Below are 72089 nucleotides of genomic sequence, written 5' to 3'. Positions count from 1 at the left end.
CCTCCCCCCACCCCCCAAAAAAGTAAACTTCAAAAGTGTATGGTTACATTTTCAGGCAGATCTTTTCTCAGTGGATTACTTCCAGTAAGTTTCTTTTCACTTTATGTGGACAGGCTTTTTCAAAATTTGTAGACACTTTAATTTAATGAATCATTTTTTATTCTTCCCTCTGATGATAAAAAACACAAGGTTTATTATAAACTTGGGTGTTTGATCACCACTTATTATGGTTACAATTTTGTCTTTTGATTTTTCTTTTTATATCAAAATCTTAAGGGGTTTTGAAGATTTTGTTGTGGAACTAAGGTATTTGTGCAGAGACCCCCACGCATTCTTGGAAGACTGGTTATATCAGACCAAGGGATTAACACAAAATCATTTTTTGTAAATGAATTAATCCCTACTTACAACTAAACAGATGAGATTGTTTGCTTTAAATAGCAGCATCAGTATGGGTGGACCAAAGGTTACATTTGAAATGTGGGAATAAATAATACAAAAGGAACATAATGAAGCAAAGAAATTATGCATGGTTTATTTTTTAAATATTGAATGAATTGAGCCACGCACAAAGGCACACACTGCGGGGATTTTTGAACTTGATTAGCAACTCAGCTTTCAGTCTCTACTCTTGATAAACTTCAAATGTAGAAGACTCCCTGATTGCATTCAAAGAGCATATCTGATTGGGAAGACGCAGGATATAAACTTATTAAAATGTAAGAAGTAATGTACAAAGCAAAGCAACAACGTAGAAGATAGCATATTTAACAGTTAACTGAATTGCATATGGAATAGGGAAACACGGCTGTAGAGAAGGAGAAAATCCTATGGGGACAGAGAAATTACTTTCCATAGAAGCACCCCTTATCAGCCCCCAGGACCATTATGACAGTTTGACCACCAAAAAGCTTCCCATCGATTCCCACTTGTTCCAGGATATGGCCACTCAGAAAAAATCCTCAGTCCTTAATAATAAACATACTTTCTTTTTTGTAATGTTCTCTAACTGCTCACTTGCCCCCTTGCAGCCACCCAAAGACTTCCATTGTAGCTGAAGATCAAGAGGAAAAGCTCTCCACTTGCACAGTCCCATCTTAACAGAACTTGTCGATTAGAGGCTGTCCAGCCTTTCTCTTTTTTACTCTGTGTAACTTACTCTCCTCCAGAACACCATTGAAACCCTGCTAAAACAAAAGTGATGACAGATGGATTCCCTCGCCACAGTTCATGAATAAACATTCTTTGTTAATTCTGTCTTGGACTTAGTTTTTTCTTCAACAGAAATATCGGCCAACTTAATCACTGATGTTGACTGCTTATTGCTGTCAATCACCCAACAAGGTTGCATTATGTTAATTTAAGAATAAAATTTCTTCTGAATGGTTATCTGCCCTGAGAGTACAAGGCTGATCATTTCTGAAAGTTATCCTTTAACAATATCATTTTTTAAATTATCGTGTCTACTTTAAGAACTTAAATTTTTTTTCTTAAAATTTTTAGACAAGAAAATAAACAAAAAAATCAAAAGATTCCTTAAATTAGTCAGGCTAACTTAAAAAAAAAAAAAATCATGGTGCTGGCCCAGTGGTGTAGTGGTTAGGTTCATGCGCTCCACTTCGGCAGCCCAGGGTTCACTAGTTTGGATCCCAGGCGCGGACATACACACCACTCATCAAGCCATGCTGTGGCAGCATCCCACATACAAAAAATAGAGGAAGATTGGCACAGATGTTAGCTTAAGGACAATCTTCCTCAGGCAAAAAGAGGAAGATTGGCAACAGATGTTAGCTCAGGGCCAATCTTCCTCACCAAAAAAAATAAAAGGTCATATTGTTAAAGGATAATTAAAAAAAAAACACTGACTCATTTGATATAAAATTAACCTGTTAAAGATTTTATTTAACTCATTAATTTAATGAGAAAATGGGTGAAATGTAAGAAATTATTCTAAGTAAAATCTAAATTGCAGACATATTTATAGGTCAGGAATATTGAAATGAATTTGTAAATGACACAAAACTGGCTTTTTCTTGAGTGAGGGGTATTAATTAAACCTCCACCAGAATTTGTATGTGTGTCTATAGAAAAGCATTAGCTTGCATTGTTTTCAGTTATATACATATTACAATTTTTGCAAAATTGTAAAATATCTTAATTAAAAGTAAAAATCCATGTGCATATTCCTTATGTTTAGATAATCCCCAGAAGCTCCAGCATTCCAAAGAAAAGATATTCAGTAATATCTTTTGCTATTTCACAGTCTTAAAGATTCTTCTTACAATCTTCAGAAAGAGTGAAAATAACCAAGATGAAATGATATACTTGGAAAATGCCATTAGTTAGATCCTTCTTAATCAATCTCTGTGTATAACACATTTGTGTTTATTTGTTAATGTTGATGGAATAAAAATGATGGAATGAGTGAGGCTACAAGAAGAGATAGAGGAAATTGTGGGAGAAACCCTTGAATCAGAAATTTAGTGAAAGCAAAAAAAAAAAAATTGTCCTCTAGGTATGTCTTAGTGTTAACACAATTTGAGTTCTGTTTTCTGACACTTCCAAACATCGTTTTTTTGTGTGCAGAAGATCAGCCCTGAGCTAACATCCATGCCAATCCTTCTCTTTTTGTTTGCTGAGGAAGACTGGGCCTGAGCTAACATCTATTGCCAATCCTCCTCCTTTTTTTTTCCCTTTTTCTCCCCAAAGCCCCAGTAGATAGTTGTATGTCATAGTTGCACATCCTTCTAGTTGCTGTATGTGGGCCGCCACCTCAGCATGGCCTAAGTGGTGCATCGGTGCGCGCCCGGGATCCGAACCCGGGCCGTCAGTAGCGGAGTGTGCACACTTAACCGCTAAGCCAGGGGGCCAGCCCCCTTCCAAACATCTTAACGGAGACAAAGACAATAAGATAAAAAGTTAAACAGATGGTATCATGAAAAGTCATTTAATAGATAACTCTTACATAGCATTTCCATTAATATGAGGCCTTTCTAAATGACTCGCATATATTCATTCATTTAATCTCAATAGTCCTGTGAGATACCTCCATCACAGATGAAAAAACATGTCTGAAATAAAATTTGTGAAATCTATGATATTACAAAAATAATTTGCTGTTTGGGCTCCTGAAATTCTGAAATAGTCAGAATCAGTTCTGTCCTTCCTTGGCTACATTGGAAAGAATCCTTATAATTAATGTAAATGTATGTCGAAGGACATGACTGAGATGAGTTGACCTCTCACATTGCTCTGCCTAGAGAGACTCAACTTTCCATGACAGTCAAGTGTCCTAAGTTACTACAAAACTACAAAATGACTTCCTTTTTCTGGTTCTAGTCTATCCATGACTCTTATTAGAAAGATCTCAGTATAATAGCAATAATTATTGTCATTGTACACCTAAGTAGGATAAAATTTGTTTAATACACATGTTTTTTTTTGAGAACATGTTATGCTAGACACTGTGATATGTGTTACCAACAGAAAGGTGGAGAAATGCTACCATTTAGTGGAAATTCTGCATTATTTGCAGTGGAGAACTGTTCAGACTTTCTACTTTACATGACTCTAAATTGGAAATACTTGTAAAATAAGAATATATAAAATCTCTCTATTTCTCATACATATATTATCTCTCCATCTCTCACTATATATATATAATATCTCTCTCATACACATATAATCTACTTATCTCTTACTATATATATTTTCTCTCCACTTCTCTCTGTATATATATATTATCTCTCTATCCTTCACTGTATGTAGAGAGAGAGAGAGAGAAAGAGAGAGAGAGAAAAAGAGTGGAAGGAGAGAGAATATATACATTTTCTATCTATATATAGAATATAACTATTCTATATAGATAGAGAGAGAGATAGATATAGATAGAAATAGAGATAGAGATAGAGAGATAGAGATATAATGATTTTTGGCACCTGAAACAGCCATAAGTGACACAATTCACAGTTACTTACTAGGTAATCATTTGGCACCTTAATGATTAATAAACTAAGAAAACATAGTTTCTGTCTTTGAAGGCTATCAGTGTTGGAGTCCCTAAATATTACCAACAAGATTTATTAATAAGACAAAGCTGAGTCTATTGTTCACAGCAGTAAATGAGAACACTTCTTAACAAGGCTTTGACGATGTTTCCCATGGGGAGAGGGAAGAGAACTCCAAGGTCAGAAGATACTGAGAACTGAAAGTTTGATTTAAAGTAGGTCTTTCAAAGTGAAGGCTCAATTGGGATTGGGTCGAGATCATGATACAATAGTCAGGATTGATGGAAACAGCAAGGTAAGGATTTTGAGGAAATTCAAAGAATTGTAGGAACCAAATTGTCCGTTGATGCTTTCCATTGAGGAGATGGTGGGCTTTGGGGAAGTTCCCATAATGAATGTTCACACTATTTGCTTTAGCATGACAGTCCAGGAAGAGAAAAGAAATACTAATGAAGACAGTGGAACAGCAAAGTCATGGTAATGTAAACAGTAAAGTGTGATTTTGATTCTCAGTGTCCAGGCAGTGTGGGGATCGCAAGGTTTAGATTTCACAGTTTAGAATCATGTTGAAAAGACAGACATAGGAACAAATAATTTTAATAAATCTATGTGTATAGTGTTGTATAGTTCAGGAGAATACTTCCTGATAGACTAGGAAAGTAGATTATAAATCAGCCTGGTAAAATACCTTAAAGAATGCAATATTTTGAATCTCCAATTGAAGATCCAATTGTTTGTGTAGTTTTCTCACTGAATTGTGTTTACAGTTGAGAGTCTGACCAGTATATACAATTATCAGAGTTGTCTGCTTCTTAAGCATTTTTACAATTCATTGTACTGCCCTGATTTCATATCTGGCTATTAAAATTTACTGATATGGGATTCTATGAGTCCTGTCACCTTTAGCTGCGATGGAGGAATAAAACAATCCCTGTCAACAAAAAGATTCCTTGGTACCAATACAGAAGAGAGAGAGGACACAAACTATTATTGAGTAAGCATCAACAGATTTATGTGCGTGTAAGGGAGCATGAAAGTGATTACGAAGTTAGAACAAAATTCCACATATTTTATACAGCAAAACAGAAGAAAGAACAAAAATTTCTTTATCTTCCTAATAGACAAAGGACTGTATCTTGTGAGAGTCCCTTGTATACCTCATGAGAGACCCTGAGCTAATTCCAGAGGTATGTTCTTACATATCTAGAGGTTATTTGGCCTGAACCTTGGAGGTTTCTCTACTTTGTGAGAACTGGTGATGGGCTTAATCCCTAGAGAGATTAATCTACTTTAGAGACTAAAGTATGGGCTCAGATTCACTTTGTCTCCAAGGAAACTCTTAAGAAAAGGAAGAAGGGGAAATGGTTTCTTTGTCTTCCAAGAATGGAGAGTACCATTTTCACTTACCCTTATACCTATGATTTATTTGTAAGTTACTTTCAGATGTCAAACAGATCTTTTTAAGTTTTTCAATAAAGCATAGCTATGAAAATGTGACTAGACATATAGGCTTTGTATCCAAAAGGAAATGTACAACAGAACAACCAAAATAAATTTAACTTGCTTTGTGCCCCTTCCCCTGTGTCCTTGCTTGCTTTGTTATGTTTTACCCATATATCTGTTCTAAGAAGATATTATTATTGATAGAGGAGCAGGAGAAAGAAGCATTGATAGAATCAAATGTGAGGCTATTCAGTGCAAACCCACGCTAGAAAGAAATGTAGTGATTTGATGACAATAATTTTGAGCAATTCTTTGCAAGGCAAATTTAATTATTGATTTGTCATCCAAGGTATGGCTGTGCAGTATTTTGATTATGCTATGCTCTTTTAAGTCTTAGCTGTAATTTCTCAGTAGTCGATAAATCATTTCAGGTATTTAAAAATGCTTTGACACTCCCTATGCTTAGATGAAGCCATGTATCACTGAAACAATCAATTTATGTTATCTTGCTAGCCAATGACCAATAGGATTTATTCTTCTTTTTTGCTTAATTTTAGCTCAGCATGGTGGGTGGCAAATTGCTAAGCATTCCAGAATTGCACTTATTTATCAGCATCTATACTGAACACCTGTGAAATCTAAAGATGCTGCTTACTAAGTGTATGATTTTTGAACTCAAAAAATAATGACAAAACGTTAGTAGAGTGTCCTTATTGGTGTTTAAAATTTAAAGCCTGTTCTCTGTGAATAGGAATGCTTTAATAGATTGGTTACTGTTACATTTTAAGAAACAATGATAAGTAGAGATGTAAGTTGTATATTTCAAATAAATAAAATTTGACACATGAAAATCAAGTGGGCTACATATAAAATATAATTTCTTCAAAATCAAATAGGCCAAATGTAATTAACCCTCCACCTTGGGAATCCAGAGGGGGATGTATACCAGCTTCAGGCTGTGGAGACCTTGGAAAGCATAATGCAGCCTTTCCAATTTGTAATTGCACAAAAGCATATTCATAAAAAATAATCATTTGAGAATTGGAAGAAAGTTAATATATTTAGTGAAAATAATCTGTGCTAAATATGTAGGACTTCAGAAATGAGAATATCTTAAAGTACTTGAGCCAAATATTATCAGCTCTGTACAATGAGTTTATAAGCATGGATTTCAAACATTGATAGCTTTCTAACTTCTGGAAAAGATTAAAGTACTTTATACACATGTGTTGCTTAATCAATGAATTGGGTTAAACTCAACAAAGTGGTTGTGGTAAGAAAAGGATGTTAGTGTCTAGGATTTTAATCCTAATACATGTTCTGAGTGTGGAATTTTGGTTTCTTAGATATTACATAATTCTCTATGCTTTGTGGCCAACTTTTGTCATAAGAGTATGAGAGTGGGTGCTATGGATCATCCCAAAGACCTATTCAATCCTGCATTTTTTCCCCTGCAAACAACAGTAAAAGGCATTTTTGCTGAGAAAATTTTTACCTGAAAGTGTAAGTAAATCAATGTTTCAGTAAAAAATATTTAAATAATAATTATATGAGTAGTATATAACACATATATACCAACGCATTTTAAACAAAATGGAAAAACATAAAATTGAATACTAAACTATTCTTTTCTACCATTTCACATGCAAACTTCAGTACCAGGCCCTGAAGCTAGACATTTTAAATCTTTTTGATTTTTAATTTTCTCCTTGTGGCTAACTCTATAACTCTAATATGATTACGCTCCTATTCCTTGATTTGTCAAGATCAATCGGCATCTACAGATTCACTCTCATGAAAGATGAATAATGAGCTCACTTATCATAGCCGTAAGTCTTCCTATTCTTTTGTCAATTTTTGACTGATACATTATTTTTTCTTATTGGTTATATTTATAACTTTAAGTGAGCTATTCAAAATTGTATGTTCTTCAATCAAAATTAAATGATATCTCTTCACTTCACATACACACTATATATATGTATATATACCTTATTATATACATATATATACTTCATATGTATATGTGAATATATATATCTCATTTTATATAAAATGGGGATATTAGTGTCCCTACAATTTCCTCTACCTTCCCTCCCCTTTCTATTTCTAAATGCTATCAATTATAACATTGCTTTAGCATTCTTAAGCTTTATAATATGTATGCTGTCTTACAACTATAATTAAATCATTTCTGATTTGTCTACAAGTTAAATCTACAGATTGAAATAAGGCAATAAATAATATTTACACTATTGTAATTATACGATTCTGGTTCATTGCAGAACTAAGTACTGCTGTTCAATCTTTCAAAAAAAATACTAATCTACATTACTAACCTGAACCACTCCAAGGAAGAGAAGAATTATTAATCACCTCTCCTTAAATTCCATAATAGTTAAGAATAGTAGTAAATTTTAGTTTGCTTAATAATTGAATCCGAATGTTCTTAAATAGATCAGCATTTTGTTTGGATTTGTTTTATTTTTCCTAAAATTTCTTTTTATTTTCTTCCCCTCCTTCTTTTATAACAGCAAATATTTGTGTCATGTATTTAAGATGATTTATTCTCTTAGTCATATTCTGTATTACCTGGTGTCTACTTTCTTTTGTAATCCACTCTTCCTGGAGCACTCTAACCTCCAGCTCCAACACAGCCCAGTTGATCTCCAGGCGAGTGCCACAGCTGTTATTATGATGACTTTTCTGAACACATTCCTTTGTTAAGAATGTTATTTTTTGTATCTAATATTTTTCTTATTCTTGGATTCTTTTTGATGTGGTGGTATTAGTTTCTCAACTACATTTTCTTTCCCCCCAAAAAGATATATCAAATGGAAAAATGTTGAGTCCTTGAATTGTCAACCTGTTTTTATTTTACTGTCCCACTCGAAATGGATATCATGGAGTGGAATAGGAAAGTGATTAGCAGGAAGAACTTTGAAGCCAGAGGCCGGTGTTCAAACTCCGGTACTGCCGCTTGGTGACCTTGGGAAAGTTATTTATCCACTCTGTGCTATGAAGTCTTCATCCAAGATATGGGATTATTTATGGTATCTAACTCACAAGATTAAATCAGGTCGTACACGTAGAGGTCTTAGAAAAATGCCTGGCACGTTGGGAGATAATATAAGTCCAGCTGTTAGTACATATGAGTATCAAGTTCTACGTTCAAGTCATTACCCTTCAAAATGTAAAAGCCAGGTTTTTTTTTTTGTCTAATGTATGGTGCTGTTGTTGAAAAATCCTATCAGTCTGGTTCTTATCCTTTTGAGGTAACCTATTTTTTTGTTTGTTTTCTTGTCTTAAAACTTGAGGGTATTTTCTTTGTGAATGTCCCTGGGAGTGGAGATATTTAGTCTTTCTTCATGCTTGGAACTTGATGGACCTGTGATAGAAAGATCTGGGTCTTCTCTGAAAAATATTCTTCCATTATTCTGAGACTTTTTCTTGGATATTTTCCTCCCTCCATTTTCTCTCTTTGTTTCTGTCCACATGCAGAGCAAGAGATCATTCTTAACTGAAGATGTACTTAATAATAAATAAAGAAGGTAAGAGGAAATTTTGGAGGTGAAAGATGTTTATGACATAGATTGTAGTGACGGTTACATGCATGTAACTTATCTTCAAACTCAGAAAGCTGTATACATTAAATATGTATAGCTTTTTGTATGTCAATCATGCCTCAATAAAGTGATATGCATATCACCCATAGATCTGTTCTAATACCTGCTTAACAGTTTCTTTCTAGTCAATAGAAAAATTAACCAAAATTAATAAATCATATATATTGATTGACGAAATTAAAGATCTGTTGAGCAAATACTATGATTCAGATACTTTCCTAAGTCTGGGGATACAGCTGTGATCAGGACAGGCGACGACTTAGCTCTCATGAATCTAACATCTTAGCGATGAATTATCAGCGATCAGTGATAAATGTTGTGAAGAAAATAAAGCCAAAATTATATTAGAGAGTGATTGAGTATCCTACTTCTGTTTAGTATGTTGAATATTTCCTCACATTACTAGAAAAAGTTTTCCTGAATGCTGTTGTGATGCCTGTCTGGTATTTCATCCTATAGACCTGTGGTTTTCCACCAGCATTTGTTTTGAACCCCGGGGATATTTGTCAATATCTAGAGACATTTGTGATTGTCATGACCGGGTGGAGCTACTGTCATCTAGTGGGTAGGGGTCAGTGAGGCTGCTAAACATCCTGCTGTACACAGGATAGCCCCCAACAGCAAATAGTCATCTGGCCCAAAGCGTCAATAGTGCCAAAGTTGAGTAAGTTTTTAAAACAATTTTGAACGTTTTTCTTTTTCTTGAATTTGCCTGGGAGGAGTTTCTTTCCTATTTCTCTGCTTTCTGTCATGGATCTAGGCATCAACTAACATAATACTCCTGGCTTCTCTCTTCAGCTCCTTATCACTTTCCGTCTGTCAGCAGGGACTTTCCTGATTGGTGAATTTGTGGGAGAAACTGGACCTGTGGAGCCCTGTCTCTGCCTGTCCTCCACCTTGTTACAGAACTGAAAGGGTCCTTTCTATTGTGGAGGCAGATAAACGCCCCAGCAGTTTTGGTGTAACAATCACAAGCAACCCGGCAACGGGAGCATGGCCAGACACCTTAAAGAAGTAAATAATGAAATTTTACCAAGCAAGGGATGGATGGAAATTAAGGCTTCTGATACAGCCAGGGCAGGTGACTTTAACCTTTGCTGTACTAATTAGGTCAATATTTCCTTGGGTGTGTAGTGCTTATGGTCTAAGTAGTTTTATTTATTTATTTATTTTCACGTGTGTAGTTAGTTGCTTCTAATTTCTGCTGCACTGACGAGCGGCATTAAGCCATAGCCCCGTGATGTTTTCATAACTAGTTTCTGTGCAGAGGCTGTTTGTATAGAGGCAGGGCTGCAGTGTGGAGCATCAGGAAAGACGAGAGATCCCCTCCACCCCCCTCTCCTGGGTTCTCAGAAAAGACAGAGGCGTCTGAGGGCCTCAGCAAGATGCTGGACATTTGAGCCTGTCTCAGCAGCACCAGCCACACTGCCCTCAGCAAGGCATGTGATTTGTTCATGGGGACATGAGGGTCTGTGCAGCTGCAGCTAACCTTACTCGAAGTGCCCCATATCAGAGAGCCGTGAAACCACAGGTAAGATACTACCAGAAATACATGCCACATTGAACAGAATTGGTACATGCTGATAATCCTTTACCTTGATAGATTTGAGCCAAACTAATATTCAGCCTCAAACCTCTCATTTGCTTCTGGCTCCTGGATTGTGGCTCAGAACATTTAGAATTTTTTAAAGAGATCTATTTTAATAATTTCTTGAAAAATTCATACTTACATTTTCTTGACCTTACTCACAAAACTGTGCCAAGAGTTATATAATTTAATATATATATGTGTATATAATATATGTGTATATATATGTGTATATGTGTATATATGTGTGTGTGTATATATATATATATATATATATATATATAGTGAAACAACTATGCAGCAATGGAAAGTAAAAGAGAAAATTCATGAAAGACATTAATCAAAAAAAATCTGAGTGTCAAAATACTTACTTTTGGTTCCTGGGATTTTAGTTGATTTTTATATTCCAGCCATTGGTTATTTGTTCACAGATTCGCTCCCCACCTTCCAACCTAATCTTCTGTTCATAACAGAGATCTGAACCCTGAGCCGTACTTCTACAGACCATACTTCTCCGGGGTCCTTGTCACCTGGCTTCCTGTTAGGTCCGTGAGTTGAGAGGCCTGGTGGGAGACCGGAGGGAGGGCGGAGCGAAAGGTCAGGTTGTTCTTTCCCTCTCATCACCGCTGGCAGAGTGTGTGGCAGTGGTCGTGTCTCCTTTATGGCTCCAGTGCCTTCTGGCAGCTGCTGTTGTAGCTTGTGCCTGGCAGCCCACCGCAGGGGCAGCTCCCACAGAATGTCCTCAGCGACTTTCTGTTTTTCTCAAGCTCTACTTTGCATCATATTCCTTTCTTTCAAAAATTTCCAAAGCCCTTCCAACATCTCTGAACTTCTACCCTGTATCCAATTTCTTCTATTTACCTGGAGTTGATACTATTTTCAGGAAAAGAAAAAAATTATTTATAACTGTAATAATTTAATAATTATATATAAAATAATAAACTAACAAAATAAATGAATAAAAAACTAAATTATTTTGATTTATTTTCAATAAACTATGAAATTCAAATACGAGTTGAAGATCAATACATATTATTAAAAGAAGTTAAAAATAGATGATAATCTTATTGCCAAGACAAAGGAATTTTTTAGTATGTACTGGTTTAAATTCAGACAAATGGATTAATAAAAACTAAGGCTCAGAACTATATCTATTTTCCTACATAAAATTTATTATAATGGAAACTGCAGAAACAGGTTGATTAAAGGGAGCAAATGTGTATTTTCTTAATTCTGAATCATATAATGTAAAGAACCTAAGTCTTCTCCCTCCAGAGCAAAGGCTCTTCACATACTACCTCCCGAATAAAGGGAAACATGCTGAAGAAATCCATATTTCCTGTGCACTAATGTAGATAGTCCTCTATTAAATGTGGAAATATTTCTGCACCTGCTGATCAGCTGTCATTATGAAGAGAATAGCGAGAAGGGTTGAATGCAGTGCCTTTAATTTTGATGAATTTCTTCTGTCCGTCCCACCACTAGGCAAGTGAAACAACATGCGATAACTCTTTCTTCTTGTAATGTTCCCTCCTTGCTTTTCAAGCTGTCCTATAGATTTCATAGTAATGAAATATTGACTCCCTTCCTGTCTCCTACAGGCCCCCTGAAATCTGTTGCCTGCCTGTCTCTCCAGCCCTCTCTCTCTTTAACTCGCTCCTTCACTCCTCATGCTTTAACTGCTCTCACCTTCTTTCTGTTCCTTGAACAAACCAAGTTCTTTCCCATCTTAGGACTTGTGCACCTGTTGTTTCCTGTTCCTGCAACCCTTGCCCTGACTCTTCAGATGGCTGGCTCCTTCTCATTATTTAGGTATCACTTCAAATGTTACCTCCTCAAAGGCTTTTCCTAGCCAACTGGTCATAATAAAAGTAAAGATCTACTCCAAGGTATCACCCACCAGAGAAATCTGTTCTATTTCCTTCATGGTGCTTATCCTGTTGTGAAATCTTATTCATTTATAATCTTATTTATTTCTTATCTCCTCCAATAAAAGTGTTAGTTCAAAGAAGGCAGGGACTTGGATTTCAGTTTGATTTTATATCCCTGTAAAGAATTCACAAAGAATCTTGGTGAATATGTGAATGGTGACATATTTTATGCCTTCTGGGAAATAAAGTGGGGAGAAATCTTGAAGAATGCATATAGCAATAGAAAAGAACTTGTCTGCCTGGCTCTGCCATTAACTACGTACGTGACTTTCTACAAGGTTATAACTTCATGTATCTCATTTGTAAAATAAGGATAATAATAATACCTGATGCAAAAGGTTGTTATGAGGGTTATATGAGCTAATATTTATAAAGTGCTTAGAAGAGTGTCTGGTGCATGGTATGTGTTAAATAGTATTAAAAATAGCCAACTCAAATTCTATTTCAAAATCTTCAAGACACCTTCTCCTTTTTCTGTTGCTCTTTATTCACTGACTGCACCTTCAATCACAAACAGGTATAAAATTGGATCAGATAATTTAATCATTTCCTCTCCTTTCATTTCTCTGGTTTTGGCGGTGTGTGTGTTACTCAGGCATGGGTGGGCTGTGTATGCATATGGAGAATGGGAACATATTGATGTATCCCAAGTTCATGTAATAGGAATTAGGCTCTAAATAATTTATGGTAATTAATGGTACTAACAATGTTTATTAGATGGCATCTTTAAACTATATCATTTTAGGGTCAGGTCTGGTGGCCTAGTGGTTAGGTTTGCACGCTCCGCTTCAGTAGCCTGGGGTTCACAGATTTGGATTCTGGGGCAGACTTACACACCACATATCAAGCCATGCTGTGGCAGCATCCCACATATAAAGTAGAGGAAGATGGACATGGATGTTAGCCCAGTGCCAATCTTTGTCAGCAAAAAGATGAGGATTGGCAACAGATGTTAGCTCAGGGTTAAACTACCTCACCAAAAAAGAAACAAAAAACAAAACAAAACAAAATAAACTTTATCATTTTAATTGGAAGATGCATTTCTTTTCATAATTCCCTTTCATTTTGTGATTTCAAGAAGGATCATTTGAATTCTTTCCCTGAAAGTGACACTTTTCTAAAACATTTTACACTGGAAGAATTTGTTTGGCCCTATCAAGAACATGCTTGTTCAAGACAGTCATCATCATACTACAAGACCAGGAAAATTTGTTTTCAAAAACAGTTCAAACATTTGACAAGATTTGGACAGTTCTGATGGAGTCAAAACAACAACTTCTTTGTTCTCCTTAGTTCTGTTGTCTCCACTGCATTTAAACGAGTGAGTCCGGGGCTGGCTCTGGGCAGAGATGTGCAGTTTACACCGTCAGCCTGCCATCGGGGACCTCCATATTTTGTCCCTTCCTTTCTCTTCTGTTCTTACACTGAATATAATCATCAAGTGCTTTTTATTTAGTCTTATTGCCATCCAAGCAGTCCTCTAAGACTACACTCCTCTTGCTTGCCCCCAGCCCTGCGTGCAAGCTGCTTGCTCTTCCTTGCCCCCACATAAGCCTAAAGAAAAGTCAGAGTTTTCGGAGCGAGTTCAAATTCCAAACTAAAATACCAATGTTTGGGTTATAAAAGCTTCCTTTGCTTCTATTCTTTCCTCTTACTTTCTTTTTCACGTTCTATTTCCAGCTCTGACACAACAGAGTAGGAACATAAATATTTGAAACACAGAATAACAAAACATTGACGAGTCAGTGCTGGAGTCCCTAAAGGTGGTCACCAACAACTCCTTCCCTCCCGACAAGTAGTCACGATCCTTTCAACAAGTGTGGAGTCTAGTCTCCCTTTCCTTGAATCTGGACTGGCCTTGTGACATGTTTTGTCTAATAGGATTTGTAAAAGTGACCTTCTGGTCCAAGCCCAGCCTCTACCAGCACTGGCAGCTTTTGCTTTCACTCTTTTGGAATCAGCTGTCCCAGAGGAAGTTCAACTGCCCTGAGAGCAACATGCTGTGGGGAAGCCGAACTCAGCACGTGGAGAGGCCCTGATTGGAGGCTTCCTGGGTCTTTCAGTCCAGCCAATGCATCAGCTGAATGCATCTGAATTAATAACCCTATCTGACGTCATATGGAACAGAAGAATCCCTCAGCTAACCACAATCGTTTCACAGAATTATGAGACATCATACTGCTTACGCCAGTAAGTTTTTAGAAGGGTCTGTTACTCAGCAATAGATAATTGAAAATGTCTCGAACTGCTTAGAAGAAAAATAAATGTGCAGAGAGGAGATTAGATATACAGAACTTATGATGTAATGTTTGTAGAATGCTTAGAAAAGCACCAAGCATGCTGTAAGGCTACATAAGTGTACGCAATTACGATTATTCCCATTATTCCCAAGAGATGTTAACTTCAAAAGACGGATGAGAAAAATAAATTTTCTAGAAAATCATTACTTTATGTTAAGCACCAGATAAAAACATTCCTCTTAGATCTAAGTACTGTGTAAGAAATTTCACATTAACTAGTCTGAAGAACTAACATGTTTTATCCCATGTTTCTCCTTTTGCTTTCTATTAATACTCAATTTATATTGAAATTCAGTATTCAAATTCAAAATTTAAATTTATATTTAGCAATTGCAAATGTTTAGAAGATTGACAATTACTCATCTTTGTTCTATTTCTTCTCCTAACTTTTCTTCAAATATTAATTTATACTTTAAATAGTCATAATATTTGAATTCTCATTTGTAATTTGATGTTTTTATTTTGTGTATTTTCTATAAATTGTTTCATTTATTCAAGAAATAGATTAAGTGCTACTATACTCAATACTTTGTATGAAGTGCTGTAGATTTAAAAAGATAATAACAAATATAAAACTAAAAATCAGGAAAAAAATTTCCACATTAATGGAAATTATTTTTTAACCAAAGAGGCTGACATAAAATGCATATTATATGACAATAATTGATAAGTGCAATAGACTAATGCCTGGTGCTCTGGGGCATTTAATTGGGTAAATAACCTGCTTAGAAAAATCAAAGAAAAGATCTCTAAAGAAGTGACAACTGTGCTAAATTGTCTGTGTGTGCTTGTGTAAATCGGACTTGGAAGGTGTGTGGGTGTCATGACGCAGAGAGGTAGGTAGATGCAAAACACACAGGCCTCTGCGTCCTGTAAAAGCTTTGTGGACCATGCATGGAGGGCAGGCAGATATAATCAGATGCGGGTTTGGAAAATCACAATGTGAAAAAAAAGTAGTAAGAAAGTGTAGGTGCATCAGTAGAAAAATAACTGAATAAATTACCATCCAATTCATGCAATATTTTGTAGCCATTGAATATAATGAATTGGATATATGGGTATTAATTTATAGTAATATATACAAGTCATTTAGGGAGATACAAAAATGCAGAAAATAATTAAAAATAAATACTTATAATGTATGTGTGTGTTTGTGTGTGTATATATACACACCAAAGTGTGCATTTTCACCAAAGTTGCCAAGAATACATTACAGGGAGAAGATAATCTCTTCAGTAAATGGTGTTGGGAAAAGTGGATAGCCACATGCAAAAGAAGGAAACAGGACCCCTATTTTACACCATACACAAAAATCAACCTAAAATGAACTAAAGACTTGAACATAAGAACTGAAACCAAAAAACTCCCAAAAGAACACATAGGAAGTAAGCTCCTTGACATTGGTCTTGGCAATGATTTTTTTGGATTTGACACCAAAAGCAAAGGCATCAAAAACAAAAATCAAGAAGTGAAACTACATCAAACTAAAAAGCTTTTGCACAGCAAAGGAAACCATCAACAAAAGGAAAAGGCAACCTATGGAATGGGAGAAAATATTTGCAAATCACGTATCTGATAAGAGATTAATATCCAAAATATACAAGGAACTCATACAGCTCATTGGCAAAGAAAACAAATAATCCAATTAAAAAAATTGACAGAGGAGCTGAATAGATAGTTTTTCAAAAAAGACATACAAATGGCCATCAGGTTCATGAAAAGATACTCAATATCACCAATCATCAGGAAAATGCAAATCAGAAACACAATGAGATATCATCTCACACCTTTTAGGATGGCTAGTATCAAAAAGACAAAAGATAGCAAATGCTGGCAAGGATGAGGAGAAAAGGGAATCCTTGTACACTGTTGGTAGAAATATAAACTGGTACAGCCCATATGAAAAACAGTAAGGAGGTTCCTCAAGAAATTAAAAACAGAACTACCACATGATCCAGCAATTCCACTTTTGGGTATATAGTCGAAGGAAACAAAATCACTATCTCAAAGAGACTATCTGTACTTCCATATTCATTGTGGCATTGTTCGCAATAGTCAAGATATGAAAACAACCTGTGTCCATCAATGGATGAATGGATAAAGAAAATGTGGTATATATATGTATATACAATGGAATATTATTCAGCCTTAGAAAAGAAGGGAATTCTGCCATTTGTGACAACATGGATAAACTTGGAAGGCATAATGCTAAGTGAAATAAACCAGACAGAGAAAGACAAATACCATACAAAAGCACTTATATGTGGAATCTAAAGAAACAAACAAAAAAGTCGAACTCATAGCAACAGAGAGTACAATGGTGGTTGCCAGGGAATGGGGGTGGAGGGAGGAAATAAGGTGAGGTTGGTCAAAGGGTACAATCTTTCAGTTAAAAGATGAATAAATTCTGAGGATCTAAGATATAGTATGGTGACTATAGTTAATGTTACTGTAATTACTGTGTTATATAATTAAAATTTGCTAAGAGAGGAGATCTTAAACATTCTCACCAAAAAAGTAAAAGATAACTGTGAGGTGATGGATGTGTTAATTAACTTGATTGTGGGAACTCTTTCACAGTGGATATATATATCAAATCGTCACATTGTACACTTCAAATATATTACAATTTTATTTGTCAATTATACCTCAATAAATCTAGAAACATAAATAAATTGACTGGTTATGGATTGTCCAACTTACGTCTTTTGCCAACTGTATACAAATACGAGGTAAGATTTAAGAATGTTTGCATACCATATGCAAATGAAGGCTTTTAGTTTCCTTGATATTGTAAATTTGTATAGATGTTCTACACCATTTTTTCATTAAAACATTGCTGCCAATTATGTCCCTAAAGGTTTCTATCAAATGTATTTTTACGATGTAAAATATAGCCCTCTGAATATATGTGATGCATCTTTGAAATGAAGTAGTATACAAAGTCAGTGGTAGGGAGACGGAGTCAAGATGGCGGCGTAAGCAGACTCGGAACTCACCTCCTCCTGTGGACACAGCCAATTTACAACTATTCATGGAAAAATTACCCCTGAGACAGAACTGAAAACTGGATAAGAGGAACTCCTGCAACAACGGACAATCCTAACTGAGGTGGAAGAGGCAGAGACTCCCTTCCGGAGAGGAAAAACGCCGCCTTCACAAGCCGCCAGCTTCACGGCCGCCGGGAGCAGCTCACAGGTCCGCAGCCTCCCTGGAGGCGCGGGGCCCCGTGCCGGGGAGCGCCCCCGCTGTGGGCATTTTGTGGACACAGCACAGTCGAGACCAGCGGCATAATATCTGACTGTGCCTGCTACTAAAACACTGCGGAGCACCCCCAGAAAACCCGGTTCACAAAGAAACTAAAACTGGCTCTTAAAGGGCCCGCGCGCAAACTCACCCATTTCAGAAAGGATCCTAAAATCACCAGAAAGAAAGGTGCACGGTGCTTTGGTGACAAGAGACTCACCTAATAGGCCCTGAGTACATCTCAGTGAGGGGTGAGACCTCTCCAGGGACTGGGACATTGGCAGCGGCCCTTGTTGTGGCCTGGTGTGGGCGTGCTGACACAGACGCCATTGGAGTTCTCCCTGAGGCCTGCTAGCCCAGGGTCTGCCCCACCCACCAGAGCACGGATTTAATCCAGCTCAGCCAGGGCAGACAGCCCACCCTAGAGACTGGCCCCACCCAACAACAAGCCCTCAGGCAACTTGTGGGCCTGTATAGATTGGTGACTGGATTCTCTGCAGCCTGGCAACTGAGCCGACTTGAGCAGGGCAGGGTGTGCACCAGGAGCGGGTGGAGAGGGTGGGGCAGTGGCAGAGTGTGTGGGGCTCCCGCCGTGGAGAGACTGGGTCTGCTTGGGGAGGTGGGGGCACTCACGCAGGCCAGGACTGTGTTGACTGTGTGTGTGGACCTGTGGGCGGCAGGGTTTGTCAGCTGCAGAAGACTTGTGCTTCTCAAAGACCCACATAGGAGGTTTACCCCACCTGCCAAAGCCTGAAACGATTGGGTGCTCCTATGCCTGAGGTCAGCCTCACCCAGCTGCAATCCTCAGAGAGCTGACAAGAGACCTAATAGGCTAGAGGCTTATAGCAATTGTAAGGCCCTGAGCCTAACAACCTGCCACGCTGGGGGCCTAATCACTTAAAAGAAATACTGCAACACAAATGTGGTATTAGAACTTGCAGCCAACTGTGCTGGGGCTCCCCACACCTGATAAAGAGACTGAAGGGCCCACAACAACTACAAGCAGCTGAGCATTACCACAGCTGGCCAGGAGCATAACTCGGCTTCCCTGGGCGCCTACAGGGAGAGCAAACAGGCCACAACAGAAGGACACACGTAGCCCACATAGGGGTTACCCCTGGAACATTGGGAACTGAGGGAAGCACACTGCAGGCCTCCTAAGCCATCACTTACATAACGTCACCTATCCAAGAGCAGGAGACGTAGCTGACCTACCTAATATGTAGACATAAGCACAGGGAAAGAGGCAAAATGAGGAGGCAAAAGAATACATTCCAAGTAAGGGAACAGGACAAAACCCCAGAAAAGGAACTAAGTGAAACAGAAATGAGCAACCTACCTGACAGAGAGTTCAAACTAAGAGGGTTAAGGATGCTCACTGATCTGGGGAGAAGAATAGATGAACTCAGTGAGAATGTCAACAAAGAAATGGAAGATATAAAAAAGAACCAATCAGAAATGAAGAATACAATACTGGAAATGAAAAATTCACTGGAGGGACTCAAAAGCAGAGTAGAGGATACAGAAGAACAGATCTGTGAGCTGGACGAAAGACTAGAAGAAGTTACCCAAGGTGAACGGGTAAAAGAGAAAAGAATTAAAAAGAGTGAGGACAGTCTAAGGGACCTCTGGGACAACATCAAGCACACTAACATCCCTGTTATAGGTGTCCCGGAAGGAGAAGAGTGAGACAAGGGGGCAGAGAATCTATTTCAAGAAATAATAGATGAAAACTTCCCTAACCTAAGGAAGGAAACAGACATCCAGGTACAGGAAGCACAGAGAGCCCCAAACAAGATAAACCCAAAGAGGCCCACACCAAGACACATCATAATCAAAATGTCCAGAATTAAAGATAAAGAGAGAATCCTAAAAGCTGCAAGAGAATGTCAAGTTACATACAAAGGAAACCCCATAAGGCTATCAGCTGACTTCTCAGCAGAAACCTTACAGGCAAGAAGAGAATGGCATGATATATTTAAAGTGCTAAAAGGAAAAAACTTACAGCCAAGAATACTCTACCCAGCAAGGTTATCATTCAAAATGGAAGGAGAGATCAAAATTTTCCCAGATAAGCAAAAATTAAAGGAGTTTGTCACCAAGAAACAAGTGCTACAAGAAATGTTAAAGGGACTGATTTAAGGGGAAAAGAGAAGACTACAAATAGGGAAAATTAGCTATTTCTATGATTAGAACGTAATGGATACAAATGCACAAAAAAGAGGTTAGATATGATATCAAAAACATAAAAGGAAGGAGGAGGGGAGTTAAAGAGTACAGCTTTCAGACAGAGGTCAAACTAAAGTGACCATCAAGTCTGTATAGAAGAAGAAAGGAACAGAGAAGGACTACTAAAACACTGAGGAAAAAAAAAAAAGTTAAAAAATGGCAGTAAGTACATACTTATCAATAGCTACTTTAAACGTCAATGGACTAAATGCTCCAATTAAAAGGCATAGGGTGGCTGACTGGATAAAAAAACAAGACCCATATATATGCTGCATATAAGAGACACACTTCAGACCTAAAGACACTCACAAACTGAAAATGAAGGGATGGAAAAAGATACTCCACGCTAATGGCAATGAAAAGAAAGCTGGGGTAGCAGTACTCATATCAGACAAAATAGACTTTAAAACAAAAACTGTAAAAAGAGACATAGAAAGGCATTACATAATGATCAAGGGAACAATCCAAGAAGAGGTTATAACACTTGTAAACATCTACACACCCAATGTAGGTGCACCTAAATATATAAAGCAATTATTAACAGACATAAAAACAGAAATAGACAGCAACACAATAATAGTAGGGGACTTTAACACTCCACTTACACCAATGGATAGATCATCCAAACAGAAGATCAATAAGGAAACATTGGCCTTAAACGACACACTAGAACAGATGGACCTAGTAGATATATACAAAGCATTCCATCCAAAAACCGAAGAATACACGTTCTTTTCAAATGCACATGGAACATTCTCCAGGATTGATCACATATTAGGCCACAAAACAAGTCTCCATAAATGTAAGAAGATTGAAATAATACCAAGCATCTTTTCTGACCATAACGGTATGAAACTAGAAATCAACTACAGGAAGAAATTCAGAAAAGCCACAAATACGTGGTGATTAAACAAAATGCTACTGAACAACGACTGGGTTAACGAAGAAATCAAAGAAGAAATCAAAAAATACCTGGAGACAAATGAAAATGAAAATACCCCATGCCAGAATTTATGGGACACAGCAAAGGCGGTTCTAAGAGGGAAGTTTATAGCGATACAGGCCTATCTCAACAAACAAGAAAAATCTCAAATAAACAATCTAACAATGCACCTAAAGGAACTGGAAAAAGAAGAACAAACCAAGCCCAAAATCAGTAGAAGAAGGGAAATAATAAAAATCAGAGCAGAAATAAATGAAATAGAGACCAAAAAAACAATAGAAAAAATTAATAAAACCAAGAGCTGGTTCTTTGAAAAGATCAACAAAATTGACAAACCTTTAGCTAGACTCATGAAGAAAAAAAGAGAGAAGGCACAAGTAAGTAAAATCAGAAATGAAAGAGGAGAGGTTACAACAGACACCTCAGAAATACAAAAGATTATAAGAGAATACTATGAAAAGCTATATGCCAACCAATTCGACAATCTGGAAGAAATGGATAAATTCTTAGAATCATACCACCTTCCAAAACTGGATCAAGAAGAAGTAGAGAATTTGAATAGACCAATCACCAGTAAGGAGATCGAAACAGTAATCACAAACCTCCCCAAAAATAAAAGTCCAGGACCAGAAGGCTTCCCTGGTGAATTCTACCAAACATTCAAAGAAGACTTAATACCTATCCTTCTCAAACTCTTCCAAAAAATTGAGGAGGGGGGGAAGCTCCCTAACTCATTCTACGAAGCCGACATTACCCTGATACCAAAACCAGACAAGGACAACACACAAAAAAGAAAATTACAGGCCAATATCACTGATGAACATCGATGCAAAAATCCTCAACAAAATACTAGCAAATTGCATACAACAATATGTTAAAAAGATTATACATCATGATCAAGTGGGATTTAACCCGGGGATGCAGGGATGGTTTAACATTCGCAAATCAATCAACGTAATACACCACATTAATAAAATGAAGAATAAAAATCACATGATCATCTCAATAGATGCAGAGAAAGCATTGCACAAGATACAGCATCCATTTATGATAAAAACTCTGAATAAAATGGGTGTAGAAGGAAAGTACCTCAACATAATAAAGACCATATATGAGAAACCCACAGCTAATATCATCCTCAATGGTGAAAAACTGAAAGCTATCCCTCTAAGAACAGGAACCAGACAAGGATGCCCACTGTCACCACTCCTATTTAACATAGTACTGGAAGTCCTAGCCAGAGCAATCAGGCAAGAGAAAGAAATAAAAGGGATCCAAATTGGAAAGGAAGAAGTGAAACTGTCACTATTTGCAGATGACATGAGTTTATATATAGAAAACCCTCAAGAATCCACCAGAAAACTTTTAGAAGTAATAAACGAATATGGTAAAGTTGCAGGATACAAAATCAACATACAAAAATCAGTTGCATTTCTGTGCACTAACAACGAAGTAGCAGAAAGAGAAATTAAGAATACCATCCCATTTACAATTGCAACAAAAAGAATAAAATACCTAGGAATAAACTTAGCCAAAGAGGTGAAAGATCTGTACACTGAAAACTATAAAACATTTCTGAAAGAAATTGAAGAAGACACAAAGAAATGGAAAGATATTCCATGCTCTCGGATTGGAAGAATTAACATAGGTAAGATGTCCATACTTCCTAAAGCCATCTATAGATTCAATGCAATCCCTATCAAAGTTCCAACAACATTTTTCACAGAAATAGAACAAAGAATCCTAAAATTTATATGGAACAACAAAAGACCCCGAAAAGCTAAAGGAATCCTGAGAAAAGAGAACAAAGCTGGAGGTATCACACTCCCTGATTTCAAAATATACTACAAAGCTATAGTAACCAAAACAGCATGGTACTGGCACAAAAACAGACACACAGATCAATGGAATAGAATCGAAAGCCCAGAAATAAACCCACACATCTATGGACAGCTAATCTTTGACAAAGGAGCCAAGAACACACAATAGGGAAAAGAAATTCTCTTCAACAAATGGTGTTGGGAAAACTGGATAGCCACATGCAAAAAAACGAAAGTAGACCCTTACCTTACACCATACACAAAAATTAACTCCAAATGGATTAAAAGACTTGAATGCAAGACCTGAAACTGTGAAACTTCTAGAAGAACACATAGGCAGTATGCTCTTCAACATCGATCTTAGCAACATCTTTTCAAACACCTCATCTGACCGGGCAAGAGAAACAATAGAAAAAATAAACAAATAGGACTACATTAAACTAAAAAGCTTCTGCACAGCAAAGGAAACCATCAACAAAACGAAAAGACAACCTAACAATTGGGAGAAGATATTTGCAAACCATGCTTCTGATTAGGGCTTTATCTCCAAAATATATAAAGAACTCACGCATCTCACCAACAAAAAAACTAACAACCCAATTAAAAAATGGGCAAAAGACCTGAACAGACATTTCTCCAAAGAAGATATACAGATGGCCAACAGACACATGAAAAGATGTTCAAAATCATTAACTAGCAGGGAAATGCAAATCAAAACTACAATGAGATATCACCTCACACCTGTCAGAATGGCTGTAACTAACAAGACAGGAAACAACATGTGTTGGAGAGGATGTGGAGAGAAGGGAACTCTCATACACTGCTGGTGGGAGTGCAAACTGGTGAAGCCACTATGGAAAACAGTATGGAGATTCCTCAAAAAATCAAGGATAGAACTACCATATGATCCAGCTATTCCACTGCTGGGTATTTATCCAAAGAACTTGAAAACACCAATTTGTAAAGGTACATGCACCCCTGTGTTCATTGCAGCGTTATTCACAATTGCCAAGACTTGGAAGCAACCTAAGTGCCCATCAAGGGACGAATGGATAAAGAAGATGTGGTATATATACACAATGGAATACTACTCAGCCATAAGAAACGATGAAATCCAGCCATTTGTGACAACATGGATGGAAATTGAGGGTATTATGCAAAGTGAAATAAGTCAGAGGGAGAATGTCAAATACCGTATGATTTCCTTCATTAAGTAGTAGATAATAAGAACAATAAACAAACACATAGGGACAGAGATTGGATTGGTGGTTACCAGAGGGGAAGGGGGGAGGGAGGAGGGTGAAAGGGATAATTCGGTACATGTGTGTGATGATGGGTTGTAATTAGTAATTTGGTGGTGAACATGATGTAATCTATGCAGAAATAGAAGTACAATGATGTACACCTGAAATTTTTACAATGTTATAAACCAATGTTACTGCAATAAAAAAAAATTAAAAAAAAAGTCAGTGGTGTTACTGTTACCCAAATATTACTGATATTAATTTCTTAAACAGTCATATTCAAATCAGCCTGACATTTCATTACATCTTGTCTTGCATTATGCTCATTTATTTAATGAATATGAGATGGCACTCCCAAAATGGCAATTGGTGTCCAGTTTAGGGTTGTTCTTTCATTGACTCTGTTATATTGTTTCTGTGGATCCTTACTGATAATTATTTGCTCACAGTATTTGAATGGCTTCAAAAAGGCATAAATTCTAAAGAAGGTCTAGGTCCTCAAAGTTAAAAAGGAAAAATGTAATCTTACATATTTTCATGTGCCAGAAAGAGTTGGGTAGTTTTATTTGTATTGATTAGTTAATGCTCATTATAATTTCTTGTGAAGTCTGTGCTGAAAGCACACACAGTTTGACTTCCTCCAAAGCCCTTGTTCTTTCAAATGCAGTATTTCCTGAAAAATTTTTGAATAAAGCTAAAATGCTGTAGAAAACAAAATCTTAAAAAAAGAAATATTGTTACAGTATAATGTTGAAAGTGCTTCCTACCCTCTGCCCTTCATTGTAGCCTCAGTGTACTTGTCTTAGTATGTTTGAGCGGCTATAACAAAAATACCATGGACTGTGTGATTTATAAAGAACAGAAATTTATTTCTCACACCTCTCAAGGCCAGTAAGTCCAAGATCAAGCCACCAGCAGAGTTTTGAGGGCTACTTCCTGGTTCATCAACGCTGTCTTCTCTCTATAACCTCACATGTCAGAAGGGTCTCTTTGATAAGGGCACTAATCCCATTCATGAGGGATTAGGGATTCATGTCCTGGTGATCTAATCACCTCTCAAAGATCTCACCTCTAAATACCGTGACATGGGGGATTTGCTTTCAACACGTGAATTCTGGGGGACACACACATCCAGTCTATAGCAGTATTAAAGGGAGATGAACTTGAAATTAAATAGTGAAACTCAAGTAACAGCCCAAAAGGTATTTTAATAGTGCCTTGGAGTGTCTACGGCTGACCTGTTGGAAATAATTTCCAGCTCACACCCAATTTGATTGTCATTCTTACTGCAAAAATCAGTCAAGTATCAACTATACCATGCTCCCCTACCCTGAACCTTCAGTGCCTGCCACAGGACAGAAAAAGAGGAATCTGGACAGGAACAAAGGCACAGAGCATGAAGTTGCTTTTTAAGGAAAGAAGAAAACATTGAGAAATATGTAACACTTCCTTGTAACACCGCAATGTACACACACTCTCTAGTAGCTGTCCCCAGACATTTTTCCTAAAATGTTGGATTAAAACAACATCTCTTTAGAAATTAGTTCACATACTTTCTGTATTTGAACACTAAATATGGAGCACGTGCAGTATAAAACTTAATTTTATCAGCAATTAGTATTAAACACCCAGATGTGGAAGGTTAACAATCCACGATATTAACAGTGGAACCAGAACTGTGTTAGGTCCAAAGAAGTGAATGATCAGAAAGTGCCGAGTGACTCATTCCTCAGGTGCTGTAACTAATATTTTTACCAATTCCTACAGAGAAATAACTAAAAAAAAAATTTAGAAATTGTATAGAACCGTACTGTTTAATTAGGCTTAAGGAAACTATGTAAACTATACACATATACAACATCACACTCAGAACTAAATTCATTAAAATTAAATTTTACAAGCCACACATTTTTTTTTATATGTATTTCTGGCTTTAGAAACTTTATGGTAGGAGTTTAATTGAATTTATGTTGTGTATATCTCTCTGTGTAAAATATCACTTTTTTTTAATGAATGAGCTTGGATATAAGCTTACAAAAATAAAGCCATAACGCAGAGCTTCCTTCACTTAGACTTTGTGGAAAAAACCAAAGCACAGACTGGCTGTGCCCACGTTCCACGGTGAAAACTTGGTACGATTCACTATCCATACTTATATGTCGTGACCCACGGGAGATATGTCTTTGTTTTGAAGACACTTTTGAAATCTCATTCGCTAAAAACAAACAAACAAACTGATAAGGTTTCTCAAACTGTGTGACTAAAGGAAGACTTTCTGGGGGATGCTTCATCTCTCTTCAAATATAGTTTGTACTTGCTGTGTTCTCTTCTTGCTGTGATATTCTCTTCTAGTTTCAGAACCTTTGTTATTAATTGTAGGATACGCTCAGTGTTTGCTTAGATACTTGCTTCCAGTGGTGTCTTTTAAGAGCCCAGTCAATGTCTATGGGTGAATGTCCATCTCTGCTATTAGCTACACTAATAGTTTACTGTCTCGTTTGGTTATTAACGAGGTTGAATGCATGTTATTGGGGCATTGATCTCTTCTCTTCATTCTACTTCTCAGATCAAGGATCTTACTATTCTTGTACTGGACCTAGTATTTGGTTGCCCTACTTCTACAGGGGATGGATTCCACTCTTACTCTAATATTCTCTTTGTTTTCAACAATAAGAGGGACTTGATCAGCTGTTGAGGACCACTGAGTCCCTGTTTTGGCTCATAGATCATAGGCCTCACTGATTTTCAGCCCCATTTACTTCTTACCCTTGTCCTACTTGCTAGATCTCATTTTTCCTGCCCTCTTTATTGCTGAGAAAAATCATTTTGCCTATTGCAAAGTCCTAGATTATCCAAATTACTCCCTATGACTCTTGTCCAGACTTTGATTTTCTATAAGAAAATACTCAAAAGGAATTTGCGTGTTCCTCGTGCAAGATAATCTTTGAGTCAGTGTTTTTTATCTGTTCTGGATACAGTGCATTGGGATATGTCTGCATCCTTAGTAGATTTGGAGAATTAAATGAATCCCCGCTCCGCAACCGTATTCTCTCCCAATAACCTTGGTCTCTGTATGTGTTATGAATTTTCAATGTATTGTTTCAATATACAAGCTATTAAGTATTAAAATGTAACAAAGAAAAGTTAGGTTTTCCTTGCTGAGGTAATAAGACAAAGCAATAAGGGAGTCCCGGGGTTTTCTTTCTACCAGCAAAGTGCTTTCAGAGCAGTTTCATCTGGCAGCATTTATGCATTTTTCTAAACTAACACTCACTGAACTATTCAACATATTACTGAAGTAAAGCTCTGCAGAAACTTTTTGTATCAAAAGAGTTAATTTTAGCACATATATTATCTTCCCACTGCAAGATATCCAAAGAGGAAAGTGAACCAACAAATGCTGTTTTATATATAGACTAGCATTTCACTCACATGGTCGCTGGATCAGCAACATATGCAACTTGTTAGAAATGCAAATTGTCAGACTCACCCCCAAACTTACTAAATCTGAAACTCTTCAGGGTAGAGCCCAGAAATTTGTGTTTTGACAATCTGTGTTGGCCATGAAAATGTGACACTCAGATCTCCTGCTGCAGGGAGCAAGATTAACCGATGGTCCCAACTGCAAGCTTTTTGGATCTGCCCGCATTTTTGCACAAAGGCTGCTCTTAGCCAGTGACTGAGTAGAGGTGGTGTCCTGAAGGAGGTGTATTCCTGCAGGGTGCAGGGCTCCTTTAACAGGCGACTTTGGCCCATTGCGTCAGTCTTGCCAAAGCATTCTTAGAACTGTGCTGCAGTCTGAGATGCTTTCCCCACCTGCTCTGACTCCCTCCCTTTCATCTTGACCAGGCATTTCCTCCAATTCCTCTCTTGTATATCTAATTCTATTAGAGAACCAGTGCTATAGACCTTTTCCATTTTCATTATCGTTGTCAATACTAAGTGATTCACAGCCCTTGTATTGAGGGGATTATCAAGTGTTTTGTACTTGGGGATATCAATCCTTAGAGGATGATCGAATTCAAGGGGAAATCAACAAAAGCAATATTTAACTATATCCATTAAATTTTGAATCAAACTGAATAGCAAAGAGAATTGAAACTTATTTAGCTACAGAATCTTGTGCAAGATAAAGAGAATAAATCAAGATAGAAAAGAATTCCTTGAGAATAAGTTCTACGGAATGATGAAAAGTAAAGTGTGTTCTTGTTTCGGATTTTTAATTGGATGACATTAAACTATCTTTCTATACGATCCTCTAAAAGCTAATCCGGAACCCTTGTTTATTACATTACTCAGGTTATTGCATTCACAATAAACAAGGTGCCAGCCATGATTACATGACATTCTAAATGGGAACACAGTCTTTTGAAAAGCCCTCAAATACTTATTGACACCATGTGGAGACTTGGATTTTTACCTTTTCACCCCATAAATCTTGCAAAAAATGATGTTTAGACATCCTACAGAATATATTCAGGGGGAATATATCCATGATTTTTAAAACAAGTGTGCTGTGAGAGGGCAAAGGAAGATTTGTACAATCCTTTCGCATTTTCACAACTTCTGCCTGCTGATATTACTTCTTAAAGAAAGAAATTTTTTTAAACGTAATTTCCTATTGATTTTTTTAAATTACTTAAAACGTTGCTTTCCTTCCTTGTGGTCAAGGATGGCACGATACACTGTTTGCTGAAAATCGTTTCATATTGTGCAGTCATAAGAAACAGAAAAATGTCGACTCTGGTATCTAGGCATTTTCTGAATTAGAATTGATTTCGTCCTACTGGTAAACTCTTACTTTTTTTGTTTGTTTTTATTGCAGACTTACATGTGCATTTTTTAAATTAAAATGGATTCTTTTTGCAAAGTTATCTCTGAATAAATCATTTACAAAGCAGTGCTTTTTTAAAACTAGGTTTACCACATTAAACATATTTGATGAAATGTTCTATTTTCCATTCTTTTTGATTTTTAAGTAGAATTTGACATAGAAATTCTATCCTATATCTCAATCCTTACTTCCCTAGATCAAGCCTGTGACATCTTTCATTTGAACTATTTAATTAGCAGATGAGTTTCAAAAAGCAATAAAACCTAAAAGCTAATAGTTTAGGGTGGTGGTGGTGATGGTATCATGAATGTTTGTGTAAGTTCAAACTCATCAGTGTACACATTAAATATGTGCAGTTCTTCGTGTATCAATTAAACCTCAATGAAGCTGTTAAAAAAGAGTTTATGCTCTGATGTTAGGTTTACATCTTGTCACTTAACTGTAAATGCTATTAGACTTTTTGAGATTAATTATCATCCTTATAATGGATGAGAAATATAATGTTAGTATACACACTGAAAACCCTCTCATTTTAATGCTATCACTGCAGAAAGTTTATGGGTTAATAAAAATCAGATAAGTAAGAAATAACTTTTTAAAGGCACATATATGCCTAAATTAAAATATCTTAACTTGAAACATAAATGTATGTTCGAATGCCAATAAATGGTATTTGCTTTGAATTTGGTTGTATGGAATAAGTTCTGATGTGACCTTAAAATAAACCATACACATAATAAATTCTCTGAGAGAAATAAAGTCTCTGTGAAGAAATATGAAGGAGAAATTTTCCTAGATTATTAAGACTTTCTCCCAGTCTTTTGTCTTGCCTTTGCTGTTCTTACTTAACAAATTTTTAAGTGTCTCTGATTTATTGAGTCTATTTAAAGCATTCTAGAGGGTTTTCGCATGGAAAAAAAACCTCAGTTTTTTGTACTTTATTTTTTCTTTGGACTTATTTTGTAATTATAAATTCCATAAAATGCATAAATCTGAAATGTACAGCCTGATATATTTTTATATATGTACATTTCTCTGTAACCCTTAGCTAACTCGAGGCACAGAACATTTCCCTCACTTCTGAAGTTTCCTTTCCATTTAATATCTTCTCTACCCAAAGTTATCACTATCCTGACTTCTATCACCATAGGTAAGTGTTATCAGTAACTTAATATAAATGCAAGCATACAGTAAATACTCTTTTGTGTCTAGCTTTTTTCTCACCAAACATATGGATAAATCACCAAAACTCTATTTTCTTGCACTTATGTTTCATTAGTTTTCCTACTAAGTTGTGTAGTTACAGTGACAATGTAATTGAACAATTAGCAAAAATAGCTCTCTCACCAAATGCAGCTAAAATTTGATAAGCATACTTGATTTAGATGATACAGATGCAGTAATGAGATTTGGAACTTTTTCAGTTGATGACATTTAGATGAGATTTTGGAATTAGAGTTAATGCTGGAATGAACTAAGACTTCTGGGGATGGTGGGATGGGGATAGTGTCTTTTGCTGTGGGATAGATGTGAATTTGGGGAGATGGACAGAGAGTGGGCAGTTGTGGGTTGAATAGCGCCTCCCAAATTTTTGTCCACCCAGAACCTCGGAAGGCGGCCTTATTCGGAAATAGGGTCTTTGCAGATGTAATCAAGTTAAGAGGAAATCACCCTGGATTAGGGTGGGTTCTAAATCCAACATGACTGGTCTTCTCATAAGAAGAGACAAGACACACACACAGACCAGGAGACAAGGCCACGTGAAGACCTTGGCAGGTCTTGGTAGAATGCCGAGGAATGCCAGGGCTTGCTGTGGGCTGGCACTGCTTCCAGGAAGAAGCAGGGAAGGATTCTTCACTAGAGCCTTCGCAGAGACACAGCCCCATGGACACCCTGATTTCAGATATCTAAGCTGCAACACCGTGAGAAAATAAATTTCTGTTGTATTCAGCCAGCAAATTTGTGGTAATTTTCTATAACAGCCCTAGAAACTAAAGCAGAAGTTTTTATTCTTGTTTTTGTTTTTAATTTTTGTTGGTTTTACTACTCTTGATGCTTTATGTCCCAATGCAATTTAAACACTCTCAACAAGCTGTCTTTCTAAAACAACTGTTTAGAGGATAGGTTTTTCTAGCTTAAAAGCATTCCATTTCCCACAAGTTTTAAGGCCAAGGTCATTATTCTGGAGCAAGGTCTTTTAAAATCGGAAACCATCCTGCCACACTATCCTCCTTCCCAGTCGCTTGCTTCCTTCTCTTCTCACAGAACTCTTCCTTCCCTTTACGCTCGCCTGCGTCTCTCTCCTCTCTGCCTGTCTGTGCACGTGCCGTTTATCTGCTGGGAGGCCTGCCCCACGTGGGCCCACCAAGGCCCAACCTCAGAATATCTACGCCTTGAAAGTTTCTCTATCTCTTCCAAGCAATTGGCTTTAATCTCTTCTGTGTTTCTGTTGTGATTTAAAATGTTATTTCAGCAGCTTTCATATTGTATTTTAATTATTTATTTAGCAAAGCAGGTTCCTTCATCCTTCCTCCCTGCCAGATCCTGGTACACGCTGAGGGAAAGGCAACCCAGCAGGCTATGTGGTGTAACTCAAGACACACTCTCTCTTTTTCCTCAATCATAATAAGGCTTAATTTACTAGTTATGCTACTAAGAGAGAAAGTTCTGGGTGCATTTTACATAGCTTTCCTTAGGCAAGCTCACTGTGACGGCCTCTTCCCTTCCTTCTTTTGAGCTCTGCGTTTGAGTGTTTGTTCTGCTTCCCTCTCTCCCTCATCCCTACCCAAAAGCAGAATATGATTGTCCCACTCACCTCCATTCCTTTAGCTTTTTACATAAGTATCAGCCCAAACTCTCCCTCAGCAGCATAAACAACACACAGAGGCTTTCACAGCATTGGTTGTTGTACTCATCTCATTCTCGTGACGTCTCCCAGAGACTTCTGGCATGACCTCACCTGGATGGTGACTCATCATAGGGTCTGCAGAGCTGTTGAACTTGGGTTTTCCTTCCTGCATGTTCCTGGAATTTTCCCTTCAGTTCTCTCTATTTTGAATTCCCTGTCTCCTGGGCCTCTGTATTTAAACCGTTTGGTGATACTCCTTCCAGGAGCTTCTAAGTGCCAGGCAGTGGGCTAAGAACTTTACATGCATTTTCACATTTAATCCACACAGTGCAGTCTCACACAGTGAATTGCACTGTTAGTGGTATTTTACAGATGAAGAAAACAAGGCTTACAGAACCTTAATACTTTGCCTAAGGCCACAGAGCTAGAAAAGTTAGACTTAAACCAAGATCAATTTGAGTGCAATTTAATGCTCTTAATCAGTGTACCACAATGGTATCAACAGCAACAGAAACTCTCTAGAGAGATTCTTGTTTGTTTGTTTTAATTTTTTTTAAGTCATATAGTAATGGTAACATAGTGATCTATGCCAAAAGTTGGTTCAGGTACAAAGAAGCTCGGCCTGGATTTAAACACAACAATGAATCTAGCTCCACTTCTTCCCTAGGAGAACAATTACAAGATACCTATAAGAATATGAATGAATGAGCAGAATGTAATATTTTATAGCAGTTTTGATAGCAAAAATGAGTAGAAGGCATTTTATAGGGTTTGCTAAAAAAGGTTTTAGATTTCTATTTCCATGTGAAAGAAAGAATATTAATGTTTAAATCATTACATTGAAAATCCCATTTCCATAACATTAAATTGTTTGAGAGTTTGAATAATGAGTAAAAGGTATTTGAGTGAATTCACTGTTAAGGTTAAGTCTGAAACATTGTACTTACATGAAACAGCGTTAAATATTTTCACCAATACAAAATATACTTTTGTTTTAAATTGAAGGACTAAAATTTGTTTAGATTGAAAAGTAGATATAAAAAATAATGCATATGAAATATGTGGTTTTCTAAGTAATGCTTGATCTAGTGTAGTAGACCAAGGAAATGACACATTTACTGGATAGTTTAAGGAAAAGAAAATGTTAACCTATATAAAATAGCCACATCAAGTAGAAACATGCTTTTCTTTATTTTTCACCTTTCCATTCTTATTCATGTAGAATGGGAAAATATAGAGAACCACATGTACTGTTATCTCAGAAATTCAGCTGCATTTCAATCTTAGCAGCCATGTATTAGCTGAGTGACCTGGGTCATTTCAACTCTCTTAGCAAAGGCATTCTCATTTGCCAAATAGATGATAATGTAGCTACCTTTGTCAGGTAAGATTAATTTAGACTGAAAAAAACAAAGAGCCAAATTAGCAGGGCATGAGCAGTACAGAAATTTATTTCTCTCTTTTATCAGTATCTGGAGTATGTAATCGAAGGCTGTATGGAGGCTCTGCTCTGTCATTACTGGAGCGTGGCCCCCATCCTCATAATCCACGATGGTGAATTCCACATTCTGGGCAGCAAAGCAGAAGAAAGATAAAATTAAGACTTCCACAAACATCATATTGACCAGAACTCAGTCTTGTGGCCACAAGAAAGATACAAGGGAGGATTGGGAATATAATCCTTATTCTGGGTGACTGTGTGCTCAGCTAATTTTAGTGGTTATGCGATGAGGCTGTATGGTATGTTGAGTAAGAGTGCCAACTCTGGAAATGGATTACCTGAATTTATAACCTAGATTTGTCACTTACTTGCTATTTGATCTTGGGAAAAATACAAAAATTCCCAGTGCTTTCATTTCCTTGTGTGTAAGATAGGGATGATAGTAGCACCTACCTTATAAGTAGTTCTGAAGATTTCATGAGTTATAACATGTAAAGTGCACGTCACATTTAAATAAGTACCGAGGAGTGTTAGATCTTAATATATCATTTTATGGTTCCATCTTTGTATTTACCAACTGGCAATGATATATTAATTTATGTAATTAAACACAGCGAAGATATTTTTTCCCTCCAAAGAACAACCAAATTTGTAGTCTCTGACTAATTGCCCCAAGGAACTCAAGGGGGGTTTGGAAGCATTTAACTGTTTAAGAGATGCAATCACGAACCACCCTGACCCACACCAAGCCTCACCACAAGAGCACGGCCTATAACCTTTGCCTCATTTTTAATGCTGAGATCTCCTCTCTGGGAGGAGCCTAGGCCTTATCACCTTAACCTGCAGTGTATGTGGAAGCATGTTTTCCAACTGAGCCTGTGCAAGCGAAAACCCACCTCTGCCTTTGGAATATTCATTCCCCATCCGAAATAAAAAGCCCCTGCTGTCCAGACAGCCACGACTTGGGAAATGATTCTGAGTGGCCTCCCATTTGCTGCAAATATACCCTACTTTATGTGACAACTACTGCTGTTAGACAGTCTAATTTTAACTCACCAGAAGACGAACCCACTTTGGTTGGGTAACACATATGATATTCAGCTAAAGATCGATGAAAACATATTGGATCCCCTATTAAACCATAGCCTGGACTTTAGGGGCCACGAAAAAAGACGAGTGGCTCCCGACAAAGTCCACAAATGAATTTTATTTATATTTTTTATTTAACAATAAAAATACATTTTTAATTCTGAAATTTCATTTTCATAATAACATGTAAAATAATACAAAAATTATTTAGATATTTTTTAATATACCCAATAATAGAAAATGTGAACTTTATGTTCGCATTTATGATCACATTCATACCAAGATATATCATAACTGGTAATGATTTTACAGCGGTTGAAATAGATAGCACAGTAGTATATGAATAGCCAATTTAAAAAGAAAAAGAAAATATCTTGTTCTGTAGCACTCAAACCAATTACAGGCTTTGAGACCTTGAGCAAGTTTTATATAATTTCCACATGCTTCAGTTTCCTCCAAAATAAGGACAACAATAGAATCTACCACATGAACCTGTAAAGCAAATAATGGGAGTTAATAAAGGTAAAGTATATAAAAAGATGAAGATAATATCTTTGTATTTACCAACTTGCCTCATTCCTTCAATTGTAGCAGTAGTGATAACAATGCAGACATTTTTTATTATTGATTTACAATGGAGAGTTCCATATACCTCTTTTTCCTTTTTCCATATGGAAAAAGTGTTACCAAGATTTGCCTTATTGAAACAAACATTCAAGTACTGCTCCCTCAGAAATTTTCAGTATGAGATAGCACTTCCTAAACCATAACTGTTAGAAATACATTCTCTGCATTATTATGTTGAAGTCATAATAGAAAGTATATTATCTGTATAACAAGACCACAGACTGTGTTTCTTATCTATTCAAGCAAGGTAGGATTATTTAGCACACTAAATTAACAAAATGAAGTTTATTGCCTGCCAGTTTTGCTTGTCTTACTAAAAGATTTAGGAAATTATGCTGCAGTAGGTTGGATCGTCTACCCACAAAAAGATATGTCCAAGTCCTAACTCACTGTCTGTGAATGTTACCTTATTTGGAAATAGGGTTTTTGCAGATGTTTTTAAGGATCTTGAAATGGATCATCCTGGATTTATGGTGAGCTCTAAATCCAATGACTGGGATCCTAATAGGAGAAAGAAGAGGGATATTTGAAATACACAGACACAAATTGGAAATGGAGGTGGAAATTGAAGTGATGCATCTAGAAGCCAGTGCTGGCAGGAGCCACCAGCAATAGGAGAGAGCTGTGAAAGATATTATCCCTTGGAGCCCTCAGGAGGAATCCACACTAACCGTACCTTGCTTTCAGCCTTTTGGCCTTCAGCACTGTGAGAGAATACATTTCTGTTGTTCTAAGCCAGCAAATTTGTGGTAATTTGTTATGGCAGTGCTAGGAAACTAAAATGTGTGTTTCATATACTTTTGATATTTATTTAGCTCTGTGATTACAATAACCTAAATTAACACTGAATATCTGTGAAAAGTTTTTTTTACTTTAAATGTCATCTTTTAGTTTCAGAACTATGGGTATAAGCAGCACGTACTACTAGAGAATGTGATGAGACATTTTAGTGGCTGGAAGAGGAGAAGACGGCTGGAGAGAACCTGGAAATATCTCTTCCATACTTCTCATTTCATAGAGTCTGAATTTAGACTTGGACTACGATTGGTCTTCATCTTACTTACTTTCCCTTAATCTGCCATGTCTCCTGGTTAGTAGCTCCAATGAGAAATGTGAGAACTTAATGAAGCAAAGGGATCAAGTGGCTGTATAATCCACAAACGAAATAGTTGCTCCCTAAACAGATAAGTATTAGTTAAAATCATACCTTAATTATTACAGAAATCATTTCCTCAGAGCCGTACTTTAAAAGAAACAAGCAAAAACAAAAATTTTCTTTGTTACTTCAGAGGCAGCCAAGATGCAGTATGAAAAGATAACACATTCTTGCTTTCAGCTCGATGATATTTAATGAGTTTTGTAATGATCAAGTTTTCTCTTTCAAGGTCTTTGTGCACATGCGTTTCTGCAAGAAAAAGATATGAGGAGAGGTATTTTACAGGAGTTTTGTCTTTCAATACCTGAATACTCTTTTACTCCATGGGGCACTTCACAAATGTGTTCATTTTTGCCTTCATTTTCTGTCTTAGTAATTGATCTGCAGGCTAGTTGCTCTTGGAACGGATGCTTTCAGACAGTTTCAGTGTGGTGGATGTGAGTTGCTAGGCAACCTCACCTGTAACAGCAAGGTTGCCAAGTCTTTTACCTCTGAGAGCCTTGTTTGGGGAGAATGTGAGGCAAAAATTACTTCTAACTCTTGAGTCTTTAAGCCTCCAAAAACAGATTTAGAATGAATACTTAAGGTACTTAAAAAGGAATACCATGAAATAGAAAAAAAATAGCACATCAACATTTTATTTTCAGGCTGTAAGCGATATCTTAAAAAAAATTCCTTTGACAAATTTTAAGTATCAGATCAATGTTTTATTAAGATCTTAAAATATGAACTGAGCGAATAATACATTTATTTCTTCTATTTGTAGGTTCTTCTCGCTGACCTTTCTATGTGTTTAAACCACAACTTCATAATAATGGTACCTAAGCATTATTACACTTAAATAACATTGTGGTTATGATTATTTTCTTCGAAACAAGTCATTCTTATAAGATATTCAATCTTGGAGAAATGGCACAAATGAATATTGAGAAATATTACAGGGCTGTTGTGGTATTAGATGATTCAATTTTATGGCTATGTCTATTAGATAAGTATTGATTATGATCCAGTTACAGGGAAGACAGGAGGGCTGATATATTGCCATTGGATTTGGCTCATGGAGGCAGTAAATTTTTATACTTGATTAGAAGCCATATCTCTACTTGAAGACCTTTAAATAGGAGATAATTTCTCTGGAGGAGACAAGGGTGCAGTTTCCTGCTGTCATGCATTCCTACTGCTCTGAAGTCATCTCAGCACAAGACGGGAGAGTTGATTGGCTCAGAAATAAAAGCAGTTTCTTAAATGTGATCCGCTCTGTTGAAGAAATTCTGTTTATTAGTTTGTTTTAACTTAGAACCCAAGGAACTAATGAATATGCATTCATGACGGTAGTAGGAAAAGACCAGAAACGGTACAAAAGTTACTCTTTCAGGGCTTTCCCTACAAGAATTTGGGTAGATAACATACGAATACAATTTTGTCCATCTATATAGCATGTACACTTTTTATTGTCCTCAACTTATTTTCATCCTTAGTTAAACACGTTTTGGTATCATTTTTATTGAGTAGGTACTTGTGAGTAGTCCTCAGATGTAGGCCATTTGTTTACAATGGAGAGGTAATATAGTGACTTAGGAGGAAAATTTTCCATGAGGAAAATACAAAACGAATTGGGTAACTAGGAAAAAATATCTGAATTTCATTTTTTTAACCTAAATTTTTTGGCATTTGGTAGAAGAGATCTAATCAGTGAATCTGCTTATATAACCAACGCAGTTGGAATGAATGCCACTCAGACAACACCAACCTTTCTACCCAACCTTCCTGTTTATCACCTTCTTAAGTAAACCCTCCAAAAAGGGTCAGTGATAAATGTGGGAATCAAGATTCCTTTAAGTGTGATAAGTTAGACTATATCTGATACCACTATGCAGCATATTTTCCCACATAGGAACTATTTTATTTTCATTTGCAGTAAACAGACAACTAACTTGTTCAATCTGCTATTTCAAAGAGCTCTTTGAATGTAAGAAAGATTGACAAGTATTCCAATTAGTAGAGCAGGAATTTTCTATTGAAACTATTGTGAAGTATAGACACAAATACATTCATATACACATGAATAAAAATGTATTAGCAAAGAAAATACATAACAACCCTCTCAATATAAGTTTTGGACTTCATGTTCTAGAGAAATGAAGCTAAGTTGTATCAAATAGTTAACTACTCCATTTAGAGGTTTAGGACTGCTGCTGCTGACAATACTTGTCACTAGGGAAGAAATTATCCAAAGAGTTGGAAATCTGTGTTTCCCTCAGCATTAAGAGAGGTGTAGAACACTCAGCGGGAAAGGAGGTATTATATAACAAAGCATAGAAGAAATTTTGTTAGAAAATTATGGTTCTACACTGTTCCCTTACAGTTTGGTTATCGTTCATATGTGTCTTAACTGAAGTCTCCAGAGAAAGCCCCCTTTTCTGCGCAACCTGGATGGATGATCCAAACAAATGCTAGCCATTCACAGGACTTTCTTTGATCACAAGATTGTTCTCTAAATTTGCTGAAGTCTCTAGGTTTTACATTTTAAATTAAAGAAAGATTATGCAACATTTTACAGTTCAACAGCTCAGATTTAGTTTCATATTAAGCATATTACAGGCTTTTAGTGTTATAATTTGACAAGAATAGAAGTCATTTCTGCATGGGAAGCTGTGCTCATAAAGCCTGGTCACCGTTGATGGAAGCCAGTTCGGAAGGCTGCTTCAGCAGTGCATTCGGGAGAGGATCTTGGAGTAGGATTGCAGGAATACACATGGAGAGACGAATATATTTGTTAAATATTTAGGTGGAGAAAATCTTCAAGGATTGGTGATACATTGGATGGGGGGACAAGGGAAAGGAGTTATTAAAGATGCCTCTTAGGTCTCTGGGTTATGTATCTTTGACTTTTTAAACAGGAATTGCTTTTGAACACACATGTATCTGATATGAGTCCTGTCTTAACTTCTGTTTCCTGGTTTTCAGGTTTTTTCCCCTTTTCGTTTTATTTCCTACCATGTCTAGTTTAATTATAGTCATTCCCTTGTTTTCAAATTTCTAATTCTATTCCTATTTTCATGTTATGGGTGGTTAAATTTTGTTTTTAACAAACACAATATAAAAGGCCTTTCTTTTATCACCACAATTCCCTAAAAAGACAAACCCTTTAGCATAATTTTACCTACTCATCTCCCTTACTAACATTCCAAAATTTGTTGTAATAATCTGCAGATTTTAATTCCAAATTTAAATTTTAAAAAACATCTTTCCTTTTAAAATCTTTTCTTAAAAATTCAATGACTCTTTATAATGAGGTTATTAAAAATAGTTCACCCTAGTTTTATATTTTATGGACATTGTCCACAATTCTTTTATGCATATCAAGGTGTACATCTCTTTCCTTATTTGTTTGTTTGTTTTTTTTGGGGGATGTTCATTATTCTGATTTATTTGACTAGAATTATTCCTTGGATGTGTCCTTGTTTTTTTTTTTCCCTAGAAATGGCAAGATAACATTGGGCAGAATGTTTGACACATTCATGGTAATGTGAAATGTGACAAGCCCAACAACTGGTAACTATTAAGTATTCAAAACTTGATTGAAAAAAGGAATGAAATAGAGAAATATTTTTTGAGTTCTTATATATTGAAAGGTAAATCTTATGTTCACAATATTTTTTTCTCTCAGATATACCTAAATATGCTTTTTCTTTATTTCTTTTTTGATTATCTTTATTACAATAGGTAATATATCTGATAGGAGATAGGTTAATTTATCTTTGGAAATATCTGGTTTTAAAATGTGGATGCTTGCCAAATTATCTTTTAATCCTAGGTTTTTTAGTCCTAATTCTTTGAATTGTAATATATCTAAATATGCATAGAAATATTTCTTTTTACAGAAAGTATGAATATAACTTGATAAACATTTTTATTTAAAAAATCAAGTCTTCCTTTAGGTCCAGAAAATTATCTTTTAATATTTCTTTAGGTACCGGTTTCAGATAGATTCTGGACCTCTCCCATAATCATAGAATAAGAATATTTGAGTTATAGCCAAGGAATTCTTTTTTTTTTTTTTTTTTTTTTTGACTAGCCTCAAGTTGATTTTGTTGTTCCAGGAAGTTTGAGAATTACTGTTGCAGTTAATATCAAGATAAATAAAGCATGATTTCTACATCGAAATAAAAGCTTGAGTTCAACAAGGTGGTATGAGAATTATAAACATAACCATAAGTGGGAGTGAACCAATTGGAGAGGAGATGTAAAATGTAATTTTGAGATTTTGCTGAATATTGAACTATTTCAATTTTTGCTTCCAAATATATACACTGGTGTTACAGTGCTTTCCACTTTGAAATTTCATTTCAGTGACATCTTTTGAAATCCCAGAGAGCAGACTGGGCAGGGGAGCCTCATATACATATATTTGTATGTAAATATAGTTATACTCATATGTATAAATGTGTTCCAAAAAGACAGGTAAAATAGATAGACAGACAGATAGGTAGATGTACAAAAAAAGAGGCTACTTACTTTACCTCTCTCTCCCTGTTTTTACCTATCTATCTATCTATCTATCTATGATCTAATTTTCCATGTTAAGAGAAAATTTGAGCATGTTTGCATAAGTTTTAGTCTTAGTATTATGATCATTTTGCCATTACAGAGACTGCCTTCTGATCTCTCTATGAGGCCACTCAGGACACCAAAGGGGATGGTGGTCATTATTAGACAGTCACATGTCCTATAGCTCCTCTCAAAAGAAAGAAATAAAAGTGAATTGATATTGAGTTAATTGTAAGTGGCCTATATGCTTTTTATAAGTTTAGCTATGGAATGAACAAATTTATAGTGCTTTCTTATATTTATCTTTTAAGTCAGAACTGCGCAAGTGAAATGTTTAAAAATAAATGAGCCAACATATTTAGTTTGAAAATAGAGATATTATTTGATTGCATTCCCCTAAATCTAAATTTGAAAAATTTATTTTGAAAGTCAATTCAGATTTTCACAAAGAGGTTTAGTTAATCTTGATAAAAACCCTTTCAGGGGAAGTTAATCACAAATTCCTTTATGTTATGATCGATTTTTAAAATATAACATCTGAATTTTTTCTTTTTGGCTTTTTGGATGTGTTGATAAAATCTTAAGATGAAGCATATTCTTTAGTGAATTCTCTACTAAAATCCAAGGCTTTGTAGAGTTTTGGTTTTTAATAAATTTCATTTTTATAAATGTTTCCAATGAGAAGACGTGTAATCCCTAAAACTCTCTTTTCTCTTGCAAAGTGTTTTATATATATGTATATATCCCTGATGTCATTCCTGGAACATCAGTAAGGCAATAAACTTGAAGTTTGTTTTCCACATGTGAAAAGGTATTTAGTGTTATAAGATAGTTGTGCTGAAAGTGATCTTAATGATCATCTAACTTCACTTCATTGTATTATTTCGGTCATTGAAAAGATATATTTGAATTATTCGCAAGAAGATAGGCATTATAAATAAAAAGAATAAGCTACTGAAACCCTATTTAGTAGAAATAGAGTTTAGTAGAAAAACGATGAGGAAAATAAGACCAAATGCTGTGAAGTGAATCATTAGAACCTAGAGCCAGCTACAGTATAGTGTACTTCCACATTTATGTATAACTGATCGACTAGGAAATGCAACAATGGCTGTGGAAGGCAAACCAAAGCCGTCTGAAAATGTGGAATTATCCTGACACTTAGAATTATCTATCTATTACAATAAAAGGTATTCATCAATGTTCTCTTATTGTCACTCTTTTTTACACTGCCAAATTGGAATCACATATATCTAGTTAAGAATCTGCTAGTGCCTGAAGAACTGTTTCTTTTTTGTAAATGAGTGGTTTCCAAACTGGAGGTTCATATGATGATATCTAAGGAAGCATAATGCAAATATTCTATTTGTATTTATTTTTATCTAAAAGATAAGAAATCAGACGTCTCTACTAATTGATATTTAGATTGACCCTGGCAGCCTCAGCCACACACCTTTTTTGCAGGCAGCTTTATTGTTGTAATCACCTCCCCTCAACCCATACTACCCCTGTTTTTGCCCCTTTCCTCTAGGTGAGGTAAAACAAAGTATTGAATGACTCTTTGTGGGCCCAGGCTTTACCTTAACCAATGCACATCGTTACTGCAATGGCTGTGCTTCTGACTCTCATCTCTTTGCCAGAAAAACACTGGTGAAAAATGTGTTTCTTTTTTCTCTCCTCTCTCAAACATATTATAGTAGGTTTCTGATGCAATTTTGATTCTCTGTCACAATACAGTCCAGGGAGAGTTTTAGTCAAGCGATTGATCTGAAAGTGGGGCCCCATCTGTTAGCTTCTCACATGGGAGGTTAATCTTCAGAGTTGAAAATTCATAGGGATGGATATATAACAATCCTGAGATACAATAAAGTGTTCAAAAATTGAATGAAGTAATTTATCTAAAAGAAGCAGCTGGGAACACAGGGATATTTATGAAAGTTTGGTGTGTTTGTAATAGATGTTTAGTAACAACAGTAAAATTCTTAGAAATATATGTCTAGCTACCTAACTTCAAAATGTAACTTGGAAAAATTTCACCTAAAATTATGCATCCTATGTTTTTAAAACATTCATTAGGACTAATTAAAACATCATCTACATTCATAGAACCCTAGTAAAAAATAGTATTGCTGATAATAGTATTCCTCTTTGAATCACAATTATCTGGAGAGAGCTGTAAGATCCCACACTTGTGTACATCCTGTGGGACCAGGACTACTAGCACTTTGATTTTCTTTTACTTTTTTTAACATTTTGTTTCTATGTCATCTTTGTTACCAATTTTTGTTTCTTAAAATAGAATTTTCCTTTAACTTTATGCCAATGTGCAGTAGGAGGTCTATAGAATTTAAATATCTACCTACTTACATATTTTTCTTGAAATATTAAAATCAATATATTACTTGGCATATTTAGTACACATAATAAATGTGAAAAATCAGTTTATTATCACATTTATTACTCAGATTTACTTATGATTACAACTGTAAATTTTTAAAAATCCACAAAAATCTTTACCAAAAAAGACAAAGAAAACATTGATAAAAAGGAGCTAATATTTAAAGAAAACATTGATAAAAAAAGAGCTAATATTTAATTTCTGGGCTATTTTGAGTAGAATGTGCTTTTAGCATTCTTATTTCTATTTTGTGTCTGAATTTTCCATATTTTGTAATGGGAGTTTCACTATTCAAAAATGATTGATAGTGCATTTTGAAGAAAGAAATACAACTCCCCTTAATAGTACAGAGTCTGCTAGATGTCATACCCAGCAAGTGCCTTCTGAAGGGTTTCCTGAAGGTTGTGTACTTGTACTGTAAGGTAAAGAGCATCATCCTCCAACAGAATTTTATGGGCAGGCTAGGGGTTCCTTTGACATCGTATGTTGCTCACCTTGGCGCCCACTACACAGTGCTAGTGGATGAGAAGGAAATTGACTTCAGAATTGATGCCTGTTATTCCAAGTGTTACTCCTTGTGATGATTATTTTGACATTCATATTTGGAACCACCGGTGTTTTCTTTATTCATGACATATCAGTACTATGTCAGGTCACCCCTAGTAAGCAATCTCATGAACTTTTCTCCCTCAAGGTTGCTTAGATCGACGAGGGCCTATTCCTTTGATATGTTCCCAAGGCCCCTGCGTTTCCCCACACACCCATTAGTGGGGCCGCTAATCCCTCTCAAGACCTTCGGATGCTTCCCCAGGGACCCAAAGCGATTATGGGGTATTCCACCTAATCTGTAGCCTAAGTCAGACCATCCTACATTTACTCAGACTTAGTGAAAATGCACCTAGTCATTTTCACATAATGTCATAATGGACAAATAGAAACACCTGTCCATTATTTGATTTGATTATATACAGAAGAATTTACATACGGACAGAAATGACAAGGCATTTATTTTGATTGAGTGATTACAGAAAATTCTCTAAATTATCAAAGCTCCTTTCTCAAAGGAAGTATGTAGATAAAATTTTAGTTTCCTTATAAGATTGACGTCAATAATATGCTGATGGTTTGGGGAGTGAACACATTTATAAGAATGCCCCAAATTGTTAACACTCTTAACGTTTTACAAATTTGGCATCACTTTTACATTACTTATATTCTAATTTGGAATAATTAGAAGCTATATAAAGGTGAAATGGAACATCAACATGCTATTCTTTAATCATTTATTGCATTTACTGGCTTCCCTTTTTCTATTACTTTTATTTCATGTATTTGCTCTTTTCTGCATAGGACCCTCCTCTCCCTTCAGTTTATCTTTCTTTCTATCTTGCATCTCTTCTTCCCTTGGAGTAGTTTTCATATTTATATCTGGTGATGAGAACAGTACAGTAAACAAATTATATGGAATATGAGTTTTAAACTTTATGGCCTCAGGAATAATAAGCAAGCCTTTTACTTTACAGAGGCCTGAGTTTTAAACCAAGGTTGATTTAAAACTCTTCCTTCAGGGAAATATTTATTGGGAGCACATTTAGACCATGTGGAGAGTTCAAGTATTGTCTACCCAAGTGACTGTGCCAGGAAGAGAGAAGGTGTGAATCTTTCCACATGAATGCTTCTTTTCATCTTCATCGAGTCTGGAAATACAAAGCATGAATAATAAACAGAAAAGACCAATTCTAAAACAATAAATATGCTGCGATTTGTTCATTTTTATTTCCATTTCAAAATAAAATTTTCATAGGTGAAGCTCTAACTTACAAAATCTGTAACTTTCAGCTAGATTTTGTGAGATGTTCCCAATCCACTTGTGTATATTTTGTATGCATATTTCCTATTAATGCAATGGAAATTATTTGAAAGGAGTAAATTCTTGGGAGGCATTATATATCCCGAAAGTTTTATGCCCTCAGTTCATTATACTGATTGCTAAAGAAAATAACACTGCAGAAAAATATGAATGGGACACAAATGCAGTGTAGCCATTGAGCGCCACACTGCTTGTGTTCAAATCCCAGCTCCACGACTACCTGTCTGCCTAGGGTAGGTTATTCAACCTATCTTTGTTTTATCATGTGTAAAATTGGATAATAATAGCACCTACTTACCTCTATATTGTTTTGAGAATAAAGTACTTAATATAACGTAAAGTCCTCAGATGGTTTAGAGTAAGGAGAGGTCCATCAGTTTGCATAACTACATGGAGGACCATTCATGCTGAAGTCTCTGTGATAAGTGCCTGCTGGAAAACAACGTAGTGTGTGACTGATGCCCCTTGACATGGTGCTGCACAGCAGTCTCGTGTGGCAGGATGTAAACTAGCTGTTATTATTACTGTGATATATGCTCGGGTGATCTTACTTCTTGGTTTCCTTAAGACAGTTTCATTTATATGTCTTCCTGGAAAAAATATTAATAACAACTTCTTTCATTCTTAGAATCCATTTATTCAAGCCTATTTAGAAGAAATTTACTAGCTCGTGTGTTTTGAACTTTAATGAAGAGTATTTTGCTTTTACTTACATTTCAATATATATGGATTTAGACTCCATTAAGTCTACATGGTCTATTATACACAGTTTTCCATAAATGAAGATGTTCACTTGATTCAGGGCAAAACCGAAGTTTGAGTTTTTTCCCCCAGTGTTGTTACTTTTTCTTTTTCCAAATGATTAGTATTCTTATTTTATGAGACTCTCCACAGGCATTTTGATGTAATCTCATCAGAATTAATCAACTTGTTATGCCATATATAACACTTATTTCTAGACAGTTGAAGAACACTACACGTTATTTCAAAATTTCCCAAAGTTTTAGATCAATACCCCTAAGAAAAGTGATATTTGCATGGAAGATTGAACTGAAATAGAAGGATTAGGGACATTTATAAGAAACTTGGTAACATAGATCATTACATTTTCTTTAAATTATACAATTATAAAAGAGAAATTGAGATTAGCTAAGATATTAAATATTAAATTTATATAAAACTTCCAGATAAAATATTTTCATTTTTTAAAGGATAAACTAGAGCTTGCTTCCCTGAACATATATCAGATTTTACACATAATTCTGATCAAAGTGTTTAAATAATCTTTTCATTTTATTTCCAATAACCGTCAGTGATAAATTTGACATGAATAGGTAGTAATAAATGGTAAAATAAAAATGTGTGTGTGTGTGTTTTTGTGTGTGTGTGACTCATTGTCAGGAACATCTTTCTCACCATTAATCCAAATTAGGTTAATTTTATTGCTTTAAATTGTATGTCAGGGATAATTTTTCTTGAAATCTAACATTTTGCTTTTTTAAAAATAAGTGTTATGTTGAAATTTCTTGTGAAAATAGATTTCAAAATCAATTGGACTTCATATCAATAGTTTAAAAGTAATGACAAAGGTTTCATTCAAGAATACACAGTGGTTGTTCTACTAGTCTGGATTTTTTTTTTTGTAATTTCAAACTCAATTCTGTAGAGTTGTTAGATTTTTCCCCTCTCTAAATCTGTGTCTTTCCACTCACCCAGTGATGGACATTTAGGTTGTTTGATGATACCCTTCCTCCGGACAACCAACATTTCCGTATGAAATACAAAAGAGCTCATAGTGGGCCTATCTTCTTACGTCAAAGCTGAAAAGACATGTGTCTAGCAACTTTGGTTTTATTGTCTTCAGTAATTTTTTATATTTATTTATTTAACTATTCAGATCTATAGATAATGTTTACGTATGAGAGCTTCTCTTTGACTAAAACTGTGTTTTGCTTGCATCTCAGTGTTTTCTGATTGAAGATGTAAAAACACGTCTCCTCCTCTCATGTCAGCAGCACCATCACTGCACATGCTTACGCAGGTTTCCATAATATCTTATCTTTTAAAAGTATTCATTTATCACTTTCAAGTTTGTTTTGGCATGTTTTTATTGAACAAACACATTTATTTCAAGTATCTCTCTTCAGAGATTCTATCTAGTGCTATTAACTGTGCATCAGGACTAACATTTGTAAATTCACCAATTTGCAATAGATACTTCCTAAAGCTAATAATCATCTGGATTCGTGTTGTCTTTGTGTCAGCTGACTGACATGTTGTCACTTCATGTCATGAGAGTTTGTTTCAATTGTAAATGTTGTATTTCTTTATGGGGTTGTTGTGAGACATAGCGTTGAAAATTGCTAGTCAGCTAGGAAAATACTCAATTTTGCAACTATGTGAGACATTTTGAATTTAGCTGTTAATTGCAGCATTTTCCAAACAGCTTCTTGAGCTTGATCTGAAAATGTAGTAACCGATCTCATAGGAGTATAGTGTTTCTTAATTTGTACTAACAAAAAAAAGCTGAGAAGAACTCAACTCAGTTTTTTTTGGTCATGTGCTGATGGTCTGGCTGGCACCATTGCATTATTTCATAATTTTTTCAGGTAGATAAGACCCTTAGGCTAAGGGGAGAGAAACATACTGAGGAATATGAATTAAATTTGAGATAATCCTCACATATAATAGCCATTAACATGGTGTACAGTATAGGAAATATTTTACAGTAATTTGCTTTTAATTCAATAACCATAATTATTTTGAAAATAATATAAATTTTATGCTCATGTAACATCTAAAAATTTTGAAAAAGTAATTTCCTGGAGGTGTAAAGGCCCCTTTTATGAATTAGTAATTGAATCATTTTCAATTTTTATTTTTACAAATAAGCACTATTTGGTATTTTGGAAAACAAGCAGTAAGTTATAACACAATTCCATCATGAGCAAGAATTTGGTTTAATTGTTAACTTCAAAAGCCAAAAATCAGCCCCCAGTAACACCATAATCAATTATATTCTGTATAAAAACATCAAATGCCAAATACTACTACTACTATTATTAATAAAGATATAAATCATACATACACTCTTTACAAAGATATTGTGAAAAATTTAGAATGGTTTAAATAAAAATAAACACTAGTCCTTTTACACATGCCAGAAAAATAAAGAACTTTACTCTGCTAACTCATATCTGAAGTAAGAATCACACTTTCTTTGTGTTTCAAGGAAAAGGTCAAGTTCAGGTGCTGTGAGATCCCAGAACAGAACGTTCTGATTGCCGGGGCTGTGCGTTAAATCGTTTATACTCAGATAAAAATTATTCAGTGTAGGCATTTTACAGAGTAAACCATACAAATATTATCCAAATATTATTACAACTGCTACAAAATTTTGAGCGGTTGTTGGAATGATTTTGAATGCTTTATCACTATGAAAATTTGCAAACATTGACGTTTCATGGTACACCGTACCCATCTGTGGCTCACCTGAAGGCCCATATCATACCCAGTTTAGAAGCTTGGTATTATTTAGAACTTTACATAGATAAGTAACTTAAAAGACAAAAATTGGTGAATCTTTACATTTGAGATATTTTAAACATTGTATGGAGATTTTGAGTATACACGAATATCCTCAGCGGACTGTTCCCCACCACTCTTTTGACTGGAAAGAAAAAATATTTGTTTTGGATGGTAAAGTGTTTATCGTATTGAACAGGAAGGTGACATGAAAATATAGAATATCTTTGAAATACATTAATTCTAACATTACTAAAAATTATACGTTTATCCTGCTTTAATGTTGGCAAGGTATTGTCATAAAAATTAACATATTTGAGCCCAGAAGAATCTCGTGAGGCAGGCGATTACTGGATAGAAGAAGCGACTGAGCCTCAGAGTAACTAGAAGAATTTCACTGAAATCACATAGCTCATAAGATTAGAAAATATTCTGAAATTTTAAAGTTTACTGAAATTACACATAACCTCAAGTTTGTTAAATGTAGCTTGATGGTTGAGATAACTTCTCTATAAGTAAGCTTAAATAGCAACAACCATTAACTACAGAGTATTATAAAAGTGGCGCTTGATAATTTTCAATTCACAGTGACGTATAGAGGCATTTGGGTTTAGTTTGGATAATACATTTTCTAACAGACAATAATAAATAACAATAAATTGATGTAGCCTTCATCCACTAGGTTTCACAATTTGGGAACGTTGCATTGGTGTATTTCCCTCTCCCCAAAATAAGTCTGGGTAATACCTAATCTGTACTGCTAATACCCTTGTTTGACAGTACTGAGGGAATAGTAAATTCGCATTGTGCATGTATATGTCTGGATATGTATATGTATGTATAACACACTTGAAATCTAAATATTATAAAATCATGTTAAAATGCTAATAAACTCCATTAGATCTGGACAATCTACTAAACACTCTCAGGCACTGGACAGGAAAAAAGGGAAGCTTAAGAGTCAGTCTTCTGTCAGGTTCCTGTTATAATGTCTTTCTGCTTTACCCTTGATTACCTGGGTCTAATCTCATTTTGATTTTTTCTTTCATATTAATTGATTAATAAACTTAGTCTTTCTAAATCAATGTATCTTTCATCAGGAAATTCATTCTATTTCTTTCTGAGCTCTACCATATTCCCTGCTCTATTGTTTCAAAATTATTTCATAACTAAGGCTTTCTCATATTGTTTTCTTTACCCAAGAGGGGAAAAATCATCTCCTCCTAAACACAATGAAATACTGTGCCCCATCGATTCATAGAATCTTAACTTTTGGGTAACTTCTTGAATCACTCTTCACCAGTTACAACAGTCACAAAATGCGCCCCCCCTCCCCGTTCCTCTTTCATGCCTGCTCGTATGTGTGTGTCATGGACTTTGGAAGTACGGGACTTTAATTGTACACAAAAAATTTAGGTTCACAAAAGAAGATATTTAGCACATGCTGTTTAAACATAAGAACTCATGAATATTTTTTAATAAAAAGTATAATTCTAATATTAAAAATATTTTACATTACAGTTCTTCATTCCAAATAATGATTACTTCCATAGTTAAAACTAGAATTATAATTTTTATTATTCATTTTTTAACTTACCAGGAGTTATATATTCTTTTATACTTCCATTTCTTTTTGTATTGTTTTTTTCTTATCCTGCTGCCTTCTTACCGTAGTCTGAACACAGTACTCCAGTAGCCAAAGTAGAACACAGACTTTTTACAAAGATTCTATTATCTTTTTAATTTGGAATCAAATGGAATAATGTTTCTGAGTACAGGCAATCCTCTTTCATTTTTACTAAAGAGAAGTCACTGTACAATCCTGACATCATTTTAGCAAATAGAATTGCTGCAGCTTTCAAAAAGAAATAAAAAATTCAATGGAGATTTTTCTAACAGATTTTCAAAAGCAAGTTTGAAAATGTGCACAAACATTTTGGTTTTGTTAACAACACTTTTTCAGAAGTATTATATCAATTATTCTGTGCTACGCACAGATGGCCAATTATTCAGAGAATCTGGTAAAACAATGGATTGTGTGATGTGAAAATTTACAGATAAAAAGCAGATTTCTAAGCACCCAGGTCAGTATTTTCTAGACACTATTGTCAGACAGCAGGAATCAGAGGAAAATGCAGGAAAAATATAGGAAAATTTTCATTCTGGATAGGACAGGAAATAAAATATCCTGCAGATGCTAATCAACACAAAAATCAACTCATGGGGTTAAGGATTTCTGTCTGGTTTCTTCATTGGTGTCTCTCAAGTACCCACAGTATAGGAGACACAATGTTTACTGAATGAATGAATGAATAAATGGATAAGAAATAGCTGCCGGGCCTGCTTGATGTAAGCCGGGAGATAAAACTCAAAAGAACAAAGGAAATACAAAAACAGGATCCAAATAGGGACCCAGGTAATAACCCAGGTAATCAAATCTTCTTCAAGTCACCTGAACAAAACCGGCCGTGAAAGTGGGGAGGCTCTGCTGACGTCAAATACCATTGTCAGGTGATTTTAGTTATTTAACTGTATATATATATATTTTTTGTTTTTCTGTGCCACATTCACATTGAAGTTCAGTCATATCTAACTCAAGATCAACTACACTTTGTCTGTAACTCCTAAAATAGTTTTGGGGACCTAGTCTGAATGGAGGCAGGAGTAGACATACTATGGAAATATTTGCTTTAACAGATTGACTGTTTCCATTTATGGACCCAATGAAAGCAAAACCATTCACTGTTTTTACCTTATGAAATGTCAGGTCTGAGGCATCCCACATGCAGTGACAAACTTCAGAAGATTTGTTTAAGGTCTCACACGGTTGCTATGGCATTTCTGGGGGTGAACAGGTTAAGAGAACACAGGACTAAACTTTTCACCTTAACCTTTCTGAGATAGAATGCTTTTCTGTTTCATAAAGACTACAAAAACCTATAAATCATAGTCCTGTCAAGTGGGTGGAAAAGCTGTTCTGTAGTTCCTCTCAGGTCACAAAGAACATCCCCAAAGGGCAATCTTGAATCCCAAACTTCAGCCAATGTGACGTCCGGGGCATGACATTTGAGATCTTGCACTAAAGAGGAAGCAACTCAATGCCTTCTCCCTCTGTCCATCCCGCACTCTGCTTTCCCATATTCAGTGTTCAACTACCTCGTGAGAAAGAAGCAGTAGGCCAAGTCATTGTCCTTAGTGACCATCAGGGATCATCATTCCCTTCTTTGGGGTTTATTCTTAGTCCTCTGCAGTGGGTGTTAGCCAGACCCGTGTAGGCCCAATAACACAGTAAAAAAATAGAAGATGGATACTTCTAATTTTGGCACATCTAGAAATTTCTTCCACTATAAAGCAAGGTTTTTATTGGTGATTCTTGTTATCTTGTCTGTTCCCTAGTGTATCCCTTGTTCCAAAAACAAAGACAACATAATATGTTCAAAAAGTATTTGTTAAAAGAAGGATCATACATAGACCCTTGAGTCCTCATATGGCCTTCTCACCCAGTGATAATGCAATGGGCCTGTTCTTATCGTTACTCTTCTTATCCTGCAGTCCCTTATCTGTGAGCATTCTATTGACCACTAAACTCAGGCCTGACTCCAGGAAAACTAGGAAGGACCTCAGAAGTGATTCCGCTCACCTGAATCTTACCTTTACGTTGCTGGTCATGCACTAGGCTGAAGTGAAGGCACTCCCACCACCTTTGAGCAGAGGCTAGGCGTGTCTCTCACTGTCCATCCCTCCCTATGTTCTTCTGCCCTTGGATAGGCAAACGCAGCTGCACTTTCTTTTATTGATCACTTATAATAATGACACTGATCATATACCGGCCGAGAACAGAACCTATCATTGCATCCCCAATGCTCAACACAGTGCCTAACACAGGGAGAGTGCTCACAAGCATTTGTTGAGAAAATAATCAAAAGCATATTGTGTATGCCTGAGACTTGTTCCCCATGATAATTCACAAATTTGGACAGCATTAGTTGAAAACCCATGGTTGGCAAAGAACTGTGTGCCAGATGCCAAAGGCAATATATTAAAAGGTGCGACATGATGGAAGCCCTCTGGGACAACATGAGTGGGAAACCAGATGTGGTTAAGACAATTAGGTAAGTGAAATATGAGCCTCTCTATGTGAACACTTCAAAGTGAGCGACACAGAGAAAAATCACTATCAAAGATGGGCCCAGCACGTTGGGCTAGAGAGAATGGGGCACTGAATTGGGAAGGAAATGATGTGAACTCTGCTTCAAGATGTGTGAATGTGCACGCAGAGGGAGAGGCAGGGCATTGCCTTAGAAGCCCGTTACATTAGTGTCCTGCTTTCTCTAGTTCACTATGCCCCAGGCACACTTCCCTTTTTTCAGTTACTCAAATGAACCACTTTTTTTTTCTCACCTGAGGGCCTTTCGCACACAATTTCCTTTGCTTAGAGTGCACTTTGCTCCCCTCCTTCCTCCGTGATTCACACCAGTTTCCTTTTAGTTCTCAACTGAAACTATATTTGTTTATGACAAACTTCCCTCTCTCTCCCCTCCCCTCTCACCCCAAGCAACCACTGCCCTCGCTCTGATTGGTCAGCTTCTCCCACAATACACTTTCATGGCATTTCATAAATCTGCCCGAGACATTTACCGTGACTGTAATTAAATAAAACAATTAATTTTAATTTGTTGTTTATGGTCCTAATTGTTTTGTGATGGACTGTTAGCTCCATGCTTGAAGAGACTTTATCTTCCAAATCAGCAACCAGAAAAATAATTTCAATAGAGGGCATACACTAAATTCTCCTTAAATTACTAGATGAGCATGAGCTTTCTAAAGTGTAGGTCCAAAGATGACAGAATCCTGAAAAATTTTGATTGATTTGAGCCCCATAACCTCTGGGGTAAAATTTGATAGTCTAGCGTGGAAAACCATGAGCCTCTAGACCCATGGACAGCTAGAATTGAAAAAGTTGAAAATTCCAGAAGCCAAATAATTCATCCCACTAACGACTTATGAAAAGGGATTGTTGCTGCTGTTGCTGTTGTTTTAGGAGATGCTCAAACAGCTCAATAACATTCATTTTGAATGTTGAGCTAAGACTTCTGTCTGCTGAGTTTCCTAAGTTCCACCTGGGCCCTGAATGTAATCAAGCCTTTAGGAGATTCAGTCCCACCGCATGTCTCCTTTCTGTCATCTTTTGTCACCAAAAAAAATGCATGCTCAACTTCCATGCATAGGAAGTATTAGAAGTTAGAGGTGAGATAGAGGCCAGAAAGAGAAAAGGATCCTGACAACATCCTAGGAGGCTAGATCCTGGGGAGAAAGAAGGTGTTTCCAACTTCATGTCTTACCAACTCTCTTCCTTTCCCATAACACTCCAGCCACGATGGTTTCCTTACTGTTTCTCAGACATACGAGGCATGTTCCAACACCAGTGCCTAGCACATGCTCTTTCTCTGCCTGGAATGCTCTTGTCCCAAACATCCATGTGATATCTCCCTTACCAGCTTCAGGTCTTTGTGTAAATGGAATCTTCTCAGTGATGCCTTCCTGGACCAGTCTATTTAAAATTGCAGCGCCATCTGGTATATTTGACATTTCATCTAGTATACTCTATTCCCTTCCCTATTTTATTTCTTCATAGCAATTTTTACCATCTGTTGATGCAAAATAACCAGTAACTATTCTATAGATTAGAGAAATAAGGTGAGTTTTACTTAAGCCAAAACAGAATTATAACCCAGGAAGGCATTTTCCAGAAAGGAAGAAAGTGTTTTGGAGAAGTATGGTTTTCAATACAGTCTTATATCTTTTTAGAACAAAGAACATACGTTAAACACACCCAGGATACATTTTCATCAAAGTTTAAAAGTAGTATTCAGTTGCAAATTAGCAGATCAACATGGACCCTTATGTTAAGATAGGGACTAATACAGGCAGGTATTACCAGTAGAGCATAGAAGGGGAAGTATGCATTCTTGAGAGTGCATTCTTTAATGGTTAAAGCAGATGTACAATGTATGTTTGCTAGGCCAAAGTCAGAATTTTAGTTCAAGCTGAATCAGTTTTGAATCAGAATAGTTACCCCATATACCCCAATATGGGAAAATCTCTTGTCACATCTAATACACTATACAGTTAACATTTTTCTTTCTTATTGACTACCCTCCCTTACTGGAAAAGAAGTTCCACGAATGCAGGGATTTTCATTCTATTTATCCATTCCTGTATCTCTAAGGCTTGTAAGAGTGCTTGTAAGTGCTCAATAAAACCCATTTGAATGAATGGATAAAATTTACTGGGAATACAACATTGGAAGCAGCTGTTATTTAATATGACAACCACCTGAAATCAAGAGATGGAGATTCACACCTTTCATATGACATTTACTATTTTCATGACTTTGGGAAAATTGCCTATATTTTTCAATTTCTTTAGCTGTAAAATTGCTATTTTCCACCAAGAAATGTGAATAAATTTAATTTAACGCACAGAAAAAAATTAGCAGCCCAGATGTTGGTTTCTAAATACCATTCTAAAGGGACCAGAGATCCTTTGAAAAATGACTGATTCCAAGGCTGAGATAGAGAAATCAAAAATGAGCTGGGAATATTTTGTTGTCTTAGAAAATAAAGGAGTGCTCAAAAAATGACAGGCATAGACATCAAGACACAGGATTCCCACTGGCAAAATCTGGGAAAATTTGACCATCAAAATAAATAAAAGACAGTAAACCATTAAATAAAATATGAACACATGGATTCACAGTACTAAAAGGAAAGAAAGAAGGAAAGAGCTCTTAGTTGCAGTATAACACCAATTAATGACCCTAGAAAATATCTGTTTGGTGGCCATCATAGAAATAATTGGTTCAGCCAGGAATCTTAAATGAATGTCAAAATTAGTGGGTGAAAGTTTGATGAGAAACAAGATATTTATTTACCCAAGCTCAACCTATCTATGATTTTCTCATTAATTACAAAGAGAAAAAATAATAACTGTAGAGTGGAGAAATCTTATAGACATCACTTAACCAAATGATTAAAGCTGACATCGCCAATGACGGGGCTAACCGACATCCTGTGTTTCCTAATGTGATGTGCTAGGAAGACTTGGTGTTACTTCTCTGATATTCTTGATAAAAACACATTAAACTTTTTCTGATCATGAAGAAACATTAGGTAACCTTAAATTGTGGAACAATCTACCAAATAACCGATATGTATTTTCAAACATATCAAAGTCATGAAAAACAACAACAAAAAGACTGCAGAAATGTCACATATTAAAGGAAAATAAGGAACCATAACTAAATTTAATCCTCCATCCTAAATTGGATCCTAGGTTGGGGTAAAAAAAAAAAAAAGAGCCATAGAGAACATTATTGGGACATTTGATGGAATTTGAATATTTTGTTAGTCAGGGTTTTCCAGAGAAACAGAACCAGTATCTATCTATCTATCTATCTATCTATCTATCTATCTATCTATCTATCTATCTATCCATCATGAGAACAAGAGGGCCAAATAATGTAAATCCCAGTCTGAGAGCCAGAGAAGACGAGATGAGATGTCCCAGCTCAAGCAGCAGTGCAGGGAAAAAAGGAGTGACCTTCCCTTTCCTCCACTTGTTGCTCTATTTAGGCCCTAGAACGAATTGGATGATGGCACCCACATTGGGGAGGACAATCTACTTTACTGAATCCACTGATTCAAATGATAATCTCATCTGGAAATAACCTCACAGACAGCCCAGTAATAATGTTGAATCTGGGCACTCCATGGCCAGTCAAATATATACTTAAAATTAACCATTGCAAATATGGAGTATACACTAGATAATAGCAATGTGTCAATGTTAACATCTTATTTGATAGTGGCACGGTAGTTTTAGAAGCAAACAGTAAAATTGTTATGTATAAAATTGTATAAAATATACAATGTGTGTAATTTAATGTTGACTGTTCCAGAAAAAAGAGAACAGAAATAATATAACAATGGGTCAATTAATGCATCTGTGTAAAGGGTATTGGAGGGTTCTTTGTATTCCTCTTAAGTTTTAAAATACATCCGAATAAAAGAACAACTCTTATTGGAAAAAATCGCATGTATTATGACTCAATATGTTATTTGAATCTAATCCCTTGAAAAGGTGAATTAAGATGTTACCAATTACTCAGACATACAAGAGAGAATCCTGTCTCAGGGATATACTTCAAAATCCAACAATAAATAGAAAATATCATACAAATTTAGAATTAAAATCCAGGAAGCCCTCTAACATGAGACAACTGTTTAGAGTATGAAAGGGAACAAAATAAGTTGACCTATTGTTTGTTTTTAGAATTTTGACAGACGACAGAAAAATAAATCTTACACAGCTCCAGTTGTACTTTCATCTTTTGCAAAGGAAAACGATTTTCAACCTGTAGAGGTAGAAAGTACGTGGCTGAGGGGAAAAAGAAGTCCAAAGATAGATGACTATTTAGAGAGTACTAAGCTAGATTTAAGGAATTTGGTTTTTAAGCCGTGAACATTGCCTCCATCGTACAGAATGAAAGGGAAAATGCAGTATCTGAGAGAATATGTCAACATTTGATAAACCATGGAGAACATGAAGCCTGAGGATGCCCAACTGCTGCTTAATTTTCTAAAAGACTTTAAAGTGATTGTCAGAATCTATGGACACAAAAGGTTAATGGCAGAACCCCTTTAACATTCTGGAAAATAGTTCTGTGGATATTTTTTGAGATCTCTGGATAAAGGAATTAATGAACCACTGTAGTTAATCTATCTCTTTTATACAGGTGGTAGATCAAGGTAATAACTTGGACCTGGAGTATCGTGATTCAACAGTGCATTCAAATATTTCTTTGATTACACGGTTGTGGATAGCAGATAAATAAGGCTTGGAAAACCGTAGAGTTAGATATATGTATAACCAGCTTACAAAATCACTGTCAGAGGATACTAATAAAAGAAGCAACATCGTTGCTTCATGAGTGGAGTCCTTAGTGGGGTATCAGAAAGGGATCTTCTTAGGAACAGGACCAAATTTGCTCAGACCAAAAGCTGTTTTGGCCCCACCTGACAGTTTAAAAGCAAGTTTCAAAATCATCAAACTGTTTCCATTTAACCTAACTGTATCACAGAACAAAGCTCAAAATACAAATTTTAAAAAATTATAAATAATGTAAAAATCAAAATATTAAGAACGTAATAAATATATTAAAAAATTACGTGGATGATAGAAGTAGCGGACAAAGAAAGAAAAACTGTGTGTGTGTGTAAGAGAGAGAGATAAAAAGGGAGAGAGAAGGTTGGGAAAAGTATGAGCATAATGAGGAAATAAATGAAAGGTATAAAAGAGACCCTCAGCAAAATTCTAGAAATGAGGGCTGGTCCTGTGGCATTAAGTTCGTGCGCTCCACTTCAGTGGTCTGGGGTTTGTGGGTTTGGATCCTGGGCACGGACCTACAAACCGCTCGTTAAGCCATGCTGTGGTGGCATCCCACATACCAAATAGGGGAAGATTGGCACAAGTGTTAGCTTAGGGCCAATCTTCCTCACTAAAAAAAAAAAAAAAGATTCTAGAAATGAAAAATATAATGTATATGATTAATAGCAGATTAGGCACTACAAAAGAAAGGATTTGAGAAACTATCCAAACTATCCAAAATCCAAACCATGCAACAGAAAACAACATAATTGAAAAATATTAACAGAATATGAGTGAGCTATGGGACAAAATATTTGGAGGAGACTGTACAGAAAACCACAAAAGGATCAAGATAAAAATGAGTAAAATGGGAAAGTCCCTTTGTCGCTTTTCTAACTCATGTCTTAAATTATACTTGTCTATGGCTAAACTCCCTGATGTAATTATTTTTTCTGATGTAACTTTTTGATGCCTTTATCTCTCTCTTATTCAATCACCAATCAGTAATTGATCTTATTATGGGCCATGAGCTTTGACAAAGATGTGAGCCCTGTCCTCAAGATCAACGTCGACCTGTGAGTGACAACAATTCCAGTATAGTGTGTTCACACTAGAGGAGTAAATACCTAAGAACTAAAGGAAGAGAGCTTGTAGACTCCTTGGATACATGGACTTCAAAATACCCAAAGATCGGGCCAGCCCCATGGCTTAGCGGTTAAGTGCGCACGCCCTGCTACTGGTGGCCCGGGTTGGGATCCCAGGCATGCACCGACGCACTGCTTCTCTGGCCATGCTGAGGCCGCGTCCCACATACAGCAACTAGAAGGATGTGCAGCTATGACATACAACTATCTACTGGGGCTGGATAGGAGGAGGAGGATTGGCAATAGAGGTTAGCTCAGAGCTGGTCTTCCTCAGCAAAAACAGGAGGATTAGCACGGATGTTAGCTCAAGGCTGATCTTCCTCACAAAAAAAACAAATACCCAAAGAATGTTGGCTTCCCTAATAATTTCTGTTGCATAAACAATTGCATAACCACCATAACACCACTTTAAATGTTCATTCCATTTCAAAATCCTCATTTTTACAACCACATTTTGAAATGACGAAGTCAATAAAACTTATGTGACCAAAATTTTAGTGTCAAATTGACTCATTATACAACATTATGGCAAGTATCTCTATCCTCTGTAGACAGCAGTATAACTAAAACATTTTGATTAATTTGAAATATATTTTGTAGAAAGCAAAGCTTTTAACAATTTATTCTTTATTCACTGATATATAGACTTAATTGACTCAACAATTAGTCCTCAGTGAATTTAATTTTATAAGGCTTTTGTTCAGGCAATTATGTGAAACATCTCACAGGTTTGTTCAAAAACGTTAAGTATAGATGAGACATCAAAAACGTAATATTATGATATTTAATTTAATTATGTCATCATTAATTTAACTAAAAATTAAGATCCATGAGTGCCTTTATGAAAGACTTAGCTTTAGATACTGAATTATTTGAATTATAGTTAAAACTTACACTCTCATTACCTATAGGGGTTTTAGGCAGACAGTTTTTCAACTAGTTCGATAGGACTTAATCGGGGCAGGATGGGACAGTAGAGAAAGCATTGATCTAGGAATTGAGAGACAAAAACTCTATCTTGTTATCTGCTAGTGTTACTATATGACATTGAAAAATCAATTTCTCTTTACTTAAAATTTTAAAAGTACTAAATTAAAATTGTCAAGTACTATTCAGGTGCCCAACCAATTTCCCACACATATGGTTTTGCTATCCATAATAACAGGCTTTCCGCCACTGAAGCCAGTATCAGTCTTAAAAGCGGCCTTGAGATAACACTTCCCGTGGCCTCTAACAATGAAGTAGATTTGTCACTTGAGAAAAAATTTGCCATCAAATACTAGAATAATTTCAAAATCTCTTTTAATTCTAAAATTACATGTTATCTAGTGTTCAAATTTTCATTTTTGAAAAAAGGCATCTGAAACATCAATTTTCTTTATTGTATTTATTGGACTGGACTTTGAGCTTTCTGACTGATGCAAACAGAAGTGACTTCATAAACTCAAATGCCTTGTAATCTTTTAATAACACTTTAGCACATTGTACTCCACAGTTATGTTAATTATGTTTCCTCTCAGTGGACTAAACACAAAAAACCAAGAGCCTCTTGAAGTCCTCAATTTCAATGATATTGCTTTAATGGTGGGTTTGAAGACTTACTAAATATTAATAACCAGATTAAATTCCATACAAAGGCAGAGATAATCCAGTGCTTTCTGTTTAGTATAAACCTTTAAGAGTTGAAAATATGTGCTTTGGTGACTGAGTCTAAGATGAAAATAATCCCGAAAACAGAAACATTTCATAAAATGCATTATGTGTAATAAAATAAAATAGCTAAATATTTCTAAACACTGTGAATATTTACTGAGTCTCTGCTGGCTTTTGCATGTGGACTCTGCGGGTGCTCTTACAGGGCTATTCCAGGAGAAGCCCTGGGCAGATGCATTGTGAGAACATTAAGAATCCAGGCGAGATCCTTTGAAGTATGTACGCAAACCTTTTAAGAAAGAATAAATATTTTATAATAAGGTTAATGAAATTTTATAAAATCAAGAGTAAGGAAGAGAAAAAGATGCTGATTTGAGCATCACACTTGTTTCCAAGCTTTCTTACCAATTACAATAAAGAAAATATAAAAACTTACCTTTCTCTACACGAAGGGAGGAAACATACTGGTTATTTAGGGAAAAGCAATAATTGACATTAGGTTATTTTCAAAACATTTGAAATCTTGTACCTCCCCACTAATATTATATTTTTTAAATATAGTGAAAACTTCTCTTGAACTAATTCAATACTATTAAATAGAAATTGAGAAATTTTTAAGTGAAATATTAGAAGAAACTATATCAAAATATTAACAGTGACTATTTCTCAGTAGTAGTATAAAGGTGATTTCATTTTATTCTATGTGTTACATTTACAATCAGAAAAAGAATAATACATTTTAAACCAAATATTAAGAGGTAGATGGGTTATAATTAAAAAAAAACATTAGCACAGTAACAGGAGGAAGTGAATTTAAATGAAAATGAGTCATTGCTTTTTGAATTTGTGATTGGAAATATAAATTATTATGAAGATTTTTTAAAGTATTTTTCATTTAAATAACTTTGATTCACTATTGCCCTGACTCACAAGAGGAAAAAAATAAAAGTAGTAGCAAAAACAAAAAAAAAGGACATATTTGTGAGTCTGGTATTCAACGTTATTTATCTCCATTCATGTGCAACCGCTTATTCACTCAGCACATATTTATTGAACACTATGCATTGTTAGGCAACTCTCAGGTGCAAGAGTTTAAAAATCATAATCAGATTTCTTGAGTTCAGAGTAGTGAAAAAAACAACCAGTCTCACAAATTAACATGATTGAGTTCTGTAGCAAGTGATTTCAGGGCCCAGAATGAACAGATGACAGACTCTACTCACAACGTCTCTTCTGTGCGTGTCCTCCATAACTCCAGTTCACACAGTTCAAATCCTATTGCTGGCTATTTCCCAAAGAAGAGAATGTTTTGGTTTGACTAGTCTCTCTGACTGGAATACCTTTTCACTCTGTGCCTCAAAATCCAATCCGACCCGTCTTTCCCATTCTTTGAGTCCCATTAACAATGCCACCTACTTCATGAAGTATTCTGTAGACCTCACCTCCTTCCAGACCAGTGCTCCCCCACCATTCCCTCACCATCAGATAATTTCTACTTATCTAAGCTGCCAGTTCATTTCATCTGTATCTCATTTGAGGTTCTTATTGCTTTACATTGTGTATTTAACTTTGTATTTACGTAAATTACTTCCTCTATGTGGAGACCAGGAAAGCACATCACTCAGATCTTCTCTTGTGGGGAGCATATTTGACTGATGGCTCTGGCTGTGACCCTTCTGATTTATCACCACCTGAATGTCAAGACTACGCTTCCTGCAGTCTGCTCCCTAACACCGACTGAGCATGGCACGGGTTTCATAGAGGGCCTTTCCTGCAAGATGAGGAACTGCTCTGATGGGAAACTTGAGCTTGAGAACTACACTCCGCCTTTGCTGCGACTTTCTCAGAACTGCGCTGCGGGCTGAGATTCCTTCTGAGCAATCCCTCACCTCCCCTCTTACATAGCTGTCAGCATGGCAGTGTGGCGCGAAAGCTTTTCCCTCTTTCTCATGCTTGCTCCCCTTTATTCTTCACAGCCCTTTCTCCCAACACATTTCTTGCATGTACAGTCCTGTCTTGTCATCTGCTTTTCAGAGGACCCGAAGCAGAGCAAGTGGTGCCAGGACGGGCACAAGAAAACAGGCAGTGACAGTGGGTTTGGAGAAGGCCTCTCTTCCCACCTGCTGAACAAGGAAGGCACCATCCTGTGTCATACAATAAGGCACAAGGTGGCAATCCAATTGCTGTCACTGCTGGTGACCTGCAGAAACACCCCTTGTACATTTGACGATTCAGGGATTTGAAATATATGGGGAGAAAAACGCATACAAGGCCAGCAGAATTGGCTGCTTACTGCTAAGTGGTGAAGGGGCGAGACTGAGGTCACTGACAAGCAGTTAAGGCCCAAATGTGAGAGCAGAAAGATGCTTTGACAGCTTAAAGAGGTCTTTATCTCCTGAAGTAGAAAAGCCAGAACAGCTGAGCAGCAGCCGACCTAATAAAGTCTCAGAGCTCTTGAGATGCATAAATGCTCAGCCAAGGCAGGTCTTTTATTATAAGTCCAGGACCCTGACTGAGAAAACCTGGGACTCTGACACGTGGATGGACATATCTGGGTGGATTCCCTGAAGATGTTAGCTCAGCAGATCTCCTTCAAATCACAGAGCTTAGAGCGGCTAGCCACCCTTCCCGAACACAAGCCAGCACTACTCCTCTGCTGGAAGAGGCCACAGAAGCCTCTCCACTGCAAAGTAGCAGGTCTCCTCAGAAGCCACTCAAATTTCCTCTCCTGTACCCAGGCTGATAACTTGAGTTAAATCTCAGCATAATCTGGCCAGGGACATGCTGGGCCTGATAAAGGAGGAAATTCATTATACAACACAGGAGCAGAAGGAATTAGTTTTGTTGTTTGGACAGAACCAGAAGAATACTCCAGAACTGGATTTTGAGAGTATTTGACTAAGTGGGTCAGAAGAAACCAGAATCCATTGACTTTTGTGCATTCCTCAAGATATAGGATTTAAACATCCTGGCAAAAAAAACACAAAATTTGCTCCTTTTTGTTTTGTTTTTTTGTTTGCTTTTTGCTGAGGAAGGTTAGCCCTGAGCTAACATCTGTTGCCAATCTTCCTCTATTTTGTATGTGAGCCACCACCATGGCACAGCCACTGATAGATGAATGGTGTAGGTCCACACCCGGGAACCAAAGCCAGGCCACTGAAGCAGAGTGTGACAAACTTAACCAGTAGGCCACCAGGGCTGGCACTGTTCCTTTTTTTTTAACATGAGTTTTGGAGCCTGATAGGTCTGAATTTTACTTCTGACTATAAATTAACTACATAATCTTGGCCAGTTGCTTATCTCTCAGAGTCTAGGTTTCCACAACTGTCCACAGGATGTGGATGTTGATATCCCTAACTAAGGTTGTGATAAGCACTAAAGCAAAATTGCTCCTTGAGTGACTCTTAGAAGCCTGTAGAACTGGAAAATAATGAATGAAATAATGTTTAAATTGTCCTGGCAGACTCTAGAAGAAACTAAGAAGGTAAAGTAGTCACAATGGATGACTATGTTATACGAGAACAGAAGGCCCACCAGAGTATTATGTACCATGGAAGCCCAGAGGACACACCCTTCAGCAAGGCCACTGGGAATGCTCTGGTGAGAGGGGAATCAGCATCATAAAAAATTCAGTGGTGACTCTCCAGTGTAGGCCAGTGCTGACAGCAGAAGCGGTGGCACAGAGCTGGGCTCATTAATATCTAATAGGATTATGGGACCTCATGTAATAGAGGTCAGATGACAGTGCTTAACAACTAGAAGTCTGAAGACCTCAATTATCTGCAGTGTTAGAGAGGAAGCTAAGGGGGCTTGTTCTGCAGGGAATTGTGGAAATGATTAATAGAGCGTGTTCTCCCTAGAGGCAAAATGGATGAGCAGCCAACAAGGGTCCTACTTAACATCTCTGTGATGGTTTATTTTATATGTTCACTGGCTGGGCTAAGGGATACTCAGGTAGCCGGCAAAACAGTATTTCTGAGTGTCTGTGAACGTATTTCCAGAATAGATTAGCATTTGAACTGGCGAACTGAGTAAAGCAGATGACCCTCCCCAATGTGGGCGGGCATCCTCCAGTCTGTTGAAGGCTGGACTAGAACAAAAAGGTGAAGGAAGGGTGAATTCGTTCTCTGTCTGCTTGGGCTGAGACAGCCATCTTCTTCTGCTCTCAGACGCTGGTGCTTCTGGTCTTTGGGCTTTCACACTCAGATCAGGACTTACATGATCAGCCCCCTACAGGATTTGGATTGAGACTAAATTACACCACTTGCCTTCCCAGTTTTCCAGCTGGCAAATAGTAGATCATGGGACTTTTCAGCCTCCATAACTACATGAACCAATTCCTATAATAAATTTCCTTTTATCTCTATCTCTGCTTATTTCTCTCTCCCTCTGTCCTATTCATCTAACACAATCGACAACCAGAAAAAGAGAAGAAGAGTAAGGCAGGAGGCTTTGGGGGTGGTAGCCCCAGTACAAAGTTATGATCCTTTACCAATTTTTCAATCCAGAACCCCTTGACTGGAGAGGATGAACATTAGTTGTAGCCCAAGACCCACTGCAGTGATGGGAATTACATTTGTCCCATTACCCTCTGCTATCCCTTTTCTAAGTTTTCCTCTCAGAAAAAGAGGCTACTCTTTTTCTAGGAGCTACTTGCTGGACTGCATGGAGAAGATGATCTATGTGGCGGTCATGAAAATACACGTTTCAGGTCTACTATGAGGTGCCTCGTTGGCCGATAGCTCCAGCAGTTTTCCGTGTAAGTTCAGACTGGCATTTGTCTTAGGACCGTTCTTTCTGTGGGCTGCTCTTCAGTGACTGAACATGGTGGAGATACCAGTGGTGGACCATTCCTGCAAGATGTGGGATTCTTCTGACGTGCAGCTCGGACTCATGGACTCTCCATTTGCCTGATCAAACATTCTTAAAACTGTGCTGCAGTCTGAGACTCTTCCTACCCAATCTTTCTTATTTCTTTCCCCCTCTTCTTCAGAACTGTCAGAACTTTACACTGGTTTGAAGCCTCTCTCTGCCTTTTTTTGCATTCTCTTCTTTATCCCTCAAAATCATTTTCCCCAATAAATCTCTTGCACATATAATTCTGTCTTAATCTCTCTTTATCAGAGAACCTGAATTAACTAACAAGCCATAATAGATGATAATATCATTTTGGAGCAGAAACTTTGTCTTAACTCTAAAGAGCGTTGAACTTCATACCATGTACAAAGTAGATGTTTAATAATTGCGATGTAAAAATTTTAAAAAGCATAGATGTATAGGTAGTTAAAAATCTGTAATTTTTGTGTAATTATTTCTGTTCTTTACTCCTATATGTAGTTGTGATATGACACAACAGCACGGCAAACACAAAGGTAAAAGATGAAACAATGAATTAAACATTCATAAGTCTGTAATTTAAACTCTTTCAAGCAGCTAAAAGAACATTCAGAAATTATTGCTTTAAATGTGCTGAATAGTTTCAAAGGTGATCAGTACTATTTAAGCAGAATACAAAAGTCAATAATTGCTTTTCTTACACAGGAATATTTTTTACCAGTCTACTTGCAGACAAAAGACATTGTACACACAGTTACTTAGATGGGGCCTACCAGGACGTCAGTATCACAAGTGAACATATGAAGAGCTCTACCTGTGGTGCTGTGAGTTTATTAGTCAGTGTTTCTTCTACCTCAAGGGTTTTGAAAATGAAAAGAAGAAAAATCAATTATTAATGAAATGACATGCTCAGCAACTCTTTATAACACTGCTTTTAATGCTGCAAAAATTGTCCTGGCACAGCTACAGGTTACCGTCAGGTGGAATGTGAAAAATTGCCTTTGGCAATTAACAAGTATTTATTAACTTTCGTAACCCCAGTATGCATAATTATAATGACATAGGTGTCAATTAACACTGCAGCAAATTTAATTGTGTTATTTTGGTGCAAGACTGTATATTCATGTAATATCCTTTTTTGTTCTCAAGCTATTATTTAGGCAGGTGTTTGAGAGATTTTTGTTTGTTTCCTTTCTCTTTTTGTTGATACAGTAAATAATTAGACCTAGATATTACACTTTTTTACAGCAACATGAACTGTCATTCAAGATATTGATCAATTGATTTTTGTGGTAAGAATATTTAACATGATATCTACCTTCTTTACAAATTTTTGAGGGCACAGTGCAGTATTGTTAACCATAGGCACAATGTTGTACAGCAGATCTCTAGAACTTATTCATCTTGCGTAACTGAAACTTCATACCCATCGAACAACAACTTCCCACTTCCCCCTTCCCCTAGACCCTGGACCCCACCATTCTATTCTCTGCTTCTGTGAGTTTTACTGCTTTAGATACCTCATATAAATGAAATCATGCTGTATTTTTTCTTCTGTGACTGGTTTCTTTCGCTTAGCATAATGTCCTCTAGGTTCATCCATGTTGTTACATATGGCAAGATTTTCTTCTTTTTAAGGCTGAATAATATTACGTTGTATGTATATACTACATCTCTTTATCCACTAATCCTTCGATGGACGTTTAGATTTTTTCCGTATCCTGGCTGTTGTGAATAATGCTGCAATAAGCACGGGAGTGCAGATATCTCTTCAAGATCCTGGATTTCAATTCTTTTGGATACATGCCCAGAAGTGGAGTTGCTGGTAGTTCTATTTTTAATTTTTTCTGGAACTTCCATACTGTTTTCCATAGTGGCTGCACCATTTTACATTTCCACCAACAGTATACAAGAGTATCAATTTCTCTACATCCTCCCCAACACTTGTTACTTTTTTCATATACAGTCATGTGCTACCTAACGATGTTTCAGTCAATGATGGACCACATACATGACAGTGGTCTCATAAGATTAATACCATATAGCCCAGGTGTCTAGTAGGCTATACTACCTAGGTTTGTGTAAGTACAACTTATGACTGCACAATGACAAAACCGTCTAACCATGCATTTCTCAGAATGCATCCCCGTCATTAAGTGACACATGGCTATAATAGCCATCCAGCAGGTGTGAGGCGATATCTTATTGTGGTTTTGAAGTATTACACTTCCTGCTTTCAAAATATATTACAAAGCTATGGTAATTAAAACAGAATAGCACTCGCATAAAAACCAACATATAGACCAATGTAGCAGAATAGAGGACACAGAAATAACCCTTGCATATATGGTCAATTGATCTTGGACAAGAGTAAGAATACACAACAGGGACAGGATAGTCTTTTCAGCAAATAGTGTTGGGAAAACTGGATATCAACATGCAAAAGAAGGAAATTGAACTCTTATCTTACACCAAACACAAAAATCAACCTAAAATGGATTAAAGACTTAAATGTGAGACCTGAAACTATAAAACTCCTAGAAGAAAATATAGGGTAAAAACTTCATGACATTGGTCTTGGCAATGATTTCTTGGATATAACACCCAAAACACAAGCAACAGAGGCAAAAATAGACAAGCGACACTGCATCAACCTAAAATCTTCTGTCAAGCAAAGGAAACAATCAACAGTGTCCAGAGTCAATCTACAGAATGAGAGAAAATATTGGTAAACCATATATCTGATAAGAGGTTAATATCCAAAATATATAAGGAACTTCTACAATTCAATGGCAAAAAAACACAAATAACTCAGTTTAATTCTAAATAGGTTAGACTTTGCTGATGTCAGGTAATGCCATATGTTATCATTTCAAAATAGGCGCTCTCAAGGGACCTTCACTATTAGAAGACTAATTTGGGTGGGTTGGAAAAAAAAGTATCATTGACTGAGTATTAAACAAGTTTTTTTATCAACTTAATTGTGTTATAAATTATGTGTAATGAACTGCTTCCATTTAAAGTGCACAATATGATGAGTTTTGACAGTTGTATATGGAACTACCACCACAATCAAGATACAGAACAATTGCATCACCCACAAAAGACTCCTCATTCCATCCTACAGAGCAACTGTTCCTCCATCCCCAGCCCCATACAACTACTGATCTTCATTTTGTCACCATATATTAGTTTTCATTTTAAAGAATTTTATATAAGTGGAATCACACAGTATGTATTATTTTGGATCTGGCTTCTTTCATGCTGCATCATGGTTTTGAGGCTCATCTATGTTGCTGTTTGTATCAGTACTTTGTTTCTTTTTTTATTGCTCAGTAGTATTCAGTTGTATAAATGTACCAAGTTGAATTTATCCATTCACCTCTTGTTGGACATTTGAGTTATTTCCAGTTTTGGACTATTGTGAATAAAGCTGCAAGTATCATTAATACGTGTCTTTGTTTATACATATATTCTCATTTCTCTTGGCAAATTTAAGGTAGACATCTTAAATATTTAAGAAACTAGTAGTATCGTTTCACATTTCCTCCAACAGTGTATGACAATTCCAGTTGCTTCACGTTTTGATAAAGAATTGATATTTTCAGTCAGGAGTTTTGATTTGCATTTCCCTGATAACTACTAATTTGGCGTAACTTTTTTATGTGCTAAGTGTTCATTCATATATCTTCATTTGCAAAGTGGCTGTTCACATATTTTGCACATGTTTAATTTGGTTGGTTTTCTATCATTGAGTAATAAAAGTTATACATAGATACATAGATATTCGTAAAAAAGACCCCTGTCAAATAAATGTTTTGTGAATCTATGTTCCTAGATTCTATTTCCTTTTTCATTTCCTCATGGTGGTTTTGGAAGACTAATTTTTTTTTTATTTTAAAAATATCCTGGGGCCGGCTCCGTGGCTTAGCGGTTAAGTGCGCGTGCTCCACTGCTGGCGGCCCAGGTTTGGATCCCAGGCGCGTACTGACGCACCGCTTCTCCAGCCATGGTGAGGCCGCGTCCCACATACAGCAACTAGAAGGATGTGCAGCTATGACATACAACTATCTACTGGGGCTTTGGGGGAAATAAATAAATAAATAAATAAAAGTTAAAAAAAAAAAGATCCTATTTATACATTCTTTCTTTGTTAATCCATGCTTTCTACGTCCATGTCTCATCTAAAATATCTTTCCTTTTGCCAATGTTACAAGTGTTTTATCTTTTTTTTCTTCTAGAAGTTTTATAGTTTTAGTTTACACTTAGGACTATGATCAATTTCAAGTATATTTTTCATGCAATATGAAATAAGAATTGATGGTCATTTTTTTCCATATGGATACGTAATTGTTTCAGCACAATACGCGTGAAAAAGACTCTTTTCTTCATTAAGTTGTCTTGATACTGTTGTTGGAAATTACTTGGCCATGTGTATGTGGGTCTATTTTTGGAGTCTTTATTCTTCCGTAGACTTTTAGGTGTATCCTTATGCCATTACCACACTGTCTTGATTTCTGTACCTCTTTACTAAGTCTTGAAATCAGGTGCAAGTTCTCAATTTTGTTCTGTTTCTTGTTTTGGCTCCTCTAGAACATTTGCATTCCCATGTAAATTTTAGAATTGCCTTGTCACTTTCTACAAGGAAGCTTTCTGGGATTTGATTGGGATTAAATTGTATCTATAGATCAATTTGTGAAGAAATGTCACGTTAATAATATTACTACCTTTATTTAGATCTTTCATTTCTCTCAACAGCATTCTGTAGTTTTCAGTGCAGATGTCTTATTTTCCTTTTGCTAAATTTTTCTTAAGCATTTTGTGTTTTTCAACACTTTAAAAAACATAATTTATTCAATTTAATCTTGCAATTGTTTGCTGCTAGAATAAAGATGCAATTGATTTTTTAATATTAACTATGCATTTGGCAACTTGCTAAATTTTCTTATTAGTTCTAATAATTATTTTATTATGTATATGTTTATGTTCTACAAAAATAATCATAACATCTTCAAATAGATTTAATTTTACTTCATTTGTTTTGATCTTTTTAACATGATCTTTTTTTCTTGCCTTTTTGCACTGACCAGAATCTCCAGTACGTGGTTAAACAGAAAGCATGATATTGGGCACCTTTTCCTTGTTCCTAATATTAAGAGAAAATCTTTCAACATTTTATTGTTAGGTGTGTTGTAAGTTGTAGAGGGAAGTGTTTTATGGGTAAGGGATCAATAGGTACAGAGGTTCAGAGAAAAAAAGAGAGTGTAGTATGCTGATAAATCTTCACGCTGTTTAACAAAGTAAGAGCAGAGAGTGTAAGGCGGCAATCGGGGAGAGGTGAAACAGGGGAAGCAGGCCCAGACATCAGCGTCTGCTTCGCATACATTCTCTGGACTCACTTATTTGGATTGTCTCTGCTTTTAGCTTCTGCTTTAATGGCGGAATATATTTTGGTTCAGTTGTTGAATTCACTTTGAGTTCAATAGTTCCTACAAGTTCCCACGAATTGTTGCCACACCTTGTCTTCGCCTATGATCACTGTCTGTTGTATATCTTAGTGCTACTATATGTCTGCTTCACTCACACAACTGTTTCTAGCCTCCAGTCAGAATCTTTCATCTTGTGTTTGTCTCCAAAATGCAGTTGGAGTCTATGGTGAAAAAAAGAAATAAAAGCAAGAAATAATTTTCTTCAAACAAATTCCACACTCTGTAGTTTATATGTTGGTTGGTTTTCCAGGCCCATCTTTTACTGAGATCTTGTTAGGCAAATCCTGAGTTGAGGCCCACATACACTAGAATGATATTCCATACTGTTGATAGGGTCAGAGGAATTAAGAAATCTAGAATAGTCTGTGATACATCCCAGAGTGAAAGCCATTCTCTTCTACAACTGGGTAGAATCATGAAGGCTGCCATATATGATTGAAGAAACTGAGCTTAGATCTGGCAGCCGTCATAGTGGTTAAAAGCATAGACTTTGAAATCATTTGTACTTGGATTTGAATCCTAACTCCTTCACTTACCACCTGTGACTTTGCGAAATTTGCCTAAGCAGTCTAAACCTCTTTTTTTTCTTTAAGTGCATAAGGCAAGTATAAATAAATACTCAATACATTGTAGAGTTGCTGTGAAGATAAAAGAGCTAATTCTTATAACGTTCTCATAAATGATTCTGTCAGTGACACACACAGCCTCTCAGCCCCCACCATTTCTGATCAGGTCACTCAACTTCCATCTGCCAGCAGTAGCGTCTCTTTGCTGGAGGACTTTATCTGGCCACTTGAGCCTTTGTTGCTCATAGATGTGGCAGATTAGAAGACCTGGAGAATTATTCCTTGAGAGTAGCTGTTAACCAATGATGGACAGAAGTAAGTGGATAAACAGTTCAGCTCCTCTCTGCTAGAGGGGACTACCTCTATATTGACTCCCAGAGTCTCCAGGGGGATTGAGCTCCAGTCAACTGGAGTAGCAACGTGTTTGATAATTTCTTCTTGACTGGTTTTCTTCCCTTCCCTGTCTCATAAATTAGGGTTTGATTAAGGAGGTAGGACCACCATGAATGACGTGAAATAAGGGATTTATTGTAGAGATTGGAATTGACAAAATTGTGAGAGCTAGGAGAAAAGTCTGTGGAAGACTATTGCCTGTGTGTTGTGTGGGGACCTGAGGTTGATCTAGATCAGCAGGCCTGGAGGTCAGGAAGAGAAGCTTGATGAGAAGTGAGGGAAAGAGAGGCAGAGTGGAATCCACGAAGACAGACAAGGACCCACGTTTGTGTCTCACTCTCTCTGACCTCGATGGCACAGGTG

At 36.3% G+C, this 72089-nt stretch overlaps 1 long non-coding RNA gene across 1 annotated transcript; it reads right to left on the bottom strand.

The window, feature by feature from the left end:
• Window positions 1-35616: 35616 nt before the first annotated feature.
• Window positions 35617-45612, bottom strand: LOC131408144 (uncharacterized). The gene is made up of 3 exons (XR_009220699.1): window positions 45490-45612; window positions 36424-36621; window positions 35617-35717 (listed from the first exon to the last, which is right to left on the bottom strand). It is a non-coding gene; the product is annotated as an uncharacterized LOC131408144 (long non-coding RNA).
• Between the last annotated feature and the right edge of the window lie 26477 nt (window positions 45613-72089).

The sequence above is a fragment of the Diceros bicornis genome, chromosome 7 (assembly GCF_020826845.1).
Source record: "Diceros bicornis minor isolate mBicDic1 chromosome 7, mDicBic1.mat.cur, whole genome shotgun sequence".
NCBI lineage: Eukaryota > Metazoa > Chordata > Mammalia > Perissodactyla > Rhinocerotidae > Diceros > Diceros bicornis.
The sequence above is the reverse complement of the archived record's forward strand: the minus strand, read 5'-3'. Positions and strand labels throughout refer to the sequence as shown.